The sequence below is a fragment of the Prosopis cineraria genome, unplaced genomic scaffold (assembly GCF_029017545.1).
Source record: "Prosopis cineraria cultivar Desert tree isolate PC_DT_omini unplaced genomic scaffold, ASM2901754v1 PC10, whole genome shotgun sequence".
NCBI classification, from domain to species: domain Eukaryota; kingdom Viridiplantae; phylum Streptophyta; class Magnoliopsida; order Fabales; family Fabaceae; genus Prosopis; species Prosopis cineraria.
The window spans coordinates 36,826,843-36,898,931 of record NW_026555341.1 but is presented as its reverse complement, the minus strand read 5'-3'; the positions used below and the strand labels follow the sequence as shown (position 1 = coordinate 36,898,931).

The following is a 72,089-nucleotide window of genomic DNA, read 5'->3' as shown; positions in this document are numbered from 1 at the left end:
AATTTTTACCCAACCAGGCTTGAAACAAGGCCTTAAATGTTTTGGGCACATTCGTTCTGGGCTAATGTGCAGGTAGGGTCAAGTAACGGGTAAGATATGTTGCCCTGCTTGTTTAGCCTAGCCTGAGTATTTTTTTTAATTTGTTAAATAATTATTTTTTTAATTTAGACTTACTAGAGTAAAGGGAATCGATTGAATGAAAAAAGGGAGGAAAGGATTAAGGTTAGATTTTTTCTATTCTCATTTCATTTACCTTGGCCGTCAGTATCACTCTCCTTTCCTCTCCAATCTCCTCTCCCATCTAAACTCTTAGTCTGAAGTTTGATCCTCTCCCATTAATGGCGTGCAAGTTCAATCACCCTCTTCCCTCCAATCTCTGAATTGATGTTTGATCTTCCCCTTCTCTCTCGTGTTCGAGTGTGACTGAGCTTGATGAGTAAAGAGTGTTCTCTGTGTTGCATTGTCTTCGACTAAGCAAAGGAGCTTGAGTGCTTGACTGAACCTGATGTCTCTTGGTTTGTCACTCTCCAGTCTTTATAGCATAGTGCCGCTCCTAACTTCCTTTTCCAGTCTATTGGTCTGTTGCTCTCATCGTATAGAAGCTCCTGCCTCTCAGTACCTCATGGACATTCTCATCTCTCCCTTCTCTTAAAAGTGATGAGCCGAATCACCTTCACTCTGTCTAGGTTTTTTAATCTTTCCCTTAAATTAATATCACACTTGACATTAGCTATAGTGTACCTAAAGTGAAAGTTCTGAGATTTAAGCAAAGGAAGTGGGCAAGAAATTCACAAGAATGACTACGCTGCTTTAGATTACCTTTGCTATAGTTTTTGGAGTTATTGTTGGAATTTGATCACTTTCTATTGATGCTTTCTATTTTATCTTTAAAACATTCTAGATTTTTATGTTCTTTTATCTTTTTGAATTTGGATTATGATTTGAATAGTGAATAGAGTTATTGCCTTCCCTTTTTCTTTATAATAGATAGGCTTGTATGTTCTTTTATGAAACAAAACCTTTATTTCTATTGTAATTTTGTGCCATATCACTTGACTTACTCTATCCTTTTAAACTAAATTTTGGCTTTTCTACTTTTGATTAATTTTTAGTTCTATAATTTTATTCCTTTGCTTTTTAAGGATCTCTAGTTGAATCTTCTGAATGTTGATACTTTTTCTAATAATGATGTCCTAATTTGATATACTATAAATAGTCTTGAAAGTTGGACTTGGATTACATTTTGGAGTTCTGTATATATGAATTATTGTTGGATTTGGATTACATTTTGGAGTTATGTGTGTGTGAATTATTGTTGGACTTAGATTAGATCTTTCTTAACTAATAATTTATGGTTCTGTAATTTTTTTATGCAAGTATAGAGGATTAAGCTTTAATTGCATCACCCTTTGGAACATCTCAAACACTAACCCCTACTAGACCTATACAAACCCCAACCCATACTACACCTACACAAACAACAACCCTTCTACCTCTCCCTCCCCTTGCACCTCCCCCTCTTCCACCTTATGCTCCTTTAACTAAACACCCATAGAATATGTCAAACAAGTAACAAATGCTGAGAGGAGGGGTTGAAAAAGGAAAGAAAAGGAACTCAAGCATACATAGGAGGTATGAGATTATTTTATTAGGTTACTTATAAAAGAAACTAATAGTGAGTGTAAAGTAGCCTGCAAGTATTATCATATGACTTATGCTTTTGATCTATCATGCCATGGGACACATTTTTGTTGAGGCACATCCCAAAGTGTCCAAAGAACCCTCAAAGGCAACCAATGATAAGAAACAAGAAATGATAAATCTGTTATCTAGAAGGACAAGTGGGAAAGGAAGATTTATAGTCACTTATGTCTATGATAAGAAGAGGTATAGAAGAGCTATTGCTAAATTTATTATATGTGATGAGCAACCATTCATAATTGTTGAGAAGCCTTCATTTAAAAAATTGTTGAATAAGTTTCAACCTCACTTTCCAATTCCTTCAAGAACAACAATTGTAAGGGATGTGTGACAGCTATATCTTGGTAAAGTAAAAGTGCTAAAGAAGTTTTTAAAGTAATGTTTTATATGTGTTTGTCTCATGTCAAATTATTGGACATCAAACCAAAATTTTAATTACTTATATTTGATGGCACATTTTATTGACAATGAATAGAAGCTTTATAAGAGAATCCCTAGTTTTGTTATGATTGAAAATCATAAATGTGAAACTATAAGGAAGACCATTGAGCAATGCTTGTTAGATTGGGGTATTGATAAGATGTTTAGCATAACTAAAGAAAATACTTCATCTAATGACAAAGCTTTTGGATATCTTAAAAAGAGGTTGAGAAGTTGGAAGGGCTTAATTTGTGGAGGGGATTATCTACAATTAAGATATTTTTCATATGTTCTTAATTTGGTGATCAATGAAGGTATCAAACACATGAAAGTTAGTTTTGAAGCCATTCAAAATACTGTGAGATATGTTCACTCTTCTCCTTCACACTGTCTAAAGTTTAAAAATTGGGTTGAATCTAAAAAAAATAGAAACCAAAAGCCTTGATGTTAACACTCAATAGAATTCAATATATTTGATGTTGGAAGTTATAATGAAGTTTTAAAAGGTGTTTGAGTGGATGCATGATAAAAATGATGATTATATTGCATTTTTCAGCTCCAAGCAAGAGGGAGGTGTTTTTTCTAATCCTATTCTTAAATATTAAAAAAATGCTAGAGTCTTTATCAAATTTTTGAAGGTCTTTTATGACATAATCATGAAATTTTCAAGCTCCCTTAATGTAATATCAAATGATTGTTTTCACCAAATTACTCATGTTCAATAGATGTTGTAGTAGCATATTCTAAAAAATGGTAATATTTTTAGAAGAGATGAGTTTTATGATGTAGATGAAGTTTGAAAAGTATTGGGGTCAGGCAGATAATATGAATCTATTATTGATTGTGGCTATAATTTTGGATCCTTGGTATAAATTAGCTTATATAAATCATATGTTTGAACTCCTTTTCAATAACACTAAAGAATGTGCATTTATGATAGATAAGGTCAAAACTTATTTGTATTGATTGTTTGAAGAGTATTCTGTTGGGGTTTCTATTGAATCAAGGCCTACCCATGCAAGTAATACATCTATAAGTTCATTGCTCACTCTTGATGATGACATTGAAGATCTAGATGAAATGTGGTTAGAGTCTTTGAAATAAAAAACTTTAATGGATCCACAAAATGAGTTAGATAAATATATTGCACCTAATTCTAGAGCTAAAATCTCATCATCTAATTTTGAGTTTGACATATTATCATGGTGGAAAAAAAGTTCTAAAAAAATATATAATTCTCTCCTACATGGCACAAGAGGTATTGGCTATGCAAGTTTCTAAAGTGGCTTCAAAGTCTACATGTAATACTGGTGGACATGTAGTTGATCAATATAGGAGCTTTCTATCTTTTAAAATGACTGAAGCACTGATTTTTGAGCAAAATTTGCTACAAAATAGGCAATCTTTCTCTGAGTTTGTTGATAAGTTTTATGAGTTTGATAACTTTAATAAGACAGAACATATTATTTAGCTTGCAAGAAATTTTTTTTCTTAAAGTTTAATAATTCACTCACGCACACCCCTTACTTTATTTTTTCATATTAATGGAATTGTTTTTTTTGTCTTCAAATGCAACAATTGGAGGGGGAATGTAGTTTTTAGTGCTGATTGAAAGGTTTCTTTACAAGTAGATTTTTTGCTAATTTTTCCTTAATTTCTTGCTAACTTTTTTGTAATTTCTTGCTAATTTTTATGCAAAATTATATGTTGTGTTATTAATTCTCTCATATTTTAGTTCCCATTTTTCTTCAAATTTTTATGTATGTTCTTGCAATTTTTCTATCTGGTTGTGACATATTTTTCCTCTTCCATTCATATAGGTTGGGAATTAGGAAGAAGCTTTTTATAAATTGGAGTCTACTATGTAAAATTGTTGTTTTTCAAGATGCTCTAAACTTTTGTGAAATTTATTGTTTTCATTGGATTATAGCTATTATTTTGGATTGAATTATGAATAATTTGATGTTGTGCTAAGACATGTGGTAGTTTTATATTTCAAGTTAGATGTCAAATTATGAATAATTGGATATCGTAGTTGTTATTGTGAATTTATGATTTATATATTTATGGATGTTATTTTGAGTTGATGTGTAGGGCTATTATTGTTGATTTATGGTAATTTTATTTTGAGTTAATAGATAGGGTTGTGATTTAGTGCGCAGGGTGTCCCAAAGGTGCCTAGCCTACCCTGCCCAACCTAAACCAATGAGGCATTTTGTTGGTAGGCTAGGCATTAGGGTCCTACTCTGTCCTGCCCAACCCAACCCTGCCCATGTGCACCACTACTATATGGATAACTCAAGTGAGAGTATTTATTCAAGTAAAATTTATCAATTTAAATAAACTTAAGAAGTTTTAAGGTTAGATTTGCAAGTGTTTTTTTTTTAACTTTAATCCTAAATAAGCTCAAATAAATTTAGGGCAGACTTGAACTCGAACAAGTTTACTTTAAATACTCAAATATTTTTACTAACAAAATAAAATTAACATTCACTTCACATTTACCAACCCTTTCTCATCAAACTCTTCATTTGTATATTTCATATTCCTAAATGAAATTTTAGTCACGGTTTGTTTTGAATTTTTTTTTGAAAATATAAAGGAAAACTAAATAAAAGAAGTTATTCCATACAATTTCAATTTTACTTAATGTTAGATAAAAACATGTGTTTTAGTTTCATGTTGCTTGAACAATATTAATTTTTAGGTAAAAATTAAAATTAGCTAAAAAAATAAAATTCTAAAGATGTAATAATTTAGGTATTCAAGTGCACTTGAATAAACCTAAAAAATTCAAGATATTATTCAAAATTTGGCCCTTTCAAAAGATTTACTAGCAATGAGTGAGAGAGAGAGCATGTCAGTAAGAGAAAGCATTCGAGTGAGAACGTTAGTATAGGCAATGCCAATGTGGCTAATGTGTCAAGCGCTAGTCCTCCATTTTTTCTAGCTGGTAGTTCTCAGTTCCTTATCTTGGGCAAGAATAATGGTAAGAAAGTAAATGCTATGGATATGGATGCTAACCATAAAAAGGAAGGGGTTAGTATGGATGAACTGATGAAGGCTGTGGAAATGATGAACCCTGTTCTGTTGTCTTATAAATCTTCTCTGTTGGTCAAGGAAATGAAAGATATGGAGGTTTCTCTTGAAATAAGACTTAAAGAATGGCTAAAATAAGAAAGAAAAACAATTCTAATATATACAGAGGAGTAACGAAAGATCATTAATACCTTGCCAAAGGTAAAGATTTCTTATAAAGCATGAAAAAGGTTGTGCTTACCATGGAAAGATGCTTCAGTTATACTGCTTCTAGGTAGAAGACTGGGAAGGAAGAATATGCTAGAGAACCTGACTCGAATCTAGGGTACCTCTGCCTATGAACTGATTGATATGGATAATAATTATTACTCAATCCATTTTGATGACCTATTAAATAGCAAGACAATACTTTATGGAGGACCTTGGATGATCTAGGGGTCTTACCTGGCCATCTAACATTAGACTCTGAATTTTAACCTAAGATGCAATATGGTAAGGAAGCTCACTATTTGGGTTAGGATTCCAAACCTCCCTTTGCATTTCTATAAAACTTGTCTCCTCACTGAGATTGGAAACTGTATTGGAAACACTCTTAAGATGGACATGCATACCTTTGTGCATGAGAGTGAGTCATATATAAAAGTAGAGAAAGGTTGTTGTGCTAGAATTAGCGTAGAAGTGGATTTATATAAAATCCTTAATCTTAGGGTTGTTATAGATCAAGTGTTCATTGTGGAATTTGAAGGTTTAAACGTGATTTGCTTCAAGTGTGGTAGTTATGGTCATAGGCAAGAAAAGTATCCCTTTATAGAATAATAGATGGGGGAAATTAAGCTACAAAGTAAAATTTTAGTGCCAAAAAATAAAACATTGATGAGGAAACTAATGGCTAGTACTCAAATTGTGCCTATTGAGGAACAATACAGCTCTTTCATCTTACCTAAGAGACCTTACTAGTGAGGGACTCTTAGGATTAAAAAGGAGAATGCTTAGACCTAAAGGAACATAAACAAAGTATGAAGGATAGGATAAAAGGTATAAATATCTCTGTATCCAGATATGATGTTCTTACTCAAGAAGGGGATAAGAATGAAAAGGATAAAGGTCTTGTCAATAAAGATAAAAGTCAAACATTGGCTTGGAAAGCAAAGAAAGATAAGAGAACCATTTACAAAGAAAAAGAACCTATGATGTTAGCCAAAAATATGAGCAAGGTAAAGAATACCTTTTTTGGTTTAGAGTAAAAGCCAAGACAAAAGTGATGGAAAAGGGAGAGAGCAGTAAATCCAAAAACAAAAAAAGTGGAGATGAGCAACATGTAGGGGGTTCAAAAGAGATTAATATTAGGACCCAAAATAATGTAACTATCATTGAGGCCTTAAATTTTATGAACCATTACCTAGCCTAAAATGTAGAGAAGAGGAGAGAGTCAGGCAATAAAAAAGATTAGCATAAAGTAGTGAATGGAAAAAGAGGGGTCATCATGAGGCCCAAAATCCTTTCCCTATTATAAAAGCGTCTTTAGAGTTTGAGATCTTACAATATTGTTCTAAGGTCATCTATAATAGAAGTCCCGCTGATTATTGAGTTAACACCAAACGAGACTAATAAGAAAGAGAAAAAGATTGCTAATATGCCCCTAGAATCAAAAGCAATAAAAACTCACTTGGTTTTGAAGGGTGATGTCATACTTCCCTATGTGAGACCACCTAATAGAGTTGATCAATATATAGATATTTCTAAGACTCTTATCCAAAAAAATCTAAATACTCAACTGCTTGATGCTTTGGATAAGCCATGAGAGAAGAATATGTGGATTATGATAAAGACAGGGACATGGTTATTGGGTTGTAACCAGGTGTCTCCTTTAAATTCTCTTGAGAATTTTCATGAATTTAATTTCTTAGAAATTTAGGGGAGTAGTTGGTAAAACATTCCATATTAGATTAAGAGACCTTCTTATTAAGCACCCTGTTAGCATTCTGATCCTTATTGAAACCCGTATGAGTGGTGTGAAAGTAGGTATAGTAATTAGGAAATTGGGTTTTTTGAAGTGGATCCATTTGGAAGCTATTAGATTTTCGAGTGGAGTTTAGATTCTTTGGAATGATAAGGAAGTGAATATTTCCTAAGTTAAGTATTTTACATAATTTTTACACTGTCAAATTGAGAACTTATCGAATAGGAATTGTTTCATACTTACTTCAGTTTATAGTGAGACTATACATTTGCATAGAGAAATTCTTTGGCAGGATTTGTAACTTCTGAGCTTAAATATATCTAAAAATTGGCTTGTGTTAAGGGATTTTAATGCTTTTGTAAATTCTATGGATAAAGCTGGTCATGCTGCTGCTAGTTGGAATTTAATATGTGCTCTTAGAAATTATGTTGAATTGTCCAATCTTATTTAGCTGGAATGTGTGAGAGATCATTTGACTTGGGAAAAAAATTTTGATGAATGAATTGACTGTGTAATATCCTCAATTTTAAATCAAAATTAATTAAGGTCAAATAGACCAAATAAATGTATTAGTGAGGCGTATGGCTTAACTTAGGGTAATTATTGTGAATTTAGCCTTAGAAGTGGGTTCGAATCGATGGTAGGCTACCTAGGCAAGGGAAGAGGAAGAAAAGGCAAAGTATTACTCTCTGTGCCACATGTCGTGACGTGTGTTCAGTCCTTCACGGCACACAAAGGCAGATTTAAATCTAAGGGGCTCCTCTATGCTATGCACTGCGGGAGAGGGCAACATGCGTCGTGGCGCATGGCTAAAATTCTAATATATCAGCTTCGTATTTGTGCGAGAAAAAAAGAAAGAAGAGGAAGAGAGAAATGAAGAAACGAAAGAGCAGTGAGAAAGCAGTGCTAGGGTTTAGGAGAACTGAGTATTGGGAGTATTTTAAAACTCTTAAACATCAAAGGTAAGCCTTCTTAGTTAGATTTTTCCTCTCTTCTTTCATTTTCTTGATGGCAAAGGTTAGGGTTTAATTGTTAATAGTGATTTTCAGTCCATAAAAACTATAAGTCCAAACCTATTGACTTAAATAGAGTTAATGGGAGTAGATTGAGCTAAGTAAACTTAGTATTAATGGTTTTATGATGATTGGTGGTTTAAGAATATTAAATGTCTGAAATTCTTATAAATTTAGTGGTTGGGAACAATGTGATTTTATTAATGACCATTTAAGAGCTCAATGTTATTAATAAGAGATAAAGGAAGCTAAAAAGCCTTATGGGTACCTCTACATGAGTCAAGAATAAATTTTGAGCAGTAAGAAATGATGAAGTGTTAGTGAAAAATAGCTCAAAAATGGATATTGATGTTTTGCATGGTAAATGCTTGTAGAGTAACTACCATTGGTACCATTCAAGCTTCTTGAAAGCGTTAGGAGTGGGTAATTAAGAGGTGAAACCTTTGATCTCTCAAAAGTTTGAGGTAACTGGGAGAATTCTATCTTATACTTTTGTTTGTTTATTAGTTTATGGATTTATGATTTATCATTGAAATGTGCAAATTAAAAAGAAATGCAAGTATGGCTTAGTTTGTTAGCAAATCTACTAGATCAAATTTGTGAATTTTATACTTGTGATGTAAAATTTCTTGTAGAACAATATCGGTGGATTTTCGTATTATCTTTATTAGGAGTTCAATGACTTTGTAAATTGAGAAGTGACATGAATATTTATTTATGAGAAGTTCAATGATGTCTAAAATAGTGGAGTTCAATGATTTTAAAAGTGTGAAGCCCAATGATTTTGAAGTTGGAGTTTAATGACTTATTTGGTTTGAAGTTCCATGAAAGTATGTTTAAGAAGTCCAATGATTTGTTTAATAATAAAATTTAATGAAATTAATAATGTGAAGTCCTATAAATTATATATGTGTGAATTATGGCATGAATGTGCATTGCATGATCTTGAGAGGCGGGAGTTCGCCTAGGAAGAAGAGTAGATGATAAAATTCATATGGTAAAGCCCCATCTATGTGATGGTTTGTCTAGATTGATCATATCTATATTGTCTCACTTGTTCAATGAGGGACTCGAATCTAGCTAGCAATTCACTAGTTTAATGAGGAGACTAGTCTAAGGTGTATGACACCCCATAGTGTGAGAAATAGAAAAAACCATGTTCCATAAGTAAGTTGGGTGTGCCTTAGTCGGGTAATCCGCTCACAAGTGTATAGGCTAAGGAAGTCACGGAATATAGACTATCCCATTAAGTTATAGCCCATGATTTCATGTTAGAGGAATAAGGAGGATATAAGGGAGGTGTGATCATGCATATAGTTAGTAAAGGCACCTGTTGTTTATATTATGTCCCTAATGATGATATCATGAGTTGAATCTTAATTTCTTCCAATGTATTTGTCAATAATTTGTGTGACCAACTCTCTTTATATGAAAAGTGCTAAAGAGCATTGTTTCTTAAGTAAATGCTATTATGTGAGTGGAATTGTAAATATCTATTTTCAAATGTTTTACATTGGTTAAAGTATTGACATTAATTGTCACTTGCATTTAAACTAATTGACATGCATTAGTATGGGTTAGTCAGACCTTAGTTACTGAGTAATTGTATTCACCTCATTATCTTCAATATTATAGGGAATAGCTCAAGAGGTGTGAACAGAGGAAAATATAACACCTTAAAATTTTCAAATCGATTTTTCACAAATTATTAGTTTAATAAAATTATTTTTACATCATCGAATCTTTATCATGGTAGAAAAATTTCTACCATGATAACAAATAACTAAACTTCTTTTCAAAACTCTACCATGGTAGAAAAGAGTTTATTATATAAATAAAACATTTTACAAATAGCCTACCATAGTAAAAAATTTAACATAATAAAAAGCTCTATCATGATAATTGAAAATACATTTATAACAAAATTTTACCCAATAGAAAATAATGCAAAAACAATTCATATAAAAAAATGATAATTTTTAAATCAGCATTTAGTGTAAAAGCCAATCTTAAGGTGGCAGAATCCCAAACAATTCTTAATATAATTTTTTTAATATTGTTATGTGAATCAAAAAGCAATTAGAACCATGAGAGACAAATAGGATCCTCATAACATGACATTCAAATTAGTTCAAGAATCAAGAAGGATAGACATGATCTTCTTGGTCATATAAATGCAATTAATAAAAAGGATTATAGTTTATATGCTCCACAAAATAAGATATGTCTTAAGTTGGCACTAGATACATAGCATGATCCAAAATAAGAGTCAACATAAAAGATGGTGTCTCATACATTAAAGTTACGTCTCTGATGTTTTTTCGGCCGAACTCACTCCTGTAAAATATTAACCACAGGAAATAAGACTTAAAAATTTCAGTAACTAAAAATTAATATGTAATGATGTATATGAATGTAACTAATCATGCGATTGCTAAGTGGGCACACAAAAACGTCTAACCGAACAGTATTTCCAAACAAATTAAACAAGTATTTAATTGCATGACTACACCTTATATCCTTCTTTTGCCATGCCTGGATGCTAAATCATCCGATCAAATGTGAATTAAACCAAGCTACACACCACTCATTGGGTCCAATGAGAGCTTACCACATGGTAATAATTAACCAGACAGAAATTCTCAATAATACCATATATTAAAATACCCTAACAAATCATGCATCATTTAAATATCCAAACAAGAATATAATAGAATAATAATATATCATCATGATAAACAAAAATAAATTTTTGACCCACTTGGCAATAATTTCAAACAAGTATGTAACAGTATTTATTTTTAATAATTCATAATTCATAATTTTTTCAAACAACAAAAATAACACATAACCAATCACATATACACCCATTACAACACATTAATAATAGTTACTTTGTGTCTTGAACAACAAGTTCCTCTTCACAACTCTTCTTTCACCACTCTCTTTCTTCATAGTTATTCTATAATACTATATATTAATTTTACAGTAAACTTAATAAATAACTCTAATTTAAATAGTTAGAAAGTCTTAGGCCTAAGATCTATATTAAGACTAATTTAAAGTTTATGCCTCATTTAACTTTTTAAATTCTTTTTTTAAAATTATCATACCCTAATAAACTATATTTAAGCCTCAAATTACTTCTAGTATCATAATTTTATCCTTCTATATTCTAAAAAATTTGTTCAAAAATAAATTAAAAATTTTAAAATTACCCTAAAGCCTTAAATCACCATTCTATAGCCTTAGAAATATATATTCATACTTAAATAAATATTTAATAATCAGAGGTTCAGCCCTACATCTGAAATTCAATATAAATTCAACTGTATAGATCTAGAGTCTAACTCAAAAATTTTTAAATATGAGTTTCAACCTCAAAAAAATATTATATAATATTTATTATATCCCTAAAACTTTAACATGTATTTTTAATCCATCATATCATCAGATTAACTATTTTATAGAAAAATTCTAATCAAAATATTTGCTCTACTCTACAAAATAATCATATCATTAGAAAGCTAATATTATTTAGGAAATAACTACAAAATTAATTTTGTAACTAAATAATTTTTTAAATGCTAATCTAAATAGGAAAGTTGGAGCATACATGAAAAAAAAGAAGAAAATAAACCCCCTTGCACAGAAGGTGGAGCAACGTGAGAGGGAGAGAGAGAGATGGGAAAAAATAATATAAAAATAGGATTATAGGTCCCACAATTATATTATTAAAAAAATTATAGATTTAAATTTAATTATTCAAATCTTTGGGTCATTAGTTATAATTTTCACAAATTGCTCAATGCCCCCTTTTTGCCTCAAGTGATGCGTGTGCTTCTCTTTTATACATGAGGGGCACTTTTTCTTCCCAGATCTAACCGATGTGGGACATAAAAAAGCCTTGTCTCCCCCCTTTTTTTTTACTTACACACACAAAATTATTTATATATTCTAAATTTTAAAATTATATCTTAACTAAACATTTTTAGGTGATTTTAAATCTAAATTTTTAATTCATAATTAAATACCGAACCATAATATTATTTCTGAATATCCTCAAATTATAAAAATTTCTATTATTATCATTTTTTTATCCTCAATAAAACCTAAATTCTACATTTTTTTATTAAAAATCAAGATGTTACAACTCTCCCCTCCTTTTAGAAATTTTTTCCTCAAAATTTATGGTTGGTAAGCTTAGAAACTACATGCCTAAGTAAATAAATGTGGATAATCTTACCTCATATTGTCTTCGGTCTCCCAGGTAGCATCACTAGAGCTGCACCCTTCTAAATCACCTTTCATGAGTCGAATGGTTTTATTGCACAGATACTTTTCCTTAAAGTCCTCAATTTGATCCGGTTCGAATCTAAAGGTCAAATTCTCCCTCAATTCCACTTCTTCAGGTTCAATGACATGGGAGGGATTCAAGTTGTACTTCTTCAACTGCGATATGTGAAACACATTATGGATACCTGCAATCTGTGGAGGCAATGCAACTCTATATGCAGCAGGTCTAATTTGCTCTAAGATCTCATATGAGCCCATAAATCTAGGCGTCAACTTCTTTGCCTTAATGGATCTACTAATGCCTGTCACTAGAAAAACCCTCAAAAATACATGATCTCCTACTTCAAACTCTAACTATTGTCTCCTTTTATTGGCATAGCTCTTCTGTTGACTCTGAGCTGGTAGCAATTTTTTCTTAATCATAGCAATCTTCTGAGTGGTCTGCTCTACAATTTCTGGGCCAATAGTACTCCTCTCACTTTATTCTATCCAACACAAAGGCGATCGACACTTCCTTCCATACAAGGCCTCATAAGGCGCCATCCCAATGCTGGAATGATAGCTGTTGTTATAAGCAAATTCAGCTAATAGTAGATGATTATCCCAACTACCTGATAGTTTTATAGCACAAGCTCTCAACATGTCCTCTAAAGTCTGGATCATCCTCTTTGTTTTCATCTGTCTGGGGGTGGTATGCGGTGTTAAAACTCAGTCTAGTACCCATAGCCTTATGTAGTGCACCCCAAAAGTTTGAAGTGAACCTCAAATCACAATCTGACATAATTCTGGAGGGTATACCATGAAACCAACTATCTTCTTAATATATATCTCAGCAAATTTCTTTAATGTAGAGGTAAACCTAATTACCAAAAAGTGAGCCGATTTGGTGAGTCGGTCTACAATTACCCAAATAGCATCCTTACTCGAGGTGTTCTTGGCAGTCCAGTGATGAAATCCATAAAATATCATCCTATTTCTACTCTGGAATATCTAACGGTTGCAGCGTTCCAGTTGGCTTCTAATGTTCTATCTTTATCTTCTAACACGTCAAACATCTAGAAATAAATTCCATTACATCTCTCTTCATTCCTGGCCACCACAACCTCACTTTAAATCATGGTACATCTTAGTCATTTAATGATAAATTATATATTTGCTCCTATGAGCCTCCTCTAAAAAGATATTCCTCAATCTTGGATCATTAGGTACACAAACTCTTCCTTTATACCTCATCACTGTGTCATCAGAGATGGTAAAATTTGGAGCCTTGCCTACCACTACCTCTTTCCTTATATTCCTCAAGTAGTTATCACTCTACTGTGAAACTCTGAGATCTGCCTAGAATTTGCTCTCAAAGTCCACTACCTGAATTGTGGCCATCTGATGCTTAATCATATCCACCAGAACATCATGAAAACTGTTTCATAAATGATATTCACGAACCATCAAATGTGTAGCATGAATAGTCTTCCTACTTAAAGCATTAGCTACCACGTTAGCCTTACCTGGATGGTAATGCAATTCAAAGCCATAATCCTTCAGAAATTCCATCCATCATTGCTACCTTATATTAAGCTCCTTCTGATCAAATAAATACTTCAGGCTCTTATGGTCACTAAAGATTTGAAACTTAGATCCATACAAGTAGCGTCTCCATATCTTCAGAGCAAACACAACTGTGGCCAACTTTAAGTCATGTGTAGGGTAATTTTTCTCATGTGGCCTCAACTATCTGGAGGAATAGGCAACCACTCGGTTATCTTGCATCAAAATACATGCTAAACCTTTTAAAGAAGCATCAATGTACAAAGTGTATGGCACCACAGGGTCAAGAATGGTCAATACTAGAGTAGTGGTCAACCTCTTTTTCAACTCTTAGAAAGCAGCTTGACATTTATCAGTCTAAATAAATGGAGCATCCTTCTTAGTCAACTTAGTTAAGGGCATCACAATTTGTAAAAATCCTTAATAAAGTGACGATAATAACTTGCTAAACTTAGAAAGTTTTATATCTCAGCCATAGATTTAGGCTGTTCCTACTTTATTACTGCATCAATCTTGCTAGGATCCACTGTAACTTCGTCTCTAGACATAACATGGCCCAAAAACTTTACTTCTTGGAGAAATTCACACTTGCTTAATTTGGCATAAAGCTTATGTTCCCTCAAAACTTGCAAGACGGTCCTTAAATACTCGCCATGAGCCTCCTCATCCTTTGAATAAATAAGAATGTCATCAATAAACACTAGTACAAACTTATCTAAGTAGGGTCAAAAGATCCTATTCATGTAATCCATGAATACTGCAGGAGCATTTGTAAGTCTAAACGGTATCACCATGAATTCATAATGCCCATATCTAGTCCGAAATGCTATCTTAGGTATGTCCTCCGCTCTTACTCTCAATTGGTGGTACCCTGACCTCAAGTCAATCTTCAAAAAAACTAATGATCCCACAAGCTGATCTAGTAAATCATCGATTCTCAGAAGTAGATATTTGTTCTTGATGGTTACTTTAATCAACTGTCTATAATCAATGCACAATCAGAGGCTTCTATCCTTCTTCTTCACAAAAAGGACTAGAGATCCCCAAGGTGAAATACTTGGTCTGATGAAACCCTTCTCAAGTAGTTCTTCAATTTGCTTTTTTAGTTCTGCTAACTCTGAAGGGAATATCCGACAAGGAGCCTTAGAAATTGGCCCTGTACCAAGTACCAATTCAATTGAGAACTCCACCTCACGCTCCAGGGGTAAACTAAAGACTTCGTCTGGAAATACATTTGTAAATTCTTTGACAATAGGGATATTTTTCACGCCTTCATCAATCTCAGCTTGGATAGAAAAGAAAACTATGTAGGCCTGGCAACCCTGCGTCATATATCTATCAACTAAAACATGGTCTTGAGCCTCAATTAGAGTCACCTACAAAGCAGATAAAGACATACTCTTCTCTCTGCAATCCAGGATAGCACCATTTGCAGACATCAAATTCATTCCCATAATTACATCCATACCTCTCAGTGGTAGGATAATTAAATCCATAGTTGTTTTCATATTTTCAAACTCGACCGCTAGGTTAAGGTATGCCTTAGCGGTCCTCATATATTCTCCCGCGAGAGTAGACACATTCATATCAAAAGATAATATACAAACAGGAAAATTGAGGTTCTTAACACAAGTTTCATAAATAAAAGAGTGCGTAGCACTTGAATCAAACAGTGCAACAATATCGTGATAAAGGATTTTGATGTTACCTCTAATGGCATCTGGGGAGTTCATCGCGTCCTGAGTGAGGGTAAACACACGGCCAGATACAGTAGGATGCTGGGAGGGGTTCTTCATATTTGGGTCCTGATTGTCCTCATAAAATTTCGCAATGTGATCGAGTTTCCCACAAATGTAACAGATTGAAGACTGATAATCACTCATACAAGGATATTTTGAATTATGCCAAATTCCTTTTATATGAAAATCATTGTGTTTATTTAAATTTTATGTTTAAAGAGGCAAACAACTGTGCCCATTTACTTGCTAGTTTTGCTGAAAACCTCATTAGATCCTTCTACTCTCTTGATCAACCCCTACCTCAATATGAGGAGTTGTTGGGTGATGATAAGAGACGATCCATCATTATGTATTGAAACAACTTTTTTAGTTAATGTATCTTTCTTCATTACAAAAAAATAAATAAATAAATAAAATAATCCAAGATATTAGAGTTAGACTTGGTTAGATTATTTTTTTTATATTTAACTATTTTAAGCCCAATCCAAATGTAGCCTAAATTAAATAAGCTGGAATGTTGTGCTAAATGACATTGGCAGCCTTGGCTCTAATTTCTGTTCTGTTGTTTCTTCTTATTCTAATTCTTTTCTGTTTAATTGCAATCCAGAACAATATGAGATCACTTAATAGGTAGTGGTCTCTTTTCTCTTTTTTTTTTTTTTCTGTTTACTTTTTTACTTGTTATTTTTACTTTAGTATTTAATGAAATTATTGCTCTTTAAAAAAAGGTCGGTTGACTTAAATTAGCAGTTGCAACTAAAGTCAGAGGGATAAATTAATTAAATACAAAAGACATACACTGACAGTCATAGATCTCTCTCAAAAATATCACCGCTTGAAGCGTTCAGAGACTAAAGTGAGACCAGAGCAATGGACGACGATTCATCAAAATCAGAGTCTTCTGACTCCACGCTCAGCCTCGCCCTTCATCAATCTCAACCCTCGGATTCGGATCCACTTCACGATGCTCTCTTCTTCGTCCTCCCTTACCTTCATCTCTACGAGCTTCTTGCCATGTCTCTCGTCTGCAAGTCGCTCAACGATGCAGTAAACGACGACGTGTTGCCGTGGTTGAACCTCGTCGTTGAAAGGCCTCTCGGCTCCAAGCTCACCGATCAGATTCTCGTCAGAATCACTGCTAAGGCCAATGGCAGGCTCACCAGCCTAGCACTGTTGAACTGCAAGAATATCACTGACATTGGGCTTCAAAAAGTCGTTGAAGAAAATCCCTTCATAAACAAGGTTTGATTCTCAAAACCCATGTTTTATATTTTCGACTGTTGATCTGCTTGTAATTTTCTTACCAGATTGGATTGATTGATTGATCAGGAGGAAAAGGGAACAGGAATGGTTGTTTGGGCACACATAATTACAGGAAAATTTTGATTTTACTGAAATTCAAGGGCTTGAATTGCTTAATTAAAAATGCAACAACCAAATTACTTTATTGTGGAATAAGTTAGATCGGATAGAGTAAAATTCAGCCTTTTATTTCAGTGGGTTGACTCCAGTGGCTGAACAAAATAATTGCAAAGGGGCTTTTATCATAATTAGAAAGATTTAACTTCAATAAAAATTCAAGTGTTTAGATTTCTGGGATAAATAAATTAAAATTTTTGAAATTAAGTTACTTCAATAAAGAACTCAATACAAACGGGGGAAGGGGGGAAAAAAAAGAGGGCTGGATCTAAAGTCTTCTAACTAGATCATTTGGATATTTAAAATAATTTACCGGATATATTAGGAAAATAATGCTTTGCTTGGATCGGGAGAAAAATAAGGAGATTTGTTTACTATTTTTAAAAGTTTTCCCATTTGATATTCTTTCCTCTTAATTTTCATATCTATCCAAATGAAGGGTAAAGGTAAAGTTTGATTTGAAGAGATCCATCCATAGTTCGGATTCCCTTTCATAGTGGAAAAAACAGCAAGTCATTTTAAGCAAAACCCTTGTGGTCCAATGAGTGCTCTCTGTTTTAATTCACTCCAACTTCATCCAGAACGGTAATTTTGAGGTCCTAATTCCCTAACTAGTATATGGTCCAAGATATTGCAAGATTGGATTGCTGCCCCAATCCTGACTTCATTTAATTGCTTTGTAGCTTTATATACCGGGTTGCACTGGCATAACCCCAGAAGGAGTACTATCAGCTGTGAAGATTCTGTGCCAAGGAAGCCACAGCCTAAGCATCCTGCGGATAAATGGCATCTACAATCTAAAGAAGCAGCACATTGACACACTTGCCTCTTACCTCACAAAAAACCAGAATCAGTCATTAAAGGAGCCTCAAAAGCAGCACCCTTTCTACTATCATGAAAGGTTCAATTTCTCTGCCTTCAAGCCCAAAGAAAGCCACCAGATTATAGACTTGCAAACATGTCCCATATGCTTTGAGGTCAGAATGGTTTATGACTGCCCAAGAGGGAAATGTAAAAGGAAGGAATGTAGGGCATGCACTTTTTGCATCCCAAGGTGTGAGAACTGTGGAGGATGCATTAGATCACAAGTAGCAGGAGGTGCAGATTTCTTGTGTTCAGAGTGCTGGTTACAGTTTCCCAAGTGTAATGTTTGCGAGAAGCCATACTGCAAGCAACATAATAATTGGTGGTGCAACGATACAACCCCTGGATTGCTCTTGCAGCTTTATGATGCAAATTTTGTTGACTATTATCTGTACAGCGATATTGTGTTTTAGAGGGTTTAAATTTAAATACACTTTCAGTCCGGCCCTCTGACGTTGTAAATGTCTAAATTTAGTTCTTCTAGTTTTGATTTTGTCAATATTGTGTTTCAATTTGGAGAAAGTCGTTTCATTCATGTTCATGTCTGATTTGATAGATACAATGTGTTTTAATAGGATTTGTCTCCTATTATGCTAGTCTTGTAAAATGCCCTTGAGTAAGTAATAGAGATAGAAAGTAATGAAAATGATGAAATATGCTCTAAAGCTATGTTGATAAGACCGATGACCCTCTCAAAACCTGTTAGTTCATTGTTTTTTGTGTTGTTTTGCATGGTTTCTTCTATTGAGACCTATCTTATGTGCAAGAAATCATTGTGAGAATTTAGTTTGTGTTTTTGTGTCCCAAATTGCTAAAAGTTACTTTGAGGAATCTCCTAAGGCTCACAAGGAAGATAGGAAACAAAAATTTCAAGAGATAATGGTAAAGTTGATGAAATCTTAAGAGCTCTCAAGTGTGTGCATGAACGTCGTGCTATGGGAAAAACTTTGTCGAGACCTAGAGAGGATCATGATTCTTTTGAGGCACTAGAAAATAGTATCCCCATCAAAAAGCCTTCACTTATGTCAGTTACACAAAAAAAGGATACTAATGGTATTAGTGGTCCTGAAATTGGAAGCTTAGCTATGGAAAAAGTCAAGAAAGTAATTGAAACTGGTACAAATGTTATTAAAAAACAAGAGAAAGAGGCTGATTGAGAAGAAATATCCATGACATATGAATGCATGGGTCTTGAATTGAATCAAGGTTTGAAATTGGTGGCCAAATAGGAAATCATCTATGTATAAGAGGAAATCTATTTTTTGTATTATTTCACCCAATCATTTATGTATAAGAGGAAATCTTAACATTGACTTTATACGGAGATGTTATTAAAGTTTCCTCATTAGGCATTATAACTCCGTTTAAATAGACTAAGTTGTACTCGTAATAGGTGGACTAGATGAACGAATGAATTGGTTTGAGTCATGTGAAGCTCTCTCCCTCTCTCCCTTCAGTTCTGTCTCCCTCTCTCTTTCCCTCCCTCTCTCATTCTGCCATTTCTCCCTCTTTCTGTTCCTATATTTCTCTATTCTCTCCCTTTGTTTAGATTAGAGCAAGAGTGTGTGCGTGTGTGTTGCATCAGAAAATGGATAAAAAAAAAAGAAGAAACAGATCTTACACGTATTACCATTCCTTGTCACATGCTTTCACTTAAAAAAATATTAAAACTACAGACTACAGAGCACAGATTATCTTAACTGAATTCATGAGAATATGTCGCTTTGCCGCAGAACCCTGAAAGGATTATGGAAGAACATTGAGTTTTCCAGATTTTAGCTGCAATATAAGATCATTCGATTTGTGATCTGGTTGAATGAGAGAAACGGAACAATTACAGATCAAAGAATATAAATCACTGATATAAAAGCTAGCCAATATTCATGTCATCAATACTTGTATAAAATGTTAGTGGAAGCCGCACTATTTATATGGAGCCATAAATAGTACAGCTTCCAACTGGCTTGGTACTTTCATAAATGGGGTCAAATTTCTACCGTTTGTTTGTACATAATATCAAACGGAAGACATACATTACAAATGAAATATACATGTTGATGAAGCCTATCTCCCTTTAAATCCACAAGAAGAGGAAAACAAAATTGCGTTTTGCAGCAACCTTCATAAAGGCAGTTGAAGATCGTGCCTCCATAAATCTGATCCCAATGCTAATTGCAGAGAGCAAATGTGGCTAGTTTAGATGACAATTGCACTCCATAGTAAAATACCTATGATCACAGAGCTTGTGAAGGATTCACCATTGTAATAGTATTTAGAAAAGCAGCCTGATGTAGAATTGGAGGATGGTGCCAGTGATGTGCCGTTCGAGCTGGTTCTGTTTTTACCACCACTGTTGTTCACAAGTATGGAGAAAGAAAAGAAGGAATAAGAAAGAACAGTTTGGCTGATCATGGACTGTCATCTCACAAATGGAACATGGAAAAATTATGACGGGGACTTGAGCAATTATGAGGAACTTGACCTTAGAAAAGGGACTTGTAAGAAGGAAGAACCATGCCATTTAAATATTATAAAGATTACTAGCGTTATTCAATGTGGAATCCCATCAGATTGCAAAGATGTCAGACAATTTAGAACATAATAAGTAGCTGGCATCAATAGTAAACTTGAGATCTTACCTTCCAGGAAAGATACAAGAACCATGACCTGCATGATAATTTGATAAATCTCAGTTAAATTAAACATGCTAAAATCCTTGAATTTGAAGCCGCTAAAGTAAAAGTTTCTTTAGTTTAACAAAAGCGAATCTACAAAAAGGGCCAATAAAATAAAAAAACAAACCCAGGAAACTCGTGCATAAGGATTCTGAAATTTCCATACTAGTCAACAGATAATAGTCCTCCATGAGATGTGTCTTATCAGATGCAAACACTAATTTTTCTTCATTTCCTATAGTGATGGTATTTAACTGTTTTTTCACTAAATCTACACATCTTTTGCACTCATCTTCACAGTTATTTATTCAAGAATGTACAGAAGATGCCATACTCGGATCTGTGGTGGTGACAACGGCAACACCTTTGAAATCACAACTGCCAGGAGATTTGTCCATCGTCTGATAATATGCATTGAAAGCATATGTAGCATGTGAAATTACATTATTTGGTTCATAACATGGTTGGCCTTGCAGCAAAGCTGAACAATCCACTTTCCCGGGTCCACAAGCCCAATCAAGTCCAGCCTGTAGCATCTGAGCGTCTGCGTTACTCCTCGCAACACAAAAAGTCTGATTTGTTGTATCATTTGCCAACACAGTACCAGCGCCAGTTAAATGTAAGACATAAACTGGTTCTCCATTAGGATAAAAAAGTCCCCAGTTTTTTTCTGAGACTGGACCATCTCTCAAGTCTTCATTATAAAGCTCATAGATATAAGTACTAACTGCAACTCCAGGATGTTTAGGAGTCCCCGTCTTGTTAAGGACATGCCTGATCAAGTTGCTATTATAAGTGTTTGCATTATCAAGCGTTGCATCTGACACAGATGAGCCACCTTTGGAGGGCCATCCTGACTCAGTCACCAGAATAGGGATATTGGTGAAGTTCAAATATGACATTGCAAAATAAGCAGCATCAACAACAGCATCAAAGACATTTGTGTAATGCAGGAGAGTGTTGGCATCAACAGCTTCCTTATTCGGAGGTAGGGGACGAAATAATGCATAATCCAATGGGATTACACCATTAGCTTGAATGTAATCATAATATGGATATACGTTGAGCATGAGAAGTGAACCAGTTGATTGCAAAAATTTAAGCAAAGGAACCATGACTGGATCCCATGTGCGATTAAAAAATGCTTGGGAAGGTGGGAAGGAGTCAAGGATGATGGAAGAAGAGTGTGGAGTGGAGACTTTAATTTGCTTATCCAAATTAGCAGCGACTAGTGCAGAGTGAATGAATGTTAGGGCAGAGACTAGGACTGGACCTGCATTTGGGAGGGTAGTCAGTACTTCAGATCCAACAGCTATGGAGGTAATGTTGGTGGTGGGAACATGAGCTACGACATTGCGAGAAACCCAGTTTGCTGCAGTAGCATTGGACTGACCAATGGCAAGGATCTGTTCATTTGGAACAGACACAGTTACCCGGATTCCTGTTTTGGCAAGTGCAAGAAGCATGGCCTGGTCAGCATCATAGAGTCTGACGTGTTGGATATTCTGAGCCTTAAGCAGTGCCACAATCTGTGTTGGACTCGGCATGTCAGAAACATCTGTACCAATGTTGACTCCAATAAAAGCATCTACAGCAAAATGCGGTCACAAACGTAGGATTTTAAATAACTAAACCATCCAAGAGTGAGACAAAGTAAACATGCCACGTTGATAGCAAACTGTGCACATGAGATAAATACAAGAAATAAAGAGATAGAGACTTCTGCTGCCGCGGCTTGAATAAGAGGGTTTCACGCCCCCGCTGGCTGCTGCACACACTAAACAAAAATTCTGGAGCTTGGCAAAGCAGAATTTCATTCCAAAATTGAGCCAAAAAGGAAAATGAATGTTGTCCTGTTCTGCTAGTATTCGTGAAAAATAAATGTATGGCGTTAAAAAAAAAAACTAATTTGATATACAATCTCACAAAGATGCATGATCAAATTGTTAACATAGTTAGTGATATATCCCCTATGATTCATCAGCGAACCCTGAAGAATCATCACAATAGTTCATGTTTGATCATGAAACATGACAAAATCTTAAGGTCTTTTTTTTTTTTTTGTCATCCTGAGCGTGACTTACATGTGAGGAAGTAAAACAGGGATCACACTGAAATTAGACAACCATATTGACATATGATAGCTACTTGCTAGGTCACACATCAGAAGAACCTCTACTTTAACATATCCAACAATTTGATTAGCAAGCTGGCGATCAACAACATAAGATTAAGAGTTTGATTGCCTACACCACACAGGCCAGCAGAATTGCAGGGCTCACAATGAAGTACTAACATACTCATCAATGCAACTTAAAGTCTATAACACCCATTTTTTCTGTACTTGCTAATATTCCTTTTCCCTGTACGTAAAGAAATTGGATGTGAAACACATATCGCATTCAGAATATAATTACAGTATGACAAACGAATTAAGGAACCCAGGTAGATTTATCAACCAGAAACCTTCAGTTTCACAGAAGGGAAAGGAAAGACGAGTAACGAAGGATAAAAAGTAACTCGCCTTCATCAGCAGCAACACCAACTGCTATTAGGAAAAGAAGCAGCACCACAGCCATTAAAGTTCACCTCACTACACTACCAACCGCCACCAGTACTGTGCGAGAACAAGACCTCCACTAACAACTCGAAGAAATCCAGAAGCGAGGAGTGGGAGAGCAACGAAATTGGAGATAGAGCAAAAATCAGCAAAATGGAAAGGAGCTAGAAGGCTTCGAATTCCCGAGAGAAGGTATTGATCGAAGGATAAATAATAGAAAAGTTCGCTACTTTTGAGCGCCTTTGTTGGATTGTGGCAGGAACTGTTGTTTTCTGAGGTGGATGGCCAGTCTGAGTTGTAACGAAAAGACGGAGGTGCTAGAAACTAGAAAGAATGTCTTTCATGGTGGCCAAGGGACCATTTTGTATGCGATCAATTTTATTTTTTTTTAATATTTTTAAATTAGAGTCAGAAATGAGAATTCAGTTTGATAGATCATTCACTTTTATTTTATTTTTTTAAAAATTTTTTTTAGAGAAATCAAATTTTAAAACCCAACTTCCATGAGTCTTGAAAAAGTGGTTCAAACTCGAGAGATTCTTTTATGTCAATTTTATTTTTGCCTTTAAAAAATAAAATATTTTTAATTTTTTAATTAAATTTAAAATTTAGAATATATGTATATACTTCAATATAAGAATTTCTATTTTTTATTTTTATTTTTAAACACTATAATTTGAATTTAAAAAAATAAAATATTATAATTGAAAATTTTAAATTTTAAAAATTCAAAAATAATAATGAATAATAAAAATATGTTTACAAACTTGACTCTAAACTCTTTAAATAAAAGTCAAATTTTAAAAAATGACAAATTTTGATATGATCGAGTTTATGGGCTAGCCCCCTATCTTTATTCCAAGTGTCTTATTGATTTATTATGTTACTGTCAATGACATTGAATGATACACAATTTGTTTTATTGGGTGAACAATACAAAAAAATTTCATGAGTGTATAAAGTTTGAAACATTAAATAAATAGTTAACAATAAAAAATGAATCAATAATTACAAAGTACTCCGTGGTTTTTACATTTTTTTTATTTAGTAACCTTATTAAATGAAATTATCATTTGGTTTAATTGTTTATCTATTATGCCTATCTTTATCTAAATTATAATCATCAATCTTCTAAGAAGTTATACAAGTGAGATTATAAAAAAGTTATAACAAACTTAAGTCAGCATGAAGAGCACAGACTCATACCCTAAACAAACAATTAAAGGTTTGAATTTCAACTCTCATTAATGGTCATGGAGCACACCTAGTTGAAAATTTTTTTTTTTGCATCCATAACTGTAGGACATAGAAAGCAGTGGGTTGACTTATTTTTGTTTTGTCATTGTTTGGTTTAGGGTTTATTTTGGGCTTTGTATTCAGGCCTTTTATTTCTTTGTTTAGTCTTATTTTTTTATTTATTAGTTTGTTTTTGGTTATAGGGTTTTTTTTATTTATCTGTGGACTATAAAAATAGGTTCGTTGTATAGCCCAACTAATGCAATGTAGCATCAAACTATACTTTAAATATTTGCAAGTGTTATTTAGAATATCCAACCCACCAATTTTCCACATGGTAGCAAGGTGGGATCTACACATTGCCTCCTCAGTTCTCATAGGTGCTAAAAACAAGTTTCATTCATTTCCACCAAAAACCCTAATCTTGCCACTTCTTGATTACACATTGGGAAAACTTGTCTCCTTCATCATCCCCATCACATCTCAAAAGCTTTGATGTGTCTCTTCCCTTTTGCAAAGAATGCGATGGCCGACGATTGTGAGAAAAGATCAGGCAACGATGAGAAAAGATTCGATTCCTCTTCCGCTTCCACACTTGATGCCACCCATCCTTTGTTCATCCCCCCTTTCGATACTCAAATCACAACCCTCATTCCAAATTCACTCATCAATAGATCAATTACGGTTTGTGAAGTGGGATTATAAGAATGGTTTTATTGGCCAAGAATAAGTTCGGGCTAATTGATGGGAGTTGTGCTTGTGATAAACAACAAGCACATCTCCAACCACAATGGAACTGGTATAACACCATTGCCTTGACATGGCTAATCAACTGTGTCTTGAAAGAAATCGCCACTTTCATCACTTACTATGACACTGCACACAATGTATGGGCGGATTTGAAGGAAAGATACAATGTGACTGATAGTGCTCAATTCTTTAGCCTTTATAATTGTTAACTAATTTATCAATCTGCAAAAGATGTTATTTAAAGCCTTAGTTTCCTAAAAATATCCACATTTTTTTTATTTATGCCCTTTCAAAATAGTACCACGTACATATAAAATAATAAAATTTATCAAATACCCTATATTTTGGATGAATGAATGCTTATAAAAAGTTATTTATATTGTGATTTAAAAGGAGTATAAAAATATGATGAGAAATTAATTATATTTTTTTTAATATTATTCCTATTTAAACTCATCAACCATGAGAGAAGATATAATACAAATTTAAATTTTTTTTATTTAAATAAGAATAAAATTAGAAGTTTATTTTATTTTTTGATATAGTTAATAATTTAATTACTGCTTGTGAATTATAGTAAAATAGTGAGAGGTACATTATAATAGGAAGGTAAGGGAGTATATAATTAAAAAAAGGGAGCATATATTATTATTATGCTTGTGCACATTAGTTAATACTCCCTCCATTAAAAAATATAAGACATTTTTTAAAGAGTTTATGTTAAAAAATATAAAGCATTTTTAGTTTTTTGAGATATAATCATTACATTTTTTCAAAAGTGTCCCTATTGACAATGAGTTTACATTTATTATAGGTGTTTAATAGGAATAAATATGAAAAGATAAGGTTAGTTTGAAAATATATAACTACTTTATTGAAGTGAAATTAATTAAAAATACCTTATATTTTTAAACAGAGGGACTATCTCAAATCTCAATCTCAAATATCTCTATATCTTGTTAGAGATAGCCTAAAAAAGATAATACTCTATCCATCCCAAATTATTAAAAGAAAATTGAAAAAATTTTACATATTGATAAATTTTATGAAATATATTTAACAACTTTATTCTTTTAAAATAAAAATATAAACTTTTAAAAATACTCTGTATTTAATAACATTAAATCTGCACTAAGTATTAAATAGAGAGGGATGTGATAATATTAAAATAAATTTATTTAATAAAACCTTAATATTTTTAAATATCTTATTTTTTAAAAAATCAAATCTTTATCTTATAATTTAGAATGAGGTAATATCATCTTTCTTTCACTATGCTGGTTACGACTTGCCAATTGACACAAGTAATGATCATAAATAACCAACCACTTACTGGTAATAATTAAAATTAAAATCTTTTCTCGTTCATTGTACTCCTCTGGTCCTGGCTATTTATAGAGAATAAAGAAATTATTTTTAATTTTATTTATAGAACATTTTATTATTTTTATATTTATCTTTACTTTTTATTCTTATTAAATATTAAAAAAATTAATAAAAATAATTATTTTTGTACTTACAAGAGGTAGTAATAAAAATTTATTAAATTTTAATATGAAATTAATAAAGTTTAAATTTTTCTTACTTTCAATCAGTGGTGGCAGAACTACATGTATTGTGAGAGGGATCACTTCCTTCATCTTCTCATATCTTTATACGGATCTTAAAATATTTGGCCCCACCAAAAATATCAACCCCATCCCTCCTTCAGAAAAGACAAAAGAAGCCAATATATTTAGATGCAATGTATACACACTTTTGTAACAGTATCTCTTATTTTATTTATAAGCTAAAAAATTAATTTTTATTCTATTCATAAGTTATGTTATTAAATTTTTATCCTATTTTTTATTAAATTGAGAATTAATATTAATAAAATATAAATTGATTATGATATTAATAAATAGAGAAATGAAAGATAAGAAATTAAATATACACTCTATTTTAAAAATAAAATTATTAAAAATAATAATATATGATTTTTTTTATTGAATTGATGCAATTTTATTAAATAAAATATGAATGACATGGTGTATTGTATTCATGTAAAAATTTCTCAACTAGTTTAGCTATGTTTGGCATGTACTTTTAATGTTTGTATATTGGTCTATAATTTTATCAAATTTGAAGAGCACTTATATTTTTTTAGATCATCATAATAACATATGAAAATTAATTGAAAATATAAACACTCATTCACTCCTCACACACACACAATATATTCTGCCTAAAATTTTTCTTGAAAATAATATATTAGATATTTTGTATCTTGAAATATACTATTTATAATTATCATTTAATGATATTTTTAAGTTATAAATTATTTTTAAGAAATCAATTATAAAGAATATAATAAAATTAAATTTATACTATATACATGCGTACTTTTTTTTTCCCCGAAAAATTTGGCCCCCCTCAACGTCTAAAGCAAGTTCCACCCTTGCTTCCAACAAAAGCCTTATAAATTATGATGAAGAGAGTAGTGATTCCATAAAGTGCAAGGTTTTAGGTAACCAAGCTTCTTATCTGGCTCATGTAATCTCAAATAAAACCACCATGGATTGCTTGATCACTCCATGCTGGTTCACAAATTAAACAAACAAGAATATCTAACTCTGTGTGTGTGTGTGTTCAGGCCTAAAAGCTCAATATGTGGGTGCATATTATATATATATATATATATATATAGATATATATGTATGAACTTATAATAACTAAAGGGATAATTCTTTTGGAGGACCAAAAGGGAATCTGCACTTGGCACCGGTGCTCCTCACCTCATTGGGTGATCTTGGCCCTTTATTTTCTTTTATATCATTTCTGCCGTTGATTTCAAATTATTTTTAAAATATCTTTGAAATGATATTTATTAATATATATAAATTATAAGAAATTTGAATATTAACTCTGGACTGATTCTTATATTATTAGAAGATGAACACTATAGTACTCATCACTTCTTGATGAAATATGGACAATCCAAATTTAAACTTTTTATTTTTATTTTATAATTATTAAAATAAAAATATGTAAAAAAATATAGAAGTATTTAGTATACCTGATTATCACAAATCTGACTAGTACATATTTAATATGAATGAATTAATTTAATATTATTTTAATATTTTTTTATAAATTAATTATTCAGATATATTTTGGATAACACAGGTAAAATCTGAAAATTTTAATTTTATATGTAAAAATTTTATAATTTTTACACATCAAGCATTTAGATATATTTAAATAGTCTATACTTAATATTATAATTTTTTTATGATTGTTACATATTTTATTTGGATAAATATAATATAAAAATATTTTTAAAAATAATTTAAAATCAACAATATAGATTATTTGAAAGAAAATGAGGGTGATGAGCACGTTATAAAACTTATAATTATTTAGAAGGACTAAAACTTAAAATTTAATTGTGAAAGCCTCAAATTACTGTACCGATTCCATCTTTGTTATCTCTCCTCTCCGGCTCCTTCGTCTCTCCATGTGTACTTCGCCACAACTCCATTTACAAGTGAAAACTGATCTTCAATGTCCAAATTGTAACAATGTTTAATTGAATCTACATGTATTCACAAAACACTCTTCATTCACATCCCTGCGCAAATTCCTGTCTTTTCATAGTTGGGGGCCTTAATTTTCAACCCCTGAAGGCCTGAACTACTCCCACCCAAAAACCCTGCACTCTAAACTCTTGGCCTTTTCAGGCTTCAAAAAAAAAAAAAAATCAAAATCAAAATCAAAATTTTAGGATAGTGTAATTTCAAAAACTATTTTATTTTTATTATAAAATTATTTCTTGAAGTGGCCGTACGTAATGATCTGAATATTCTTTGTTCTCAATCATAATATAATTTTTCTTAATTTCTTTTAAAATCATTTAATTTGTGTTTAGAATGAGGAATAATTTCATATTTTAAATTGGATTAAATGGAAAATTTACCCATTAAATCATAGGTCCAGAAATGTTTGGAATTCTAAACTTAATTTTTTAATATTTTTATTTAACTTTTGAAAATGATGCATGACCCCTATCATTAACAAATATTAATTTTAACTATTAATTATAAAAAAATTACATAAAAGGCCCCAAAATGATACTACTTTCGTCCGAAATTAGAAGATATTTTTGGGAGAAATTTAACTTTTCAAAATATAAGACATTTTAACAAAAATAATATTTCATTAATGATAGTTTTTAATATCATCCTTCTTATATATTTTGCTATCCTTAATATTCTTTAATAAATTAGTATTAAATGAAGGATATTTTTGAAAACTTGTATTTTTGTTTTGAAAAAGTGGGGTCATAAATGATATTTAATAAATTTTATTGGTATGAATAATTTTTTTTAAAAATGCCTATAATTTAATATGAAGAGAGTAGTATAGAATTTGGGTTCTTTTCTGTATTTTTTTTTATTTTCTATATTTTTGTAGGTCTCTTTTTTTAATTTGTTGGTTAACTAACGGTAGTGACCATATTTTTTTTTTAAATTGAAGAAAATATTGTATAAAAAATAAGTTTAAGGGTCATAGATGCTTTTGGATTTATAATTTAAGGATGAAATTGTTCTTTTTAACTCTTTTAACTTATTATATGTATAATACTACTAACTTGCCGCATCCTATATATAGTTATATAACTTCTAATTCCCTTACAGTATTGCTCATACACCCTCACCCTCGCGGAAATGTAGTGGTTGTTGCGCACTCTGGTACTGCATCTCAGGATTGTATTGGTTGGAGGTGCTCCTACCATTTCATCTGCAATTCAACCTTTCATACTCTGTTCGTGCTCTCTGGAATGATCTCCCGTATCTGCCAACTTACCGTTCTCTTTCTCACTTTAGTCTTTGGTGATCAAATCAGAGATTGCATTTTGGGCATCCAAAGAACATCTTTAGCCGCCACCTCTAGCGTTGCATTTTGGGCCTCATTATTCAGGCCCACAGCCTCAGTCTGGGCCTCACTTGTGACAAATTACCGAACTCAGCTCAGCCACTAATGAAGCTTTATGTCAAAGATGGTGTCGCGTGGATCCAATTTGCAAAATCTGTAGTGAATCAGTTGAGACCCCTGAACATCTTCTCCTTCGCTGCCCTTGGGTACACGCTAGATGGTTTGGGTATTTCCTCAATCTACAGATTCATCCCCACCAGATTCAGAATATTTGAAACTGGTCGTATGGTTTGTTATGTCCAATCTCATGTCTGAATGATTATGCCAATGCCTTTGATTTACCATACAGCTTTAAGCCTAATTAAAACCTAACTCAGTCTAGCCTATTTTTACTCCTAGTGGTGTTATTTTGCTGGAAGCTTGGAACATTTAGAAATTCCTTTGTAGAATGGTCTTTGATGACGATCTTCCTGATTTGGGTAGATTAATTTTATGCTCTGATGCTGGCCTTAGAGGATACTAGAATGCTCGTGGCTTGTTCTCTTAAGTTTCGACTAATGTTGATCTCAACTCCCTCTGTTCTTGGGACAAACCACCTGCTGGTTCAATCAAACTGAAATGCATGCGATGGAGCCTTTTATGCACACCAACAGCGGGCAGGAATTGGCATTGTTGCTCGTGATTCGAACGAGGGTTTCATGTCAGGATGGCTTGAAAGTGTTCATGCAAGGTCTAGTTCTATGGCTAAGCTATGTGCAGTCCAAAAAAGCATTGGAACTTCTTCATTTTTTATCTGGAACGCATTTTATTATTAAGGTGGATTGTGCTGATCTCTATCATATTTGCACTAGAGGAAACTCAATCTGTGCGATTAGGGTTATCATACTGTGGTTCCTAATATTTGGGATTTACTTGAGTCAGAGAATATGATCCGTTTTTCTCTTGTCCTTCGTGATAAGAATTGAGCTGCTGATTATCTTGCAGATTTGGCTTCAAGAGGGAGATGGAACCTAATGGTTGGGTACTCTTACCACCACCTCTTCTATAGAAGACTCTGGTGCCTTTTCTGATACGATTCTTGGTCAGCATGCTTCTATTGCAGAACGTGAAGGGATAGGCTAATATTGTTGATTTTCCTTTTGTTGTTTGTTTATTGTTTTGTCTTTCTACGTCTTTATGTCCCTGTCGTCTTCGCTACTTTTTGCATCCTTTGAACTCTAGTTTGTTTGTCTTTTATTTCAATGAAATGAAGCATTGCTTTGCTAGCCAAATATATAGGCTTAAGTTAAAGAGTGCCTCTTGGAATAAAATGAAACTATTTTCCCCATAAAATCCTTCCCTCTAGGAAATAAAACCTGCACGGTTATTTTGTAATCTAAATATGTGTTTTTTTTTTTTAACAGTCTATGAGATTTAAAATTGAGGAGTGGGTCACATTATATATATATATATATATGATTTTTGAACAGTATGACTTATTATGAATTTTGTATTTTATGAATACATTTAATTAATTAACCTGGACATCAGCCTGTTTGGATTGAACGGATAATCCATTTTTTTTGGGCCAAATAATCGATTTTAATAAAAACTAACCAAGCAGCCAAAAAAAATATTATAATTAATTATTGAGTCAGAATCATATTTTAAAATAAGCTATGTGATATTGCTAATGGATTTAATTTTACCGTTAAATAATATATTTTATTTTTTAAATAAAATTTAACAAATTTAATAATATTAAATATAACTTTATTAATAATTTAATTTTAAAAAGTAATGTTTTTTATGATAATTTGTGTAACTAAAATTAATTTAAAAAAATATCCAAACTCATTGTGTTATAATATAATCAATTATAATTAAAATCAATCATATTAATATATTATTTTTATAATTAATTATACTTAATTGAAATTAAACGGCCCGTAATGGAATTTGAAAAATAAGTTATACTCGTATAGTTATAGCGTAACAAGTTATAAATTATATTATATATTAATGATTAATGATAATTAAATATGGATAGATTGAGTTGTCAGGAATATGTGGAGAATAAATATTTCCCCTTCCGTAAAATAATATTTAATGTTAGTCACCATAAATATAATTTACGCATGCTTGATTCTGGATGTCCGGCTTTACTGCGATCACATGTGGTGCTCATCCGGTTTCCGTGCGCTCATTATTTGATGAGCAGCAGCCCATGTGGTGCCCATCACAAGATGATAATTTGGACCATCTATTTTTTTTTTTTTTTTTGTGGGTAAGATGCACCGTCTAGTTTTAACATGAATAAAACGTTTTAGATTTACAAGTTTTTATATTTTATTTTATATTTATTAAAATAAAATTTTTAAAAATAATAAATCTGCTATATTATTAATATGGATAATGCAGGTGTAATTGGAATAATTTAATTTAATATTAAGTATTTTAAAACTTTTATCCAATTGTGCCCTGTATAATCTAAATTTAAAATTTTCAAAGTGAAACATTTTCTTAACTTTTTTAAAGTATCAGTTTGTATATTATCTTTATTTTAATTTTTAATATTATATTTACTAAAATAAAAACTTTAAAAATTATAAAAAAAGTTTATTATTAAATCTAGAATGTTCAGGATATATTTATATTGTCAATTTATAAAAATCATAAAAAATTTAATATTAAATTAGACTATCCAGATTAAATCTATATTGTTTAGATTGATAATAATATAAATTTACTAAAATTTTATAATTTTTTATAATAAATATAAAAAATCTTAATATAGATAGTCTAAATGCTCATCACTTAATGAGTACCAAAACCCCATCACGTGGATCTCAAAGTACATCTGTTCTATTTTTTAAAGGGTTAAAGGGAAAAATATCCTAGAACTTTTTCTTCATGGCTGCTGGCATCCTAAACTCTTTTTTGAAACATTTTTTTCTTAAAAATTTCAAAAATAGAGTATTTTTGTCCCACCGTTAACTGTTAAACTGAAGTTTGACAAAGTTTTTTTTTTTGGTATTTTTCCCTCCTTCATTTTGTGTTTAGTCTTTGATTTTATTATCCAATGAATTTTTTAACTTATTCTTCTTCCAACAAATGAAAACAAAGACTAAAAAATGCAAAAATGAAGAAGGGCAAAATTGTAAAATATCCTGTTCAATTTTCAGTTAATGGGCAACGTTAGAAATTTTTAATGGTAGGATAAAAATGCTTTGTTTTTAAAACTTCTTGAGTAAAAATGTTTTAAAAAAAAGTTTAAGATGTCAAGCATCCCTAAAAAAAAGTTCTAGAGTATTTTTGTTATTTAACCTTTTTTTTAAATTCAAGTTCCGCATCACTGATAAATAAAAAATCAACGATAGGATTGTTTGATCCATTAAAAATAATCACATGCATTTTTCTTGATATAAAATTAATAACAGTCACACATGTTCTAACGTCGGTTGGAATTAAAATTTCGATAATCTACTTTTTTTAATTTAATTTTATAAACTCTAGAATAGCCATTACTTTCATATATTCTTTCAACAAATTAAAATGAAGCCAACATACCTATCATACTATTTTTGTCCACTAATTAGCACTTTAGAAGACAAGACTTTTCAATATCGACGGCTAAAAAAAGGGTAATTAAGAACCAACTAATAAGTAATTAACAGGTATACTCTAAGTGATAAACAATGTCTATGATTCATCCTAAGATTTTTCAATGACACATGAATCATATGAATTTACCTAATTATGGTTTTGTGGCTACTTTTTTTTACCCACAAATATTCTTCTATTTGTTGAAAGTAATCATGTTCAAGAGGCACGGTTGCTTAATCGGGTACTAAATATGAACATATTTTTTTAATGAGAATTCAAATCTTGATTTATCATATGAGAAATAATTAATTCATTTTCTTTTAATTATAATTTTAATTCTTATAGCAGTATATAGTCAGTCCTGTGATGAAAGTCTGTGCATCGACAAGAAAATTGTAATCACCTCCCCTGATTTGATGCAAAGAACTTGTTGATAAGACGTGATCCACAATCACATGATACATAAATTTAATGCTTTATGATATATGTGAGACAATTTGAAACACAACTAAGTATTAATATAAGCACTTCTCTCAATCGAAAATTTAAACATTGATTTACTGCATCATAACAAAATTAACCTTTTCTATTAGAGTTAACCTTATTGGTATTATAGGTTTTAAATTCAAGAAGTAAATAATAGCTAGTAATACGTGGGCGTGCAATGGGGTTCTCTCATGTCGATTTTCCTTCTAGTTTGTGCTGGTGAATGTCAAATGTAATATTATAGTAAAAATATATTAAATGGATAAGTGAAAAAAAAAAGTCCTCAACAGGTTTAAATTAAATACACTATGAGGAGAGCAGGGGAGTGAGCGGACCACAGAGAGAGAGAGAGAGAGAGAGAGAGAGAGAGATATATATATATATATATATATATATATGTATGTATGTATGTATGTATGTATGTATCCTATATGAACGTTTTCTATCATCTTATCTCATAATTGATACAAAAGATATCAAGAGAGATTTGATGCATCAATGCATTCAACCGAACACCTATATTATATGCACGAAAATTCTACACGTTAGTATTTTCTATATATATATATATATATATATATGTATATATTTAAAAAAAAAAACTTGCGTAGGATCTTTTAAAAGTTTCAGATAAAAAAAATATATCAAGAAATAATTTTCTATTGGAGTAAAGCAGACGTAACAATTGAACTAAGCTTAAGTGTTTCCAAAGTATGTTTTCACTAATATATATATATATATATACACTTTAAAGCTAAACTCATTCATTTCAATCGAAATTAAATAATTAAAAATTATAATATGATTTGATTTTATTTTTTATTTAATTTTTCTGTAACTAAACCATCAAATTTAGTTATTCTAAATCTAAAACTTGTATACTTATATTATTAATTACTTGCGTACCTTTAAGTTTAATTCTAATTCTAATTCATCAATTTGACAAAAATATGTTGTGTATACAAGTTTAATTAACTATCTAACTTTCTCTTTGTTGTCACATCAGTTCCAACAATGGGTGCAATTTTAAATCAAGTGGGAAGCTCTAAGCTGTCATAGATGCGTGTTCATGTAAATTATGAGCGCCTGCAAATGACGCAATGGATATATATATATATAAATCTCAACTATGATATATTAACAACCAAGCATGGACTTCTACCGTCTAGACTTTTGTTAAGTATATACTCCGTACAGTTTCTGTTTATAAGTGATTTTCAACCACCTCATCGGGATTAAAAAAGAGACATGGTTAATTCATTAAATCTTAGCATGTCTTAAAATTTTAAAAAAACTATTTCAACCTTCCCCCTATTAAAAAATATAGATTTAAACAACAACAAGAAGCTTTATTTTATTAGATAGGATCAACTTCATGAATTATATAATGTTATCATACTCAATCAACAAATGACAATAAAAAATATAATTTAAACAAATAAAAACAATTTTTTCTCAAATACGATGCATATATTCTCTCACGGGAAACTAATTTTCAAAGAAAAAAATAGGACACAACATTTAAAAAGCCATTTAGTAATTTGCAACGGAGTAAAATTAGAAAAATATTTATTAAAAAACTTCTATGGGCTTTCATCAAATATTAATGAGTTCTTTTATGTGAGTGATTGTGTTATTTCATGGTCCAAGTCCATAGGCCTAAGTCCAGAAAGCCCAACCATAATTAGGTTTAGGGTTTTGTTATCTTTCTCTTGTACAGCTGTCGCATAGTCACTAGAATATTCTTTTTATTCATTATCCATGTATTCTGTACAGTTACCAATAATAATCAAGTGAAGAGAATATCTTTTATCCAATTCTTTCTTAGTATCAGAGTAAGTGTTAGAGACCCTAAAAGATCCTACAAAAGGAGATTCATTTTCATAAAAAATAACATGTCTTGAGATAAATATTCTTCCCTTTGAATTCATGCACTTATAGCCTTTATAATAGGTGCTATAACTAATGAAAGCACAATTTTCGCTTTTAAATTGTAACTTGTGTCTGTTGTAAGATCGTAGACAAGGATAACATGAGCAGCCAAAAGCTTTGAAGAAATAATAATCTAGCTTTTTGCTATATAAACACTCAAATGGTGACTGGTAGTTCAAAACTAGTGTAGGGAGGTGATTTATAACATATATATATATATATATATATAGCACATGCAAAGGCTTCTCACCAATACTTCAAGGACATTGTAGCTTGAGCTAGGAGACTTAAACCCATCTCTACAATGTGTTTATGTTTTCTTTCCTGATTCAATAAGAATTGGAGTGAAGCTCCTGAATTCTCCTCCAAACTCACTATGAAAAATCTTAATTCTTCTATCAAACTAGGTTTCAACCATGTTATTGAAATGTTTGAATGCACCAAGGGCTTCATGTTTAAACTTCAATGGATAGGCCCAAACAAATCTACTATAATCACCAACAAACCTTATGTAATTTTGTATCCCATTATACTTGGTATAGAAGCAAGACCTTAAAGGTTAGAATGTATTAGTTCAAGAGGAGATTTAGCACGGGATTCAGACAAATAAAAGGGCAATTTATGTGACTTGCCAAATTGACAAGCAAGACAAAAACTCAACTTTTCATTCATCTTAATTTTTTGATTATAGTCACCAATAGCTTTTCTAATTACATTTTTAGAACTATGCCCCAAATGTTGGTGCCAATATTGAAAAGAGACAAAATTAGCTTTAGCATTGTAGGCTTGAGCTTTCTTGGTACCATTTATTGAATCTAAAATGAGTCTGGGTTCTTGCTTTAGTTTGAACAGCTTGTCATATCTCCTCCTTACTACCAGTGCCTTGAGTGTCCTTGGGTCCTTCACAGCACAACCATCACGGTGAAAAATAACCAACACATCATTATTATCAAGTAAACCATTTACACTAAGTAAGTTCTTTTTACAGTTAGAAACAACTAGCTCATCATTTAACAAGAGATGAGAAGAGTTCTATTTTGTAGGTAAAACTCTTTTAACTATGTTATTGATGGTAAGTTTTGAACCAATACCAAAAACTTTGTTACCTAAATCACCATGTTTGTGAGTCTTGCCACCATCTGGATCAGTGTGAGTGATATGATTGGTTGCTCCACTGTCTAAATACCAAGCAGGATCACATAAAGTTTCAAGAGAAGCAAAATAGGCTGTTGAATCAATAGAACGAGAGTTTGAAGATTCTCCATGAACAAAATTTTTATCATAACGATGCCAACAATCAGCAACTTCATGCCCAAATTGCACATAGAGTTGACACTCAGGTTTTCCATTATTATTACCATTATTGTTGTTGTTCTACCTTCCACTTCTACCATGACCTCATCCTCCTCTGTTTCCACGATCAGGGCCTCGTGAAAAACCTCTAGTACCATGCCTTGAGGACTGATTTCTAGACTGAAAAGCTAGATTAGCCATATCATTATTAATATCTAAAATAGCAGGATGATGAACACTATCCAAGCGACTTTCATAGGTCAGGAGTTTAGCCTATATCTTAAGCCAAGTGAGTCCATCTTTCTCATTCAATTGAACGACAATAGGTGTGTATTTTGCATCAAGTCCAGCTAAAGTTTGAAGGATTAAATCCTCTCGACTAATTGAATGGCCAGCCAACAATAGTTGATCAGACAGAGTTTTCATTTTATCCAGATACTCATCCATTTTCATCATACCTTTTCGAGTGCATTGAAAATCACCTTTTCGCTAAATAATCTTTGATTTCATTTGTGTGCCAATAAGATCTTGAATGTTGTGCCATATCTGTGCAGAAGTTTTACAATGAAGCATCTGACTTGAATCTCAGAAGCCATGGTGCTAAGCAACTAGCTGAAGTGTATTTGATCTATAGCCAACCAATCTTCATATGCGGGATTGACGATGACATTTTCATCATCAAGAACAAATTATTGGGGACACATCTTTGTTCCTAGCACAAAACCATCAAGTCAATGCCCACGCAAAATAGGAAAAACAAGAGAATACCATATGAGAAAGTTGTTTCGGTCAAGCTTCATTGTGCCAATTTGATTTAGACTATGGAGAAGAGGAACTAATTTGAATTACCAGTCACTATTTGAGTGTTTATATAGCAAAAAGCCAGATTACTATTTCTTTAAAGTTTTTGGCTGCTCATGTTATTCGTGCCTCCAACCTGCTTTTCTATGCTCAAACCAAGCACATTGAAATTGATGCACACTTTGTTCGTGATCAAGTTCTTGCTAAGAAAATCATTGTTCACTATGTCTCCTTTGAGAATCAAATTGCTGACTGCCTCACTAAGGCATTGCCTTCAACACGTTTTCTTGCTCTTTGGGACAAACTCAGTTTGGTTGCCACCCCATCTCGTTTGAGAAGGGGGGGGGGGCTATTAGTGATACTGTTATTTCATAATCCAAGTCGAATAGGCCTAAGTCCAGAAAGCCCAACCATAATTAGGTTTAGGGTTTTGTTATCTTTCTCTTGTACAGCTGCCGCATAGTCATTAGAATATTCTTTCATTCATAAAGCCCAAGCATAATTAGGTTTAGGGTTTTCGTTATCTTTCTCTTGTACAGCTGCCGCATAGTCACTAGAATATTCTTTCATTCATTATATATGTATTCTGTTCAGTATATGTATTCTGTTCAGTTCATAGTCACTGGAATATTCTTTCATTCATTATATATGTATTCTGTTCAGTTAACAAAGTGAAGAGAATACCTTTTATCCAATTCTTTCTAGAATTTCTCAAGTTTTTTTTTTTTTTCATCTTAAGCATAATTTTGATCTCTGTCAAAAAGGGACATCCTCGATCTAGTATAAAAATTTGGATAAAAAATTAGTAAAACGTTAAACTAGTACTATATATCTTGATTAGTTTAATAAAATATTTTATTTATAACCGCGGTTCGACTACAGTTTTATTAGCACTTGATAGGTTCAATAGCTTCTAAATGACATGAAAATGAAAAGAGAGAGAGAAATAAGGCACTCAAAAGTGCAAGCTAGCACACAAACTATTAGATTTCATTAAACATTATTACACAGTAGCAGTACATACATACGGCGTTAACAAGGCAAACCAGAGAGCACAAGTGATTGATGATCGCAATGACCGATTTAATAATCTTCAACAAAGAAGACACTAATGATTGCACATACAGACAGAGATCGTCGTCATCAGCTTTTATTTACCACATACATACATATATTATATATATAGTATGGGAGATGGATATACGGATTTAATTATTTGGTGGCCTGCTGGTCGTCGTCTTGCTGGGCAACGAGGTGAGCGTCGATGTCCTTGCTGACATCAACCGCTAGCTGAAGCAGAGTGTGAGGGTCAGGAGAGTGGTCCTTGAGCTTCTCATATTCCATCACCCAATGAACCACACTTCCTTTCTCCTGAGGCAACACTTGAATTATGATCTTGAAACTCTTGTAGTCTTCCATCAGATCTCCCTCCAACACTTTGAATGTTATCTTGTTGTTCTCTTTGTCTATCGACTCCACCAGCTCCTTCGCTACGCACTTTTTCCCATCTGCATGTTTTCATTTATTCATCAGGATAACACGCAACTCGCACAAGTTGAAGCCATATGCGCCTATATATATTTTATTTAAACTCATCTCATCCCTTGCACCGTGGCGGATTTGAGGTGTCTGTTCTCCCTCTGATGCCCAAAATCCCTGCCTTTTATTTCAGCTAATGATTAGTGAAATTTCATCTGATTCCCCCAAATGAATTAGAGGAGACAGCAGAAAGGACCTCAAATTTCACCCGCGCCATATTACTGATTTCTGAGAAAAACACCAACGTACAGATCTAATATCTCAAGTTACACACACGTATCTACTTGTCTGTCTGCCTTATAGAAGAAAGCCTAATCGTTTTGAAGTAGAAAAACCCTCATATGTGTGTGTGTGTGTGTGTCTTGGATTTCTAGTTTGGTGGGAGACTATAATATCAACACGTACTTCAAATTATAATTCAGAACCGCATACTTTGATCTTTATACACCTGTCAATGTATGGGCTTTCAGTTTTCTCTCTCTTTCTTGCACAAATTTGATGTCGTGAAGCTACACCGTTTAGTTTCTAAGTTATAAAAAGTCAGCGAGACGTGTTTAAGTGATGATCGTATAAATATGATGGAAGATTAAATGCATATACCATGAACATAGTTCCAGAAGATGATGGATCCTTGAGAGCCCCATTCGCCTTCGTGAATCTCAACGCCTTGGATCTTTTCTGGACAAACGTTGGCGATGTGGTGAGTTCTGCTGCAGAAAACATCATGGAACTGCTCTGCCGTCGCCTTGATGTGCACGTCCGTCTCCAGCTTTCCAACTTGATCACGTGCCATCTCTGCCTCTACACTGAAACTTAATTACAGAACAAAAGCTTGCACACAACTCGTCGGTGCAATGAGCCTTTATAAATATAATAAAAGCCTGCGAGGTGACCGAGGTGACCGAGGGCAGGGATGACATTTCCGGCATCAAATATTTTATGAATATAATTATTTGTTATTGTGCGAATTAGTTGAGATCTATATATCTACTCACTCTTGCTTTTGTTCCCCATTAACTTTCTCGTGTTATTAAAATATTGCCAGAATATCTTATTTCCTAGATGTCGAGTTGTAACCTTTTAATCGTGTTGCTATTTCAGCATTCAAAAACCAAAAAACACATCATTCAATTTCAATAGTTCCGGAAATTAATGGTTTACTATTTTACCTTCAATAATTCATCATTATTCAAATTGAGACAGAGCCAACGTCGTGCCATTTGTCTCCTTCATGAAGCCCAGCCGCCTTGGTGGATACTGTCAATGACGTTGGGAAGATGGTGAAGTTGATCCAGGAAGAGCCTAAAGAAGTTGGAAGCCGGCGTCTCAATCTCAATTTCAATCTCCAATTTACCATGCAGTAAGACCATCCTTATCCTACACTCACCTCAACACCATCAAAATATATATGTAACCGAACCGAACAAGTACTACTGGATCTGTCTAACGGGACAGGTGTGCCAAGGTAATGATTCATTCACTGATACTATCAGCGTTCCTTGCCACGAAGCATGCACGTGGAACATAATTTTGTCACTACGTGGCAAACTACTTCTCATTAATAATCAGGTGGCACCATGCACACTCGACAAGTGTCAGCTAGAATATTCTCGTAGCATCCCACTGAACCGAGGCGGATATATACATACGCACAAAAAAAAAAGCTAGTAAAAAGTCTTGTATTCCTCTTTTTAAGGAACGAGAAGGCATGCATAAGAAGATGATGAAGATTCAAACATATTCATCAATGACCAATCCTTAATTACATCACAAAAGCTTTCACATTCTTGACATAAACCTTAAATACACCGATCATAAAAGCATTCAGATTAACTTTTCACGTATGATTACACAGTGAATGAACTCAACAACAGCTCAGATCTTATTCTTTAATAATTCATCACACACTAGATATCTGATCACACAATGCTTATGAACTCAACAGCACAAAACCTTATTCATCAGTTTACTCAATCTTAATTGCAATTTTACTTGTAAATTTGTCTTGATATTTGTAAATCAAGAAATGAGAGTAATCACTAAAAATATTTGGTCCTTAATTATTTGTCTTATTATTTTATTTCTTGATTCATGAAAAATAAGAATGATATTTGTCAGTTATGATACAGATAGATACATATGTATGTGTATGTATATGTAAATGCATGTATTTGTATCTGCATATGTATGGTGTATGCTTAATAATTTACAGGAAAAATAAATCATTGAAAAGGGTTAAGTATAGTTGAGCAGAGAACATGTCCTCTGAAGAGATCTGAGGAAAAAAAACAACAACAAAAAAAAAAAGAAAAAGAAAATGAGGAGTCCAACTTGGATGATTAAATTTGCCGACAAGCTTATCCACATCTGATATATTCGCTGCCAACTTTATTCGTGTCATCAAGGTCATTTGATATCATCCCAAAAAGTTTTTCCCCCAGTGAAAAGGTGCATTGATTTGATATGAAACAATATATATATATATATATATATCTCCTATTCATACAGCTTGAGCAAGTTGTAATGGTCTTCGTATATGAATTTGTACACAAAATTATACATATTTATTAATAATTAATTATTAATTCACATAATCCTTAATGAAGAGATTGAGGGCTTTACGGCCTAAATTGTAATAGAAGTCGTTACAGTTGGTTTGTTTCTAAATTTGATATTGCAACCCCTCTATGTTGCTGCAAAGTAGTTGACATGAGTGTTCTAGATTTCATATATAATTATTTTTTTAATATTAAATTTTTAAAAAAATTAAAAAAAATTATTCTAATTAAAAGTAGAGAGAGGCATATTTAAGTTTATTTCCGCCTCATATCTTCGCTGGCAACATCATCCGTTTATAGCCCGAAGTCTTCCTTAAAAGAAATAAGCATAGATCTGATACTTGTCCATTTTCTTTGAATGTTTTTCCTTCTAATTTTTATTTTTATTAAAAATGATAATTAAGAACCCTATAAAAACATTAATGACAATTAATGTTATTGAATTACTAATAACAGACTATAATTTTTATTTACAATTAAAAAATATGAATAATTAATTAGAAAATCTATTAAACTGTAAACTATAATTTTTTATTATCAATATATAGATAAACTATTTAAAAAATTAAGTAAATATATTTAAAATTATTTATAACATAAGTTAGGAATTTATGAAAGTCGATCATGAGTCTTTGTAGTGTTTAAATTGTGAATCTTAAACCAATCAATATAGATAATTTATTATAAGTAGGGATTATGGTTTGTTATTGAATTTTGTAATTTTTATTAATATTCTCATGAGTTTCTAATTATCATTTTACCTTATTTTTATATCATTATTTTATAGTAAAAAATTTATTCATTGATTTTCTCTTGACGTTGCTTGCGTTAGTTGTCCAAAGTACCCCCCACCAAAAAAAAAAAAAAAATCGAAACAAACAAGAAGCTTAGCTTGTCCACAACTTTTTCAATGGATCGATAAATGACCCGAACCTGTTGTGGTCTGACTCGACCCGGCAACCATATCTTGCCAAATTGGGCTGGGTTGAGCCATAGGCTCAAAATTACTGCCCCGTCTGACTAGTTTTTTATTTATTTTACAGATAAACATTTTGTTAAAAAAATCATTCTAGCATAATAATAATAGAGAAAACATATGTGTAAGTCCTTACAGTTTTATTTAATTTAGTCCTTACACTTTTTCCTTTTAAAAAAACAAAATTAAGAACTTTTATATTTTTATTAAATGAATATATAAATTTAGAATTAATCACATAATTTTTATAACTCAAAATTTATATAATTAGATAATTTTCATTAAAAAATATAATAAAAATATTAATAGTGGATAAAATCAATTTTTTTAAAAGCTAAAAGTTTTAAATTATATTTTTTGTGAACTCCAAGAGTATTTTTATTTTCTTAATTTTCACATTCATGTGTCAATATATATAATATTAAAAAATACAATAAAAATATCAATAGTGGATTAAATCAAAATTTTTTATAAAAGCTAAAAGTATTAAATTATATTTTTGTGAACTCCAAGAGTATTTTTATTTTGTAAAATTTAATAATTCATTATTAATTTTCACATTCATGTGTCAATATATATAATAGATGAATTTATAAGGGTTTAGGACCTAATTTAAAATTGAGTGAAACTATAAGGATTTACAAAGGAAAAAACTTATATATATACTTAGTCATATATATTTAAGGTGCTTGTTTTCAATTAAATCAAAATAATCAAAATATGTCTATCTATTATAAATTATTTATTTTTAGTATTAATATTATTAATATATTAAAATAAACGTATGTTAAGTATATAAGGGCAAGACACCCTTCCCTTAATAATATCCCTGTAACATTTAATATTGTTGAAGAACATACCTCCTCGAGTCATCAAGATGAGGAAAATCTGCACAACTCGAATTGCGGAGCATTGAATAAATCCATGTGAAATAAATTTATAAACGTTTCTTTCACTCTTGAACATGTGAAGCCATTGATTTGTCTTCACTCTCTTTATTTTAATTTAAAATGTTTAAATTAAATTTAGATGGTCTAACTAATTTTTTATTTTAGCATTTTAACGAAAGAGGGGGAAAAAAAAAGAAAAAAGAAAACAATGGAGAGAATTCTCATTAGCGCCCCATGAGAAGACCTGACCTTGCAAGTGAAATTTAAAATCAAAAGAACTCCTGAATAATGAATGTTCACATTCCTTCTTTACCTTCAAGATATTTTTTTATAAGACACTTTCAATTACCACCAGAATCAAAGAGATGTTTAAATTCATTAAGCCTATTAAAAATAAAAATAAAATCTTTAATTTTATCCTTATTGAAATCCAGAGTGTAACTCAGAAAAAAATAGGCAAACATCTTTTCGAAAAGAAAAAAGAAAAGGGAAGAAAACCAACATTAATTGGACACTATGGAAAAATGCAATAATTATTCAATATATTACCATATAAAAAGTACCAAACGTTCACCTTTGAAGTAGCCTCTAATCCTTATTACAAATTACATTTTAATTTAGAAGAGATAGTGTTCCTTATTAAAAGGGATCAAGTTGATGAGCTATTAATTAAAATTTTCAAATATTAACCCAATGAGAGAGCATTAAATATAAATTTAAAATTTTTTATTTAAATGCAATTAAAATTAGAAATTATTCTTAAAGACGTTAATTACAATAGAGATTATAGGGAATATTATGAAATGAAAAGAAGGGAATATATGTATCAGATAAAATACATGTATAAGAAAAAAGCAAAAAAAAAAAAAAAAGATAGCATCATGTATGCTCACATACAGCAACCTTATTGGGAAGTTACGTTGAAGAAGTATACATTTCAGTTTGTTTATTATGGCTTGAGAAGATGTCGATCGGCATCTTGAGTGACGCTGATTGCCAAGTCCAAGTAACCTGTAGGATCTGGGACTCCCTCATGGAGCTTCTCATAATCATAACTCCACTTAGCAATGGCGCCACCACGAGAAGCTTCTTTGTCAGACACCTTGAGTGTTATCTTAAAACTCTTGTACAGCTCCTTAACATCTCCTTCGAAGAACTCGAATCTTATCCACTTGTTCTCTTCATCAATCGCCTCAATCCTCTCCTTACACGCCACCACCTTACCATCTGTCTCTTTCCGCATTTAGACAAACACACCCAACAATAGTCTCATCATTAAAAATAGGATAATAATAATTAAATAGAAATGATTATGTTATTACCAACAGTGTAAGTCCGTCGCTTGACACAGCCAACGTCGTGCCAGTAGTCTCCTTCATGAAGCTCGCCTTGGTGGATACTGTCAATGACGTTGGGAAGATGGTGAAGTTGGTCCAGGAAGAGCCTAAAGAACTTGGAAGCCGGCGTCTCGATCTCAATTTCAATCTCCAATTTACCAGTAAGACCCATCCTTAGCCTACACTCACCTCAACATCAGCAAAATTTACATGTAACCGAACAAGTACTACTGGATCTGTCTTACGGGACAGGTGTTCTATGGGAATGATTCATTCACTGATACTATCAGTGTTCCTTGCCACGAAGCATGCAAGTGGAACATAATTTCGTCACTACGTGGCAAATTGCTTCTCGTTAATAATCAGGTGGCACCATCCACACTCGACTAGTGTCAGCTAGAATATTCTCTTATAGTATCCCACTGAACTGAGGCGGATATATACGTGTGCGCAAAAATTTAAAAAAAAAAATCTAGTAAAAACTCTTGTACATTTCAATGTTTTAAGATTTCAGTCAAAATCATTTATATATATACCATATAAAAAGTGTATGTGGATATAAGATGATATTAAAAATCTTGCATTGGATAAATGTGAGCTGAATAATTAATACTCCCTGTTAAAAAATGTAAGGCATTTTTAATCGAATCTCACTTCTCAATAAAACAGTTACCTACTTTTAAATTAACCCTATCTTTTATATTTATTCCTACTAAATACCCTAGAATGAAATAAAGTCATTTATCAGTAGGGACACTTTTGAAAAAAAAAGATAATGATTACACCTCAAAAGACAAAAAATGCCTTATATTTTTAAACATCTAACTCTTAAAAAAATGCCTTACATTTTTTAACAGAGGGAATATATAATAAAAAGAAACTATTCATAATAAACTTGCATTTTAAAATTTTGAGTTAAGATATGATATCATTCTATTAATTTTCGTGCATTTATTCTCTTTTCCATTTTTAGGCATCGCTCCCCATTTTTGACTAGTATTATCATATAATGTGATGTATTTTGTTGTCCCAAAAGAAAAAAATGTGATGTCTTTTTACTTTTCTTCGTCCATTCATATTTTCTCTCAAGGCCGGTTGCTCTCCATAATATTTAACATATATCCTTACCCTAAAGCCTATTTCTACAAGAAAGGGGAAAGAGAAATTATGTACTTAAATATTTATATTTTATGCTAAATATTTTACGGAAGATGTTATATAACAATGTAAAAAATGAAAATCTCGTTTGTCTTCCACTCTCAATTAGTCCAATCGGTAGATTTAAAGCGGAATAATAGTTAACTTCCAGTGATTAAATAAATAATCAAAAGATTAAGGTAAGCATACGAAGAAGATGAAGATTCAAACAATATTCATCAAAGACCAACGTTTTTATTAAATCATAAAAGCTTTCACATTCTTGGCATAAACGTTAAACACACCGATCATAAAAGCATTCAAATTAACTTTTCACATATAATTACAGTGAATGAACGTAACTCAACAACAGCACACATCTTATTCTTTAATAATTCATCACACACTAGACATCTGATCACACAATGCGCATGTATGAACTCAACAGCACAAAACCTTATTCATTAGTTTGCTCATTCCTCGCACTTTGGATTTTCACTTGCTGATCCAATTCATTTGCCATGTGAACTGAGAAGATAAGCATCAACATCTTTTGTAAGGAGGTTACAAAGTCGACATGGCCTTTTGGATCTGGGATTCCGTCATGGATCTTCTCATAGGAGAAGCTCCACTTTGCAACAGCACCACCTCCTTCCTTGTCAGTAGCTTTTATTATGAACTTGAAACTCTTGTATTGATCCTTAATGTCTCCTTCGGAGAAGTCCACGTTCAGTGATTTGCTCTCTTCATCAATCGCTTCAATTTTCTCCTTACATGTCACCACCTTACCGTCTGTTTGTTTCCATTTGTATAAATTAAATGTAAATGCCAAAAAACAATTCGGCAAATGCACAATAAAGAATGGGATTGAGTTATCTTCGTTTTCATAATTTCAACTTGACCTACAAATATTTCTAACGCTATTATAACAAAAAAAAAATCAACGGAAGCGTTTCAAAAGTGCTTTGTAACATATGGGAGAGCTTAGTAAGCATTCCAGTAGGGTAGATCTATGAGAGTGCTTATGTTAGGTAGCGTCCCGCTGGTTCTACCTTGAAGTTTAGGATTATTTTTTTTTTTTTGTTTTACAAAATCGCTTTGATAAGAGCACTCCTGTAAACCTTTTTTTTATTCTAGGGTGTAAACAGTTCGTGAAAACGAATTTATAGAATCTTACCAACAGTATAAGACCATTGCTTCACAGATCCAATGGCGTGCCAGTCATCTCCTTGATGAAGCTCACCTACATGGACACTGCCAGTGGCGTTTGGAAGATTGTGTAGTTGCTTAGTGAAGAAGTTGAAGAACTCAATAGCAGGTGACTGGATCTCAATTTCAACCTCCAAATTGCCAGTAAGAGCCATCGCTTCAATGACACTCTGATCTCAAAATCAAAATATACAAGTAATATGTGAAGTGGTGGATCTATATATCAAATGCTAGCTTCATGTCCTTACACACACACAATCCATGCTTGTAGTGGATTCAAACCTTCAAATAAATTTCCTTCATTATTTCTGTTTGGGACCCAATATTATCTGGCGATAGCGACGCGGTGCATGTTTTTCAGAACCTAATCTTCCAGTGCCAATAATATTTGTCTTTAGTGGAAATCATACATCACTTTCACTGTGAGAGAGATAATTATTTTCGAGGGTCATACATCAAATTTATTTAAATATCAAAAGTTGCGGCTAAAATATCGTCATAAAATTATTAGTTGCAGTTCATGACTGTGGATTAAAATATTATTGCCAGATCGACTCAAGATTTTAGTAAGAGAGTACTTGGGAGATGCAGCACAAGACAAATGTCATGATTATATCCACTGTTTCAAGCAATAATATTTTAATCAATCTTAATATTTTTGAAGAAATATAATATTTCACTCAACATGTGAATGCAATAAAAATATAACTTTTTGTCTCCGATCCTATATGTAGCGAGTTATAGTTGAAAATTTTGTTTTGACCCTATAAATATAAGATATGGTCCTCATTTGTCTCTCACAATTACTCATTCTAATTTTTATTATAAGCCACATTCTATAAAAAAATTATGGTACTTAATATAAAATACTTGATGGGATATTAATTACATTTTTCTAATATTACTTCCAGTTAAATTCATTAACTATGATCGAAAATGTAATGTAAATTTAAATTTTTTATTTAAATATGGATAAAATAGGAAGTTTATTTTTTCAAATAAAGTTAATAATTACTTAATCACCTTTCTTTAGTTTCAGTAAGCTAAGGTGATTAGAGGTGTCTTATAATAGGAATTGGAAGGAGGACTATTCTTCTCTGAAAGTTCCTCTATTTATTACTGATTGCAATCAATAGATGTAGTTTTCAATGTACAATATAATTAAAATTAGAAATATTAAAAAAAAACAAACACATTTTTTACAAATAATTAACAAAACTAATTTTTTTAAGTTAAGGTCTAATTTTATTTCTGTACTTATTTTTAAGTAGTGCTGAGCACCCTGAACTCTTAAATGAAACAAATTTATCTTTGAATTATTTTTTAGAGAAGCAAAATTGCCTTTCTGTTAATGTGCCGTTAGTTCTCCTATTAAATATACAGATTTTTATTTATAAGTCAGCTCATTAAAATATAGAATAAAAAAATTCTCTCTCTCTATCCTATAAGTACTAAAGAGAGATTATATATATTTTCCTCAATATTTGATGACGAGCACACGAATCATAGCCTTAGAGCCATTGATTATTTCCATTCATCGGTAAATATTTTACACCAACGAACACAACTGATGATCACTTCCTTACTCATCCCACTCTCAAGTCTCACCCTCACACGTTCTCTTCCCTGGTTTTTACCTTTGAGAATCGAACGACTAATGAAGTCAAGAATGGAATTTCTAAATCCTGCCTTTTTTTATTTTCTTTTCATCATCTTCTTTTGTTGCTTTTCTTAATAAATATTGAATCTTACAACATTTATTTATAAGAATATGTTGCATAATTATACCATAGGAAGATTACATACAAGTCCTACTCATCCTAATTAATTACTTTCAAGTCTATTGACAATTAAGCTTAAGAGCATTTTCCTAAACTCAGTTGTCAATGAACCTGAGATTAATTAATTGTGTTGAGTGGGGCCGTAAAATAATTCTTCCTTATATTTTTCTGACTTTTTTGTTTAGATATGCTATAGTGCTATACTTTACGTATTTTTTCAATTTTTTATCTCCGAAATGCTTTGTGTTATTTTATTTTGCAATAATCGTTTAATGGTTTTCTTTCCTTTAGTTCATATTTGATTTCTCTATGGTTGTAATTGGATTTTGATTTTGGTAGCTATTTTGTTTATTTTATTAATTAGATCCAGTTCTCTTGATTGATAGTTGTTTAGAGTTGTTTTTTCTTTTTTATTATTTTGTAATCCTATTTTTATTTTTAATTATTGGTTTCTGCCCTGAGTATCAGTTTTATTTTATTTTTGTTTTTTCATATATATCTATTTGATTTTGGTTCTGTGACAAAATTCGAAAACATCACGGGAACTTACGTGGATTAATAACATTAATAAAAAATAATTTTAAAAAACACTGTAGATAAACTGTTCATCAACCGTGATCGACAGATTTTATAATATAAGGAGATTACTCCCTCTACTTCCTTTTATTGGCACTTTCTAGAAAAATTTCTTAATCCTTAATATAAGAAACTTTGTGGAGGTATTAATGATATTTTTTTTCCAATACTATCTCCTTGTAAATTCATTCACTATGAAAGTGAATGTAATATAAATTTAAATTATTTTCATTTAAATAGAGGTGAAATTTGAAAGGTTATTCTATTTTCAAATAAAATTTATAATTTAACCTCTTTTTGGTTCCAGTGAGATAGTTAAAGTGTCTTATAATAGGAACCAAAAAGAGTATATTGGAGTTTAGGGTTAATTATTAATTGGCTTCAATCTCGTACATAATCAAGAAAAAAACCAACTTAAACCTTATGATGAAACAATTATTTTTGCTTATATATATATATGAGATCAAGAGAGGTAGAGGAAGGCCTAAGAGAACACTCTTGGAAGTTGTTGAACGTGATCTCTTAATTAATAATATTTCTAAAAGCTTAATAAATGATAGAGCACAATGGCGTCTTGCAATCCATGTAGCCGACCCCACCTAGTGGGATAAAGGCTTGTTGTTGTTGTTGTATATATATATGAGATCAAAAAGATTAAGTATGAAAAGACTAATATAATATTTCTTCCATATCAAAATATAGGGTATTAGTAAATAATTCATTCTTAAAAATGAATTAAAGAAGAGAACTTGCCTCACAAAGAAACATACAAGAGTCTGTCATTTAGACAGGTTGAGTTTATTTGGACTGAATTTGGTTCAAGTTGAACTTATTCAGAATAGTCTTAATAAACCTAAACTTAAGAAAAATTTAGTCAAGCTTGACCCTAATACTCTCTTGAGCTTTGGACTTATTCTAAACAGTCTAAATATCTGCATTGTCAATTTTTATTTGTACTTTTTAAAAAATTCAATTTTTACTTTCAAATTAATTATTTTTTATTATAAAATATATTGCTTGCAAAACTTAAAAAAGTAGAGGACTCAAATTATTTAAAAAGTGTGGGTCTTAAAGTTTAAAAATCAAGATTAAAATACATTTAAATATTATTTTAAGATATTTTATAGATAAAAATAATACAAATATAATAATATTAATGTTTTCAATTTTTTTAATAGAATATCTATCATAATGAACTCAATTATATGGTCTGATTGTATAAAATGAACTAAGAGTTAAAAGATAATTAATATTTAATATATTTTATATTTTGTTTAAAAAATTAAAGTGGTATTTAGGCTAAGCTTAAACCCGATTGGGATTCGGGCATGGCTCAAACATTAAAGATATAAATTTTGTAAAGCTAGGTCTTGAATTTGTTGGTACTTATTCCAATTGGCTTGTTGGACTTGACTTGAGTTATTGGCTCCAAGATATAATTGGATATATTACTAATTCCCTTGTGTGAATTAAAATCTAAGACAAATTATCAACAACAATTGGGCCCAACGGAAGGAATAAGTCCTTCACAATGTGGTAAACTAATGTTCAAATCCTCATTAAAAAAAGTGTCTATATTTAGTATCCAACTGTTCCAAATAACATATGGTGTAGATCTACATAATCTTTATCAAAAAAAAGATCTACTTAATTTTTTAATATATAAAATTTAGAAAGAAAGAAAAAAAATAGTTATTGTTCGTCTCATGGTAGATCTATAGTAGGATGTGTAAAAGCATCTAGTTGGGGGTGAATTGAGCTTAACAAAATATTGACAAAAATTGCATAATAAAATATATATGTTAGGAATAATGTCACCAAAAATTTTGAGAGAGAGAGAGAGAGAAGCTAGCATGAGAATTTATCCTAGTTTAACTCCAATCATTTGAACTTATGTTTAGTCCTCAAGTCACACTTGATATTTTTTTTATTCTACCAAAATTAATACGGGCTCCTAGTTGCCACAATACAACCTCAAATTTCACAATACAACTCACTTTGCAAAATAATAATATAATCCTCTCAATCTCTTCAAGCTTAAGTCATCTATTTCAAGGTTATAAGATAAAGATAAACAGAATATGTTCAAGAATAAACAATTATTGTCAATAACTCTCTTTAAGAGTGAATTTACAATCAATAACGATAAGATACAATAAATATAATAATAGAAGGTTGGTTGAATATTGAATGTGCAGGTTCATGCAATAACTGTACTTTTTTTGTCTTTATAAATGTGTCTATTTACAGTTGGAGTCGATTAATGATCCATTAAACACATTTAATTAGTTGTTAGTATCATCTTGCTCTTTTCTTTTGAGCTACTGTGAAAGTATGGCAGTGGCATGGTGCTTTTCAGCAGAATTTTGCACTCATGGTAAGTAAAAAAGTAATGGCTATGTGTATTTATTGCTTTGACAAAAGGTAGGTAGATGAATACTGATAGAGATAAATGCAATATGGATAGAAAGAAGATATTAATAATTGAAAGGTATTTGATTCTACTGAAGATTGTGTTTAGAAAGCTTCTAGATGAATAAAGGGACTGACACAACTCATAGAAGGTGAAAGGAATGAGAAGCTAGTTTGACTCCAATCTCACAAGATTTGGAATGAAAAATAGAGCTAAAATCTTCATGATAGTATCGGTAGAACCTTAGGAATACAAGTATTGTCAAGAACATTAAAGACAATGAAAGCCCAAAGCAGCATGGGTAGAGTTTGAGTAGTACCGGGAGAGTTTTACATAAAAGACGTTAACTCAAAAGACCTTATGTACTGGTATTGAATGAGTAGCGTGGGTAGAAGAAATAGTACTAGTCAAAGGCTAAAAGTACCAGTACTGAGGCAAGAATAGAATAAAATGAACTAGTACTAGTAAGGACCAAGTTTTTAGGAAATTGACACTAAGTACTGATATAACGATGCTTGTACCGGTATTGTCATACCCTTAAACTAGAAATAGATCAAGTCTCTCATGCTGGTATAAATATTTTAATACCCAAACACTTGTGAACAAATGAAGCTCTATACTCAGTGAAAGGTTTTTTAAAAATAAATGGAATTAAGGAATATGCCGAGCTAAACCTCATAAGGATCTTTGGTTGTATTAAATGCACAAACCAAAGAGTTTTCGCGAATAAAAGGCTTAGAAACTTTTAAGAGTTCATACTAATACGGGTAGAGCTTATAACTTAGAGAAATTATCAGAGATAAACACTCATAGCTCATTTATACCTTAATTATCAATTCCTCAAGCATAAAATAATTTGTTGTCATATATGGGGGGGAGAGAGACAGAACAAATATGAAGAATAATTTGTTATCCCAAACAACGTTATTCCCGCTTAAACTAAATAGAAAATTATAAATAGGTCTCAATAAGAAACTTACTTATAAATAAATCTCATAGATTTGTAAAAATACTCTTAAGTTATATAGAACTCGATTATAATTAATTTATCAAGTAAAATGAAACAGATGCCCTTAAACTCGCACTCCTTTAATTGGAGCTGACTGGTGCTGACTGATGATTGGCAGCTATTGACCATTTTAAAACTTTAGGAAAATGTAATTATAAGGAATTGGATTAATAAAAATTAAACTTAAGGGAGCAAAATCAATAATTAAAACAAATGTGAGAAATATGAAAATTTCATTATTATTATTTTTTTGATAATGAAGACAACCACTACAACCAATTTAGAATACATTTGCAGCAAACATCTTATATATATATATATATATATATATAATATTTCTAATACTTCCTTTGGTTCTATTCATAAGGACAGAGAGAGAATATTTTTTTAGTTCTATTTATAAGTCATAACAATAAATTTTTATTATAAATTTTTTCTTTCAATTAACCTCTATTAAATGTTGGAGATAGAAAATATATTATTAAAATACATATATTTAATAAGTAAAGTTGAGAATATATTAAATTTTTAGATAGAATGAATGGGTTTTAAAATTTTTCTTAATTTTGGTGAAACATATTAAAAGTAATTTATAAATAAGATAGGAAATATCTAGTAATACTAATATGACATTTCAGCAGCCATGGCAACATGTTTTATATTCCTTCATGATTCAAAAATTATCCAGGCACCACACACAACTTTAGGACTCTGCAAAAATCCAATTGTATAGTACAACCCTATGTAACTTCACAGAACCCAGCCTAGCTCAGCCTGGAAAAAAATTGGCCCAATGCAAAAACTATAAGACTGCAACCAGACCAACAGTTCTATTTGGACTAGACTAAACAAGAGATTAAACTATCAGATCACTTTGTCCATTGGTTTGGAAAGAGAATTTTTTTTTCCACATAGTTAAGTGTTGAACGCTATCATTCAACAAGACGTTTTCATTCACTTCAAGACCTGGCCTCTCCCTACATTCACTTTAGAGACTATAAATAAGTTCTCTCTGCTTAATGTTGTTGGAGATTGTTTTGAATTTATAATTAAGTTTTAATGTTTTATCTAATTATAAGTATTTTTTTTTGTTTTAATTGAGTTTATTTCATTGAATTGTTTCCTTCCATAAAGAAAAAGAAAAAAGAAATAAGTAAATTAAGGTTTTGAACAGCACCTACACAGTTTTTTAGTTTTATAGATCAAGTTTGATATCGCCCAACCTTGGATTATTTTTAGGCCAAACCAAACCATAGGCTACCTAAGTCAACCCATTCATGAAATAGACTAAACTTCGAATTAGGCTCTCTGGCTTAGTCTATCTGTTATGCAGCACTATTACATATATTCATTGCTAATGGAACTCAAATTAAAATTCACCACTGAGATTGTGTTCGGTATAGATATAGATAATAAGAGGTTTAAGAAAAGGGGAGTGTGAGTGATAAATTTCCCTTCATGTGTATTTGATAGGCCATTATAATTCTTTTATTGGGAAGCTCCCCCACATAAGGATTAGCCTTCCGCAAGATATATCGCTAAGGAAATATTTACTTCCTTTAAAATTTTCAAGAACAAAAATGATCATACTTATTTGTAGTTTAATACTAATTATTTCTGTTTTTTTAAATAAAAGGCATTTGTGTCATTTACTTATTTTGATAAATTTTATGTTCAAATATTTCTATTATTTTTTCATACAAAATATGCAAATTGGTTTTTTTATGAAGACCCATTTTCCTTTTTCATTGCAATTTCCATTAGTCTTTTACTCATTCTCATAAAAATCATTTCATTATACTTAATACCAAACATATTGACTCTTAGGAAGCATGATCGCTGCTTTGTGAAGGCAACGCATGCATTATTAAACGAATGTTAGTTGTGCCTCGCCTAGGTTACATGATAGCATCCCCTAATAGCTTTGCCAAACATGACTTAAACCCAATAGCTATACAGGCATTAGATATGGTTTTATTTCTAATTCCATATGTAGTGCATGTTTGGCTATCAGTTAAACAAAATATCGTTTCAAAAACTGATTTTTTAAAATTCAGTTTTGCAAAAGCAATTTTCGGACGTAAGGCTTAATAATTATTCAAAGGATAAAGATTCAAAGGCTCAAAGCTACATATTCATCTCAAGGCCAACCCATAAGTACCTCATAGTAAAAGCATATTAATTCACATAATTTCAACACACACACACACATGCATGCATGCCTAAAATTGATGCATGAATCATAAAAGCATTCAAACACAATTTTGACACAGACGATTCCACAGTGCTGCATGATGAACTCAACAGCACAGGCCTTATTCTTTACTTCATTACACACAGTACTTTCGACATCGGATTACACCACAATCCATAGCTTATTCTTTAATTTAGTTTACTCATTAATCTCACACGTACTTTGGATCCATGTTTTACTTGTTCTAGTTTACTACTTTCCCTTTTGTGCACTGAGAAGATAAGCATCAATATCTTTTGCCATGGATTTTGCCAAGTCCAAGTAGCCTTTTGGATCTGAGATTCCGTCATGGATCTTCTCGTAAAAGAAGCTAAACTTTGCAATAGCACCACCTCCTTCCTTGTCGGTGGCTTTCACTATGATCTTGAAACTCTTGTGTTGCTCCTTAACATCTCCTTCGAAGAAGTCCACTTTCATTGATTTGTTCTCTTCATCAATCTCTTCAATTCTCTCCTTGCATGTCACCACCTTTCCATCTTTTAATTTGTTCTCATTACACAAGTAAATCAGTGTCAACAACAATTTACCCTTGATCCAATTGTTAGATTTTAAGCAGAATAGAACTATAGAAGTTTCCAATGATATATTTAATACATTAATTATCAAAATTACTAACCAACCATGATCAACTAGCAATTGCATGCAGAAAATTACCAAAACCTATATTTAAAGCGCTCTATGTAAAAAGTTACTGTTTCCAAACCCCTAGTCCCTGTAGTTTTGTGATCTTTTGTAGGTTATATGATATATTTCATTGTTATCTAGTCGTTTTCTCAATTTTGCTTTTGTTATGATATTCAAGTCTATCTTGATTGGATGAAGGAATTAAGTCTCATATAAAATTAGGCTTAAAATATAATATGTACTTCCTCTGTTCTAATTTATAAGGTGTTTATTTTTTTTTACAAAATTGTATATACCAATAAAATTCATTAAATATAATTTAAAATCTTAATTTTAAACCCTTCAGTAATAAGAGAGAGGGAAAGAAATTTATTTAAGAAGAAAAATAATGAAAGTAATATTAGAATGATTATCAATAATACAACCTTATTTTTTTTAAAACGTCTTAGGATACTAATTAAATCACCTCAAAATAATTCTCTTAGATATAAAATGGGATGGGGGGAGTGTGTGTATAATTGTGAAAGGACCATAAATATGAGTTTTGAAATTTTGATCATTTAAGATGCGGTGTCCTTGTTGCCTTTGTTTTTATTTTCATTTTCGGGCAATATCTTCCTAACAGCTCTACCGTGCTGTTCTTCCTTTGCTACTTGTACTGTGACTCTTTGTTTCAATGAATTTTCTTCTTTGGCCATCAAAACAAGCATGACACTTTAAAGCATGTGCCTCTCAAGTAAAATCTTAATCAGGAGAATATTTTTCAATCAAACTGATTTGGTACTTTCAACTATATTTACCCATCAGATTTATCAGTTAACACCGATCATAACTTAAAAGAAGAAATATATGCAAATCGAAGGACGAGAATTGTTATCACCATTTCCTTAAAGTTAAAATAAAGAACCTTACCGACAGTATAAGACCATTTCTTCACAGATCCAAGGGCGTGCCAATCGTCTCCTTGATGAAGCTCGCCTGAATGAACGCTGCCAGTGGCGTTAGGAAGATTGTGAAGTTGCTTAGTGAAGAAGTTGAAGAACTCAATGGCTGGTGACTGGATCTCAATTTCAACCTCCAAGTTACCAGTAAGAGCCATAGCTTCAAAGATACACTAATCTTAAAATCAAATCAAAATAGATGATTTGTATGAAGTTGTAAATCTATCAAAATGGGACTTGTGTGAGAAGAGATCGCTCGCTTCATTGCCTTATATAGACAATCCATGGTACGTACTTCATGATCGGTTGGGACCCAAATTACTAGTAAGAGCCATATAGCTTCAATCATACACACCTCAAAATCAAAATATACAAGTAATTTGTGAAGAAGTAGTGGATCTATACGTCAAATCCTAGCTTCGTTGACCCTACACACAATCCAAGCTAGTACTGGATTCACAACTTCTTCAAATAATTTTCCTTAATTATTTCTGTCTGGACCCAATATTATCTGGCGATAGCGACCCAGTTGCATATTTTTCAAAGCCTAATCTCCTAATACCAATGGCATTTGTCTTTAGTGGAAATCATATATCACTTTCACCGTAAGAGAAATAATTATTTTCCAGTGTCATAGATCATGTTTATTTAACTATCAGTAAGTCTCGATTAAAATATTATCATAAAAGTATTAGTCGCAGTTAATGACTGTGGATTAAAATATTATTGCAAGGACGCAAGATTTTAAGAGAGGAGTAATTAATTAAGGAGTTACAGTACAACAGACAAATGTTATGTTTATGTCCTTTGTTTCAAGGACTTCCTTTTAATGTTTTTGAAGAAAATATAATATTTCACTCAACATGTGTATATATGCAATAAAAATATAAGTTTGTATTTTTATTATTAATGATGATGATGATGTCTCTGATCCTAAATGCATCGAGTTAATTAGTTGAAAATTTTGTTTTCATCCTATAAAATATCATCCTCATTTGTCTCCCACAATTACTCTTTTCAGTACTTATTATAAAACACATTTTACAATAAATTAATATTTCTTAAAAAGGTATTAATTACATTTTTCTAATATTACTTCTATTTAAATTTATTAACCATGAAGGAGAGAATGTAATAGATAAAATTGGAAGTTTGTTTTTCCAGACAAAATTAATTACTTAATCACCTCTCCTTAATAATCAAAATGCTTTGGTAAGAGGTTATGCCAATATATATAATTATGTTATTACGCTGAATGTGTTGTATAGCCCATTTTAATTCCAAATCAAAATTATGAATTTATGAATGTTTTTTTACTTATATACCTTTTTTTCAGTCTAATTTTACTTGGTGTATAGGAATTTCCTTCTTTTTCCCGACATCAACTCCCACTTAATTTCCTACCATTTTTTACGAAATATTTGAGATTCTTCTAATGCAAAATATGTGATATTGTTGCTGTTTAGTCACGACACGACCATTGTCAATTCTGTCCTCGACATTTATGTGAAAGCAAAACTTCGCAAAAGCACTGAGATTCGATTGCATTAACGTCGTACCTTCGTTTTTTTTTTTTTTCCCTAGACACATCTTTTGTTGTCTCTATGTTATAACCATTTTTTTTTAGCATTTAAACCTTGTAAATTTGAGAATTCGTGAATTTTATCAAGTTTTCTTTTTTAAAATAAAAAAATTTATGTTTTTCAATGAAATAAAATAAATCATTTTTATCAAATCATTTTTTTATGTACAAATCAAGTTCTAAAATAATATTTCAAAAGCCCAAATTGTTATCATCTGTGTCACACTCATTTGTTAATTATCTTACATTTTTAATGAACCTACATCCATTTAACTACCGTCCTTGGTTTGTGCTTATGTAGATAAGCTGAACTTATATTATGGATCAGAAGAGTATACATGCATCATAAAACTCATCCACTTGTGAAACGCTGAATTAATTCATGCATTTCTAGAACTTCGGAAACAGTAAAAAATTAATCATTCAAACATAGACAATTTCTTCCTTTGAACACGTGTCAAGAAACCATTTTCCAGATCTCAATATCAAAATTGATCATCAATAATTGCATAATCTTTTTTGTCCAAAAAAGTTAATTTCGTAACAAGGATACGTGGTTACAAATTTAAATCGACATGAGTAATTGGAAATCTTGTTTTAAGTGATTATAGTCAAGAAAATTTGATTCTCAATTCTTTATACACATAGAAAATATAGTCTAAGAAAATTTTACATTCCAACTTTTATAAAAAAAAAAAAGTGATTAAAGTCTTTGTTATTACCAGGGACGTACCTAAGTTGGGGCTGCCCCACATGCTAGGAAAAAATTGGTATATTATAACATTACTCACATAAATTTATTTGCTCTCCTTAAAAATTTTCACTTGCCCTCATTAAAAAAAGAAAAAATCACTTGTCCAGTTGAAAAATTTCACCTATCCCAATAAAAAATCTTATCATTGTGTTAGAAGCTAAAAGGATAAAATCTTATCATTGTGTTAAAACCTTAAATAGCAATTCATAATGGATAAGTAATAGTTTAGAAAAAATATTTTTATCAAAAAATATCACAAAAAAATTATCTTCAATGCAAAAGAGATATATAGATTATATTTAGTAGAAATAAAAAATGATTCTAACAAATAGAAAAGGTAATTAAAATTTAAATACAATTTTTATTGTATTATAATTTTATATATTTTTTATTTTTAGTAATTAATCTTATTATATTACATATTTAATCTATTTTAATAAATACTTAAATTAAAAATATTAATATTTATTTTTGGTGTAAATTATGCCCCCACCCACCGACTATTTTTCCGCCACTGGTTATTACTAGAGGCTATCCTTAAAAAAATTATAGCTAGTTAACACACACCCCCACACACACAATTCTTAGTAGATCACAATATATAAGACATTGATAATTACTTTTTGATTCTCAAAAAAATTAGATAAAATATTAATCTTTTAAATTTTTTATATCTTTTTAATTATATCCTTATCAAATATCCTATATAAATTCTTTAATAATGATCATTAACATTTCATTACATCATTATTTTAAAAAAAGTAATAAATAAAGAACGAGTATAGTTGAAAAATTATAAAAACTGATTTATTTTGTTCTATATTTAGTTTTCCTCCCAGGTTGTTTTGTAATAATTTAGCCTAAAGACATTTTTCCTGTACATTATGTTTCTTAACTTTGTCTTCATATTAAAAAAAAAAAACTATCTAATGCACTACATTTATTATCAAATAAGACTTAAAAAATATTATATATTATGATTGGGGAGAAGTATACAGTAATTAGTAACATAAAAGGATAAGAATGATAATATATATTTGAGCACGCACGAAAAATGTGGGTATCTTGTCAAGGATGATGATTTAAAAATTTACTAATTTTTATTTTAGTAATCTGATAATGTTTTAAAATATTTCAAATGAATCATCGTTTACAATTAGGTGTGATGGGATTCCCTCATTGACGTTCTCAGGATCATAATAACTCATAAGTCCATATATATATATATATATATATATATTGCTGGCGTGTTAATCCAAAACTTTCGATAGCAAGGAAAAAGTATAGTAATGAAGATGAATAATGACATTTGGAGACATGCCAAAAATATGTGGACGTACGTCTTATCAACTTACGGATGGCGATTTAAATTTATTTATTTTTTTTATTTTAATAACAATTTGTTGATGTAAATAAAATTGTCTATACTTTGCTGCCAAAATGTCTAAAGCAGAGGAGATTACCACAAAACTAAATTAATGAATATGAAAATTTGCACTCACCTATAAGAATTCCCACTATGCTGTTGAACTGTTATCAAGTATCTAATCTTCTATAATTTTTTATTACTATATCAATTTTGAGAATATTAAAATAAATCTCATAACATGAATTACATCAATATAAAGTTACTGTAAGTCACTCTAATACAATGTATCTCGCTTGTTTTTCTAATTCTATGCTACCAATGGAAGATTCACTTCATAAAATATACAATAAAAATGACAGCAAAAGAAAAAATATACTGATTCTTGTGAAATAAAATCTGAAAGAAAATATCAATTAATGAGAGAGAGAACCAGATGCAAAACTCAAGTTAGGCACAATACAAGAACTAGCATTTGCACATATCAGTGAGCATGTGTTAAGATTAAAAAACTGTTTCTTCTTCTTTCTCCTGCACCTGCAATGTTTCTCATACGTTTTAGGCTTATAATGTTTTAATATTTATCAGAAAATGAATCTTTTTTTGTCCGATACTATAAAAAAAATATTTCAAACTTTACAAAAGATAAATTTATGCATACAAACTTTTATATTCTATATATTTGATATATCTAACCAAACCTCAAGACCCTCATCTTATTGCAATGGATCGTTTAATTAATCTAATTTAGATGGTCCAAAATTAAAGTTAAATTTCATAATTTTTAACAAATAATTTATTCTTAAAAAAGTACACAGTTGGATGATTATCATCATTTTAGATTATATATATGTTAAAATATGAAAGTATTAAATTTACAATAATAAAAAACTTACATAAGGGTTGTGCAAATTTGATCTAGACATACCAGATATTTTTTTAGTAGCATGCATCTATTCTCATCATTTCTGAGGGCATAGGATGAAAATCCAACGAGGATTGTGCAAATACTGAGGAATATGATCAGGCTTGACAGGCAATCCATTTAAACCATTTTTATAAGTATTTAGATTGAGAAATCAGATATTTTCAGTATAACGAGGCTTCCAAAACCAGCCTATTATGCCGTGCAAAAAGGGGCTTAAGTTTGGACAGCCTTCCAAGCTAACTCTTCTTAATTTTTTTAAAACTTAGATTAAATAATTAAAAATGAGAAAACATGAATGATTTGTAATTTATTTTATAAGTTAAACTTAGATTAAATAATTAAAAATGAGAAAATATGAATGATTTGTAATTTATTTTATAAGTTAGTTTAATAATTAAAATAAGGTTTGTGGCCATGAACTCCATCTCTTTTTGTTTCCTCATGAATTTGTTATTGAAAATGTTTTCGTGATAGTTTGGTACTGTAAAACAATTACTGGGTTGGCTTTTTGTTTTGTTAACAAGTTTAGGTGTGGAAAATTTGACTCCTTTGACTTCTAATTTAAATTTAAATTTCCATGATTGACCGTGTTGGTAGTTATGTGACGGAATTTTTTTATATATAGAATCATTTTGATGATTTGGAATTTATTGTCTTCTCTGATTCTATCTATATACATTTTATACACATATATTTGGAGTTATTAGTACGTGAAAGCTTGACTCATGATTGTGATATAATTAATGAACTAGCTTTTTTTATTTATTTTATTTTTAGAAGATTTTAATTAATTTGTAATGTTATAATGTTAAACTTTATTTTAAAAAATAATTTTCATTAAGAAAAGTGATTACGGGCCTTTCTGTAAAGCTAAATAAGGACTAGACTTCAAAAAATGATCAAATTAGAGGAAAATGAGTTTATGAATCGGACCAGCCCGTTTCCAGTCATTGTGCTCATGTGGATGAATTTAATTTACAAATTAATGATTCTAAAAATGATAATTTAATGATTAAAAAATAAAGGGGAAATGATAACTAAGGATTCCATAAGACCATTAGTTACAAGTAGAGATCTTGAATTATTGAAATTGCAATAATGAATCATGGTCTTTATTTAAAATTAAAAACATATAGTTGAAAAAATCACCCTCAAGTCTCATTCAAAAAATCAAGAAAAGGAATTATTAAAATTATTATTATTATTATAGGTTGGAAAAACTATGATTCACACTTAGAATGTGTTGTTTCCCAATATAAAACTGAAATTTCACTTGTAGAACTTTGGGAAGGTGCTAAAGTCACTTTTAAATATGAAGCCAATCAATTGTGAATTTTTAAGCTTATTAATATAGTGGTAAACTACTTTGACAATAAAAAAAAAAAGATACTACTGAGATAACTATCATTGGTTGGGACAATTATTAATCTCAATTGAAAAAATCAAGGGACCAAGTATTATAGGTTGGAACTACTAAAATTATTATTATAGCTTGGAACTATTGTTAATCACATTCTCAATGTGAATTCTATTTTGTTCAACTAAAATTAACAATTGTTCCAAGCCATAATAATAATTTCAATGGTTTCCTTTCTTGATTTTTCAAGTAAGACTCAATTAGTTGTTTTAATTCAAATAAAGATTATGGTCTTTCAATAATTTATGGTTCCTAATTCTAATTAATAGCCTTATGGGATCTTTTGTTATCATTTTCCCAAAAATTAATTGCGTACCTTTCAACTGTTTTCTACCTCATTTAATGTTTTGGAATCGTGCAAAAGCATCTATTTTACAAAAATTAAAAAACAAATAAGGATACTTTTTTTATAAAAATTATATTAGATTTTTGGTTTCGTAGGTTAAAATTCAATATAAGTTAACATAAAAAATACTCCCTCCATCCTATTTATAAGATATCTTTTTAAAATAATTTTTGATTTAAAATATAGGATATTTTACAATAATTAAATTATTTTTTTAATTTTACTCCTTCTTAATTAACGTAAAAATATTTAATATAGTTGTATTATTATTTAAAATTAAGAATAAAATTAAAAGTATATTTCACTTCTTTATGATGTCAAGGAAAAAATAACTTTTCTTAAAATACATAAAATAATTAAAAATGTCATATAATAAGAACCGGAGGGAGTACTTTTCAATTGAGGGAGTGGGAAAATTAATTTTTGTTTGATTTATAGAGCAACTTCATTATTTTTTATGTTTATTTTATCTTTTTGTCCTTATTAAATATTAAAAAATTATTAAAAATAATTCTTTTTATCCTTATTGGGAGATAAAGGTGAAAGTTATTAATTTTTAAGACAAAGTTAATGAAATTTAAAATTTCTCTTAGTTCCTATAAAATATATTAGAAATAATTTATAAATAAGACTAGAAGAGTGTATCTCAATGGTCATATCATGATTAAATGTGTGAAAATTTCAAAATTTATGTACTTCTCTTATTCTATTTATTAATTACTTTGAATATATTTCAATGGAACCAATGAAAACATTAAAACTCTATTTAAAAATTTAATAAATTCTTAAATTTTATTTTATTAAATATATATATTTTAACAAAATATTCTTGCTCCAATATTCAATGGAGGATAAAATAAAAAATTTGTTATAAAAATTTAATAATATAATTTATAAATAAAAAAATTCTCTCTCTTCTATGTAAATAGGACCATGTACAGGTGGGCCTCTATTGTATTATGATTATACCAAACATGTGAATTAATGTGGGATTCACAATTTTACATGCACCTTTTGCTTTATTTCAATTCTTATTTATGAATGGAGTAGAACTACACATATTAGTAGCTGATATGGTCTTGCAATTCTGTGGCTGGCTTTTGCGAGTATTGGATTCCAACCTAAAAGTCAAAGATCGTTTTCTTTTCTTTCTTGGTTTTTTTTTTTTTGGAAGTACGACAGGCAAGCACAAGGCTTGAGATAAAGCAACTAAGCTAAGAAGACAAAATAAAATAAGCAAAGCAAAAGAATTAAGTTCCTTCCTCAGACCCAGCAAGTCTCTTATTGTGTTGCCAATTTCCTGCATCCCTCATCAGTATGTTGATGGCCTCCAGAGAATCAGAGAAATGTTGAACTTACTTTCGAAAATCCAAACATTTTGCCAACCTCCAAACGGGTTTTAATTGCTGTAATTCCGGCAGCCAAGGGTCGCTTTTCAAAGTAATGACTGTCATGTATTGAAGATAACAATCCTCCCACACGTCTTGTTTTTATGCTGTGAGAGCGACCCAACAGCATTAAATCAAATCACATGCGACACTCTGACCCGGGACGGAAACAGAACTTAGGAGGGGGCCAAATTTTAAAAAATAAATATATATATATATATATATATGGATTTGTTGTTTGTTTATTTTATAAAATTAAAATAAATAATAATATGAAAATAATTTTATAATATATTACATAAATTCAACGTTTTCAAGAATGTAAAAAAATATTCAATGCAAGATCATAAGTTTGATACGTTAATTTTATAACAAAGTAAAGAACATATAAAAATTTACTTTTATATTTTTAACGTATTCTTATATCTATCTTAATAATTTGAATAAGAGAGCAAGATAAGTTTTTAGATTTTATAAAAACAATAATTAATATATACAAGATATCATCTCTAAATGATTATATATTTGATGCATTTAAGCAAATACTTATGAAATTTAAATAATAAAAATAATTTATTCAAAAATTGCTCAATTTTTTTAAATGTATTCTTTACATTGAAAAGAAATAATAGCATCTAATATAAGCATTCAGTATCACTTTTGTTTTTATAAATAAGAAGTTGATATTAATTATTTATCAATAACATAATTTTTCAATAAACTAATAATATTTATTATTTGATTCGATATGTTAACAATGAGTAAATAAATTATGAAGTAATATGCTAATAACCTAACATCAAATTATTGTGGAAAATAAAATGGAGGGTGTGGTAGTGTAAAAAGCAGCCTTCATAACAGTTAAAAACCACCTTTTGTAGCAAAAGAAGTGATATAATAAAAATGAATGTAGTTATAAATCGATACCTTTCACGACAATATCATGAAGCAGTGCTGCAAAAAGTATACAATTTACAACAATAATTATTAATATAAAATAATTTTTTTAAATTTTTTTAATGATCAATTAATGATATATGATCTATCATGATATCCAATTTTTTTAATAATTAGCTTCGGACACCATGACAGGTCATTAATAGCCTGTCGTAATATCTAATAACTTTTTTAATTTTTTTAAATAATAAATGAGATATCACGACAGGCCATTAACCTGATGTGATATCTCAACATTTATTTTTTTAAAAAAAATTTTTATTTGTTTTTATCAATGAGATGGTTTGTTGTGATATTTTAATAATTTATCTTTGTTAATTTTTTTATCAACTAAATGGTTTGTTGTGATATTTTAATAATTTATTTTTTTTAAATTTTTTTATCGTGGATATCATGACAGGCTATTACTGACAAATCATGATATTAATTATTTTTTAAGAATTTTCTTTCTTTTTTAATTTTGTTAAGAGAGCTATTTGTTTGATTTGTTTATTTTTTTAAATTTCTTTCTCACGTACAGGATATCACGACAAGCCATTATCATTTATTTTTTTAAAAAAATTTTAAATGTATTAATATCATTTAATTTATTTAAATAATTTATTTATATATATAACTTAAATTTAAAATACTTATTGCTTAAACTTTTTATAATTATAACATATGTTTTGTTTAACCGTCATTATAATTACATAATTTTTAGTTTGAATTATTGAAATTGCCATTGTATATATTATAATGACAGTTATTTCTATAACTATAGCTAAAAGTGTGTCATTAAAATTATCTTTTTTTTAGCTAATATTAAAATTATCTTTTGTATTAGTGGGTGATCAAAACTTTTTATATATTTTTTTTTAAAAAAAACTTTTCGTATTAATGTATACCCCATTTTCATGGGCTATATATTAAAGGGATCCAAGGGTTGGGGGGCCACGACCCTCTCTACCATACACTTGAGCCTGCGACTGCCCTGCCATCGACACTGACACTTATAAGTCTTCTATATCTATCTGTTATCTATTATCTATTTATCTATAAATGCTAGATGATGATAAATAATCACTTTGAAAAAAGTTTAGTAAATGCTCATTGCAACAAGAAAAATATGTATTGAAAACCTGAACGATCATTGAATAGATCAAAGGATCGATTTAATAATTAGTGGTCAAAATTATATTAAATTATAATCAAACTAATCATAAATAAATTATTTTATTAAACCAAACAATACATTATTTCATAGTTTATCAATTCAATTGGCAGATTGACTCAACTTTTCATATTATTTATAAGATCTAGATCATTTAACTAATCTAATTTAGATGGTCTGAATTTAAAATTTTTAATATATAATTTTTACAAATAAATAAATTTATATTAACAATGGCTTGATAAAAGCCTGGATGTATGTTTTGGAAAATGTTTGAACATTGACAAATCAAGTCCAAGTATTAACAAATGATTGTTCTGGTATCTACAAAAACATGTCCAAAATTAATGATCATGAAAATGCTTAGAAACTAAATTTATAACGTATATATTATTTTATTTGACATAATATTAATAACTTATCAATAATCAAGAACAAGTTAGTCTTTGAAAATTGCAACCTGTTTTTTGAATACTAACAAGTCAAGTCTAAATATTAACAAGTGATTGTTTGGTTATGAATACCAATACATTCAAAATTAACAACTATCATGAAAATGCTTGAAAACTAAATTGTAACATATATATTTTTATTTAGTATAATATTGATAATTTGTCAGTAATCAAGGAACAAGTTAGTTTTTGAAAATTGACATTTGTTTTTTGAATATTAACAAATCAAGTCCAAATATTGACAAGTAATTATTCATATATGAACAGCAATACATTTAGAATTAACAATGGCCATGGCAATGCTTAAAAAGTGAATTTATAATATATATTATTTTATTTAACATAATATTAATAACTTATCAATAATCAAGGAAAAGTTTGTCTTTGGAAATTAACAACTTGTTTTTGATTAATATTGACAAGTCAAGTATAAATATTAACAAATAATTATTCAGATATAAATAATAATACATTTAAAATTAATAATGGATATGCAAATGCTTGAAAACTAAATTCATAACACATATTATTTTATTTAACATAATATTAATAACTTGTCAATAATCAAGGAATAAGTTTTGTATTTGAAAATTGATGACTTGTTTTGTGAATATTGACAAGTCAGGTCTAAATACTAATAAATGATTGTTCAAATATAAAGGGCAATACATCTAGAATTCACAACGGTCATGGAAATACTTGGAAACAAAACTCAGGGAAAAAAAAACACACACACACTATTTTGCACCATATATCTTAAATAATTACTTAGCTTAATGATCTCCATTACTTTGGCTACCCAAGGGGCCTTGGGTTCAAATCCCAATTGGCCCCCAACTCTCCATTTTCCAAAGTTGACTGCCATTGACCATGTTGCTAGCACTAGAACCACATGCCTCACTTGCCGGTGGCAATAGTTAGACTGTTGGTGCTGGAGCTCCAATGATGGCATTGATGGCCAGTGGTTTGTTTTATGGGGTAAAAAGGAAAAGCAAACAAGGGCATTTTGATAATTGAAATTTAGAATTTAATTACATTTAAGGGCTTTGAGCCCTTCATGTTATAAAAATTACTTTTAAGGGCCCTCAATGCAATTCTCCTTATAATCTTCCCAAAATTGGTTTGTTTGTCAATTTTCGACTATCATGTTGGTGTTGGAGATAATGATCCTCCCACATATGTCCAAGATTCAAAAGTAATTGTTGAGAATTATTTTTGTTTAGGTCTAGTTTTTATGCATTGAGAACGACCAACCAACATATCTTCAAATACTAAGTGACCCTTGACATTACACTTCAATAGAATTCTTTTTGATGTATGCATTTAACCATACTGATTTTTTTGGTCAAAATTTAATCATAGCCACGTTATTGAGCCACCATACCAATAAGTGTGGATAAGTATTCTATATCTATCTATTGTCTATGTATCTATATATGTTAGATGATGATAAATAATCACTTTGAAAAAGATCTAGCAAGTGCCTATTGTGGTAAGAAAAACGGGTACTGAAAACTGAAAAAATTCTTGAACCAGTGAAGGGACTGGTTCAGTGGTTCAAAGTTAATAATCAAAACTGTATTGAACTGTTATCAAACTGATCATAAATAAAATATTTTATTCAATCAATAAAAATATTATATAATGGTTTGCCGATTCAACTATGTCTGTTAGCTCAGGTTCCAAAATACAGAGAAGGGTGTCTCATTTTTTCTTACTCTCCATTTTCCTCATTTTTTTCTCATCATCGTTAGATCAAAATTTTAATGATTCATATTTAATATTTAATAAAATTATTATTTTAATTTTTCATGAAATATATAAATAAATTTGAACTATTAAAATTTGATATAAATAATTTAAAAGTGTAATATTTTGTTTATAGTATCCCTTTATGTAAAATAATAATAATAATTTTAAATCTAAACTATTAAAAAATATTTAGAAAAATAGAGTGGGGGAAAACACCAGAGAGAAGCCCCCTCCGCCAAAACTTCAACGCTGGTCGAAGACGTAGGTAGGCACACGGCCAACTACTTCGTCACTATAGTTTGTCGGTGGCAAACACCCATAATTCCAATGAAAACTAGATTTCTGGTTAAAAAAAAAAAATAGTTCTGGTAAAAACACATAATACAGGCCAGATTTATTTCACATGCAGCGTGAGCGATATTTTAATATTTTAAAAATGAAATAAAAATTTGAAATTTTGAAAATAATTTATTTTTACAATATTTAGAGTTTTAATTTTTTTAATTTTAAGTAAATCAAAATCAAACAACAATTATTATGAGCTTGTTTGGCAATTTATTTTGAGAACAGTTTTCTGTTCTTCAGAACAAAAGAACAAAAAAAACTTTATTTAATAATGAGTTTTTAAAAAGTATTTTAGAAAATGAAAAAATAAATATTATTCTAGAGAACAAAAAAATAAAATAACTTTTAGATATTATGAGATTATTGTTCTAGAGAACAAGGAAGAATAAAAAAAATACCTATTTTTATTATTTTTTTATTCTCAAAATATGTTTTACAAAATACCAGTTTTTAGAACAATAAAATAAAAATAGTTTTAAATAACCCTTATACTTTTTTTAGCAAAGGTCAATGTTTTGAAACCTAGACCAGATGTCAAACTGGAAAGAACAATGGGTCATAATTCTTATGGTTTAACTAGTTAGACTGACGGTCAAACCGATGACATAAAAATAATATTTATATACATAAATATATAAATAAGATATTAATTTATTAATGGTTCTTAGAATCTCGACGTTAAAGGCTATATGCCTAAACCGTTGGAACTAGATGCAAAGGTATGTTAGCACGAGCTTGATACAAATTTGAAATTTTTCAATTTAAATATCAATAAAGTTGAAAATTTATTTTCTCAAACAAAATTTAATTACTTAATCACCTCTCCTTAATAATTAAAATGCTTTGATAATAAGAGGTTATGCTAACATATAATTCTATTATTACATTGAATGATTTTACTTATTTGGATTAAGGTTACATAAACGTGTTGGATAGCCCGTTTTAATTAAAAATTGAAATTATGAATTTATGAATATTTTTACTTATATACTCTTTTAAGTTTAATTTTTCTTGGAGTAAGGGACTTTCCTTCCTTTTTCCGACATCAACTCACACTTAATTTCATTCAATTTTTTTTTACAAAATATTTGAGATTTTTATAATGCAAAATATATGTGAGAAAAAATTTTATATAGACTTGATGCATCATATCATTTATGATTCATCAAATAAAAATATAATATTTAGACAATATTAAATATAAATTGATTCTAACATTAATGATAGTAGAGAAAAAAAATGCAAAAAATTAAACATACATTTTAATATTTTATTATAAAAATAAAATTATTAAAATAATGACACATGAAATTTTTTCAATTAAAATGGTGTAATTTTTTTAAATGCACTATAAATGATATGATAAATTAAGTTTATATAAAAATTTTGTCAATATGTGATATTGTTGCTCTGTTTGGTCACGACACGAACATTGTCAATTCTAACGTCCTCGACATCCATGTGAAAGCAAAACATCGCAAAAGCACTGAGATTTGAGCTCATCAACTCGTGCTTTCCCCCCCCCCCCCCCAAGATGAAACATTAGCGTCGTGCCTTCGTTTTTTCTCATCTCTATATTAGAACCAATTTTTTAAGGATTTAAATTTTGTAAATTTGAGAATTCGTGAAATTTATTTTTTAGAAAATAAAAAAATTACGTTTTGTTAAAAAAATAAATGAAAATATTAAAAAATAATAAATTTTTTTAGTCTCAACTTTAAAAGATTTAAATATTTTTTTTTACGTACAAAACACCAGAAATCGTTTGTGTACGTATTACAGATGCTATTTATATATAAACAAAGGTTAAAATGTATTAAATCTCTCTAAACTTTGAAATAGTTGTATATTACCCTTTTCACCTTTAAATATTTAAAATTAACCTCCTTAACTTTTAATTTTATTTTTCAAAACCTCCTAGTGTTAATTATACTATTTTTCATAAAGGTTAAAAATGTCATTTAACTAAAATATGTTATTAAAAAAATTATATTGTATAATTATGGCTAAATAATTCTTATATTTTTTGGATAGTTGAGACATTGATAGCCAAAAAAATTTTATTACCACCATATAAAAATTTTAAATATTTACTTTTGTATTAGTTTTATCCATTTTTTTGTTATTAATAGTGCATCATTTTCTTGAATTAAAGGATGAATTAATCTAACTTG

The 72,089-nt window shown here is 30.4% G+C and overlaps 4 protein-coding genes across 5 annotated transcripts; 1 reads left to right on the top strand and 3 right to left on the bottom strand.

The window, feature by feature from the left end:
• Positions 1 to 16,507: 16,507 nt before the first annotated feature.
• On the top strand, positions 16,508 to 18,676 carry LOC129322219 (F-box protein SKIP28-like). Its single transcript, XM_054968383.1, has 2 exons — positions 16,508 to 16,955; positions 17,816 to 18,676. The coding sequence occupies exons 1-2, from the start codon at positions 16,584 to 16,586 to the stop codon at positions 18,407 to 18,409; spliced, it is 966 nt and encodes a 321-aa protein (XP_054824358.1). The 5' UTR covers positions 16,508 to 16,583; the 3' UTR covers positions 18,410 to 18,676.
• Positions 18,677 to 19,837: 1,161 nt separating this feature from the next.
• LOC129322218 (glucan endo-1,3-beta-glucosidase 3-like) lies at positions 19,838 to 23,551 on the bottom strand. 2 transcript variants are annotated; one of them, XM_054968381.1, is made up of 4 exons: positions 23,196 to 23,550; positions 21,006 to 22,259; positions 20,636 to 20,663; positions 19,838 to 20,346 (listed from the first exon to the last, which is right to left on the bottom strand). In XM_054968381.1, exons 1-4 carry the CDS (start codon positions 23,248 to 23,250, stop codon positions 20,193 to 20,195), a joined length of 1,491 nt encoding a protein of 496 aa, XP_054824356.1. In that variant the 5' UTR covers positions 23,251 to 23,550; the 3' UTR covers positions 19,838 to 20,192. The 2 variants fall into 2 exon arrangements, with proteins under 2 accessions (XP_054824356.1, XP_054824357.1); XM_054968382.1 differs by lacking the exon at positions 20,636 to 20,663 and having other exon boundaries at positions 23,196 to 23,551.
• A 15,627-nt stretch (positions 23,552 to 39,178) lies between these two features.
• On the bottom strand, positions 39,179 to 48,180 carry LOC129322611 (MLP-like protein 34). Its single transcript, XM_054968902.1, has 8 exons — positions 48,160 to 48,180; positions 47,846 to 48,047; positions 47,132 to 47,460; positions 45,517 to 45,715; positions 45,206 to 45,427; positions 44,165 to 44,192; positions 40,371 to 40,576; positions 39,179 to 39,739 (listed from the first exon to the last, which is right to left on the bottom strand). Exons 1-8 carry the CDS (start codon positions 48,178 to 48,180, stop codon positions 39,444 to 39,446), a joined length of 1,503 nt encoding a protein of 500 aa, XP_054824877.1. The 3' UTR covers positions 39,179 to 39,443.
• Positions 48,181 to 55,790: 7,610 nt separating this feature from the next.
• LOC129322036 (MLP-like protein 34) lies at positions 55,791 to 57,836 on the bottom strand. The gene is made up of 2 exons (XM_054968065.1): positions 57,447 to 57,836; positions 55,791 to 56,386 (listed from the first exon to the last, which is right to left on the bottom strand). The coding sequence occupies exons 1-2, from the start codon at positions 57,631 to 57,633 to the stop codon at positions 56,103 to 56,105; spliced, it is 471 nt and encodes a 156-aa protein (XP_054824040.1). The 5' UTR covers positions 57,634 to 57,836; the 3' UTR covers positions 55,791 to 56,102.
• Positions 57,837 to 72,089: the final 14,253 nt, after the last annotated feature.

Bases quoted from the DNA above. Each gene is read 5' to 3' on its own strand.
- LOC129322219 (XM_054968383.1), top strand. From the start codon at position 16,584: ATGGACGACGATTCATCAAAATCAGAGTCTTCTGACTCCACGCTCAGC. The intron at 16,956-17,815 runs GTTTGATTCTCA...ATTGCTTTGTAG, and splicing joins AAAATCCCTTCATAAACAAG to CTTTATATACCGGGTTGCAC.
- LOC129322218 (XM_054968381.1), bottom strand. From the start codon at position 23,250: ATGGCTGTGGTGCTGCTTCTTTTCCTAATAGCAGTTGGTGTTGCTGCT. The intron at 20,664-21,005 runs GTATGGCATCTT...ATTATCATGCAG, and splicing joins TGTCACCACCACAGATCCGA to GTCATGGTTCTTGTATCTTT. The intron at 20,347-20,635 runs GTAAGATCTCAA...TGTGAACAACAG, and splicing joins TCTTGTATCTTTCCTGGAAG to TGGTGGTAAAAACAGAACCA.
- LOC129322611 (XM_054968902.1), bottom strand. From the start codon at position 48,180: ATGAAGGAAATTTATTTGAAG. The intron at 44,193-45,205 runs GTTACTTGGACT...CGAGTTGTGCAG, and splicing joins GGGAGTCCCAGATCCTACAG to ATTTTCCTCATCTTGATGAC. The intron at 40,577-44,164 runs GTATGTTCTTCA...ATTAAGTTTCAG, and splicing joins CATCTTGATGACTCGAGGAG to TGTAGAGGCAGAGATGGCAC.
- LOC129322036 (XM_054968065.1), bottom strand. From the start codon at position 57,633: ATGGCTCTTACTGGTAACTTGGAGGTTGAAATTGAGATCCAGTCACCA. The intron at 56,387-57,446 runs GTAAGGTTCTTT...ACAAATTAAAAG, and splicing joins GAAATGGTCTTATACTGTCG to ATGGAAAGGTGGTGACATGC.